The sequence below is a fragment of the Lampris incognitus genome, chromosome 8, assembly GCF_029633865.1.
Source record: "Lampris incognitus isolate fLamInc1 chromosome 8, fLamInc1.hap2, whole genome shotgun sequence".
Classification (NCBI taxonomy): Eukaryota; Metazoa; Chordata; class Actinopteri; order Lampriformes; family Lampridae; genus Lampris; species Lampris incognitus.
In genome coordinates, this window is record NC_079218.1 from 26045644 (window position 1) to 26117732 (window position 72089).

General features: G+C 42.1%; 1 protein-coding gene across 1 annotated transcript; it reads left to right on the plus strand.

The window, feature by feature from the left end:
• Positions 1 to 1690: 1690 nt before the first annotated feature.
• Positions 1691 to 42440, plus strand: acaca (acetyl-CoA carboxylase alpha). The gene is made up of 54 exons (XM_056284929.1): positions 1691 to 1763; positions 3567 to 3825; positions 6648 to 6780; positions 7630 to 7768; positions 7988 to 8097; positions 8215 to 8296; positions 8423 to 8521; positions 9331 to 9437; positions 9533 to 9643; positions 9790 to 9999; positions 10778 to 10948; positions 12868 to 13029; positions 13273 to 13436; positions 13636 to 13786; positions 14112 to 14215; positions 14344 to 14571; positions 14802 to 14952; positions 15083 to 15217; positions 15338 to 15484; positions 15575 to 15763; positions 16496 to 16596; positions 16942 to 17030; positions 18535 to 18659; positions 18888 to 19001; positions 19160 to 19273; positions 19373 to 19462; positions 19593 to 19711; positions 21304 to 21327; positions 22575 to 22709; positions 22884 to 22986; positions 23120 to 23227; positions 23348 to 23404; positions 23741 to 23785; positions 25070 to 25111; positions 25817 to 26032; positions 26967 to 27122; positions 27271 to 27495; positions 28771 to 28926; positions 29050 to 29196; positions 30362 to 30631; positions 31015 to 31112; positions 31276 to 31396; positions 31587 to 31697; positions 34736 to 34879; positions 34991 to 35111; positions 36010 to 36106; positions 36313 to 36409; positions 36513 to 36648; positions 36728 to 36905; positions 36998 to 37110; positions 37813 to 37967; positions 39284 to 39454; positions 41408 to 41544; positions 41703 to 42440. Exons 2-54 carry the CDS (start codon positions 3596 to 3598, stop codon positions 41830 to 41832), a joined length of 7068 nt encoding a protein of 2355 aa, XP_056140904.1. The 5' UTR covers positions 1691 to 1763; positions 3567 to 3595; the 3' UTR covers positions 41833 to 42440.
• Positions 42441 to 72089: the final 29649 nt, after the last annotated feature.

The following is a 72089-nucleotide window of genomic DNA, read 5'->3' on the forward strand; positions in this document are numbered from 1 at the left end:
AGTCCATTAGTTAATTGTTTGGACTTAGGTAGCATACTGCTACCAGACCCTGGAAAAAATTTCCTGTTATAGTACAAATTAAATCTGGTCTCATCTGGTTTGGACATGCTGAATATGGAGCTGCCAGGGAAGAGGAAAAGAGGAGGGCCAAAGATGTGGCGAGAGAGGACATGCAGGTGGCTGGTGTGATAGAGGAAGATGCAGAGGACAGGAAGCGATGGAAACGGATGATCCGCTGTGGCGACCCCTAACGGGAACAGCCGAAAGTAGTAGTTATAGTAGTAGCACAATTTAAATTTGGTCTCATCTTGATTTATTTCTATTTAAAGAGGAACAAATAGATACTTGGTTACACGTTCTCGTCTGCTTCAGAGAGCAGCCGGAAAACCGTGCAATAGAGAAGGCAGAGATACCTTGTCCACGTCCCGCCCCCATTTAATCGTTGTGTAATCCGATTGGCCCGCTGAAGGTCGAGGAATATAGAATTGGAATGAATAGAACATGAGACCCATTCAACTCCGTCCATGCTTTGCACATTCATTCTAAAATCTAAAATCAGTCAGGAAGACACCCTAAACCCCATTGGTCAATAAAATAATAACGTTAAAAAAATGTAAAAAAATTTTGGCAAAAGAAAATACTTTTTTCCCCCTTTTCCTTTTTTTCTCTGGCAACCTGGCTTGACAGTACTGGGTTAACAATGAGTGTTGAATTTTGGTAGTTTTTCATCAGTTCAAGTGACATTTTTAGAGAGAAATATTGATCAGAAATGAGCAGATGAAAAATCACTTTGATATCATTTACATACGTCTTTACACATTTTTAAGTAAGCTTGTTTCATATCGGCAGTATTTCTAGTTGGCACTTCAAAATAGCTTCCTTTGTTAAAAACAGTTTTAATCATTTGTCCACCAGTAATAAGTACAATCTGTAGAAAGAAAAAACAGGTTTGAATGAATCTACTTTCGAGCCGAAAATGTAGCAGTTATTTCTTAAGAAGTGTTAATCGATTTTGATCAGTCAGCCACTTCAATAGAGTGGAAACCGCAAACTGAAAGTCCATAAACCCTAAAATGTCCTCAGAATACTGCTATAACATCAGCAGGACATGGATATTTTCAAATGTTTGTTGAATGTAAAATGTCTTCAGTAGAGCAGTTAGGCCTAAAATGTTGCGCAAAGACCTCCACAGTATCGATAATCAATATGGTTATCCATGACCTACGAGGGGGTCAGATAGCTGTTTTGCCGTTATGAAAAGGACTCGCTTGAATAATCCAAATGCCATCTGCACATCACAACATCTGCTTACAGACATAAGAAACGTGATATTTAAGAAACTAACTCATCACACTGAGTTGTTCAATATAAAACCAGAGCCAGTTATCAAATAATTCAGTTATTTCGGTAACTCGGACCTCGTCTTGCGATGACAAAATTGCGTCACATGACAATACCTGAACGTCAACACCGGCGGCAGACGACAAGCGATAAAAGCGCTTTTCTAGGCATTCTATTTCTATGGCGGAAACGAGAGGTCAGAGGGGAACGGCCAGAAGTAACCCGTATGCGCATCATCGCATCACCCCACTCTCTGCTGTTAAAGCGTCGCTTGTAGTTGTATGAGCTCATCGTGATGTGATTTTTTTATGTATGTGTATATATATTGTTATCAGTTGGAAATGCAGGTCTGAGAGACAATATTGAGTAACGAGTCGTTGGGAATCAACGTTTCAGGATTGCGTGTCGATTTATTGCACACGGTGAGTTTATCTTTGCCGATCTGTGTCAGGTCGGCGAACCTTAAGTTGCTCTTGTCACTAACACCCTACCCGCTTCGCCAGATGCAGGCAGACCAGACCACGCGTCAACGCCGCCAGCCGGGGACGCCTCACCACTCACACCCTGCCTCTCTGCCGGTGCTTTTACATAGCTTGACTCGACTTTTTAAATGCAGCTTAACTAAGCATTCAGATCTGGCGATCATATCGTCATATATGTTATGTGTTTTTTGTTTTTTTTCCACGGGGAAACAACAGTAATCTGTATCATGCTGTCATGCTCAGCTGGCTCACGTTCTTAACGTGTGCGGCGGCTGCGTTGCTCGGCTTGTTTTTCTGGTCCCGCAAGCAGCTATCGATAGGTAAGGTGTGCCTTCAAAAAGTTCACATCAACTTGTGCACGGTTGTCTGTTAGATACCTATCGGCAGATATTAGTCCCGCGGTAATGAAGAGGGGACGATGAGCGATCGATTGATTTACGTCTCATTGGGCACGTTTCTAATACAAATCTGTGAACGTTCTCATATATACCAAGTCCAGTTGCGCTTGATTCAACTCCTTTGGATTTCTAATACAACATTCTAGACGAATGAATTGACCTTGTCATCTTTGGGAGTAGTAAATGAACCCCCCCCCCCCACACACACACACTTTTCCTCAGTTATTAAATTTGGAAAATTTGGAAAATAAATAGAGTAGATTCATAGCCCAATGTATTGTATGCATAAATCAGGCTGTCCTCAGAAATATCTCATAGGGGTTTCTCATTAAGATAGATAGATTGTTATGGACATTCTTGAGGAAATTTGTTGCCACAACCTGTACCTCAAAATACAAGTTTACCTACATGGCATATTATGCATATACACATCCATAAGTACACGAGTACAACCACAGATTACAAACATAAATGGGCTACGTCACATATCACATTCAGTGGGACACGGGAGTTATGGGTTTATTTTAGAAATGGAATTATTTTAAAGTTTCTGTATTTCTCACAAAACAGTGTTCAGTTTTGATGGTGAATATGTACTGGCAGCACATAAGGTACCTCTCATTATTCAATGTATGGTAATATATGGTCTATGGCACTTCCATAGTCCCATAGTCTGCACAAATTTGATTGCAATGGTTCAATTCTTTCATATATACTCCAATGAGCAAAGAGAAACTTATCGTATACTTTGGTGTATGGAAACCCATTTCTGCATTTGTATTTACACAGTCACCCATAAAACCCAATCGCAAAAGTCCTCCATTTCTGAAATGGTTTTCAACTAGTAGAGGTATGTAGAGTAAGCTGTCTTTACTGGAGCATGCCAGAAGTGTCCTAACCGTTTGTAAAGATTTTATAGGGTTGAGTTCATGTAACCCATCATCAAAACATCTTTTTGCAAAATGCATGTTCTACCGTTTGAGGTCAAATATAATGTTTACCCTACTCTGTAAATAGTTCTAAATGGATAAAGCCACATGATTTGCTGTTGTTAATGCTTTTTGATCATCCTCAGATTGCCATACAGAGCTGTTTTAAAATTTAAATACAGAGATCTTTTTCTCCATAACCTTTACAGCATGCACTGTTACTCCCTTCATTGGTTGTGGTTTTGCAATATCTCTTGCATTATAATTTTTTTTTTCCATTTAAGCAACCCACTGATGCAATAAGACAAATATCAGCCCATGCCAGCCATATCAATCTTGTGTCACACTGTACCCTGAATTTTGGACTCGGTGTCTCCTTTATAATGGTTGCACCCTCTCTGCTCTGTCCCTCACAGTGTTTGCAGCCTGCTCGTGTCACCCAGCCATGGCACAGCAGGATCCCCCTGCCAAGAAGAACCCCGCTGTTGCTGCGTTGCACTCCCACTTCATTGTGGGGTCTGTGTCAGAGGAGAACTCGGAGGATGAGACTCTGGGAAAGGCAGATGTACAACTGGAGGAGAAGGAGACTCGTTCCCTGTCACCGTCGTCTATCAGCTCAGACAGCACCTACGACATGGGTTTCGAACACATTGATGGCTCTTTGCACAACCTAAGGTCAGAATTTGAGCCTTGACTGATGTGCTGGTTTATTGGTTCAAGTCCAGCAAAGGATATAGACAACAGAAGTGTACAACAATGACACGATGTATTGTGATGGCAATATGAATGGTCATCTTTAAGATATTTTCTCTCTACTTAATGTCTTTTGTATTGCTTATTTTTTATAGATGTGTGGTAGCTTTGTTTTACCTTCTAAACTGTTTCTATACAGCACCAAAATGCATTTAGGAAACTATCTGAGGCACCTTTCCGGCAAGAGAATTTGGAAGTTGGATTTGGAAACGTCCATAATAAACAGTTTGATTGTAGTATTTTGTCTAGATCAATTGTGCAATAACTGAAACATATTAATAAATGTTTTTAACTGTGATGGCACAGTCAGACTATTATCAGAATACCTTAGTTGTGCATTCAATTCGCACTAAAAAAAACAGAACATATTTGATTTGGCATAGTTGAACTGGAAAAGTCTTAGCTGCGATGATGCATGTGAATGTAATATGAATGGAAACTGCCTCTTTAAATGGTGTCTTTGTAGCACTAGCTTGTGGACTGGATTGGACCGATGCACTGAAATGGCCTTTAGTACACTATGTGTAGTGCACTGCGCTCTGGGCTGGCTGGCCCCCTTCTCTAGCATGTGTGAAAAATGTGGTCTCACTAGCTTTACCTTGCAGTGAGGTTTCTCTGTGTTGTGTGTCCTAAGAGGCTACTGTGTGTTTGATCACTATTCCAGCCTATTTCACTGGCTGTTTCAAAATGAAAATGATGTCATATTTTTCATCCTAAACCTTCCTAGATACATATTGCAATATTAAAGAATAAAAAGTAGTTACATAATTTCACCCAATATTTACTACTTTTAACTTCCAAAACTCCATTTGTAAAGAATTAAGCACTGCAGAAAAGATTAGGGGGATTTTAAAGTCATTAAATCAGACTAAATTACAGTATTTATCAGATGCGCTAGACTGTTTTCCTTCAAGAGTTATAGAAATGCGGGCCTTGCTAGATTTTGTTTTCCACCTAGCAAAAAGAGTTTTACCTTGACATGACTATTAGGCCCAATTTGCCTTTCATTGCATCATTTGCAGTGTGACTGTTGCACATATAGGAATGTCAATTCTGAAATTATATATTATTCAAACCTATTACCGTGGCTTTGAACAGCAAGATTTAAGATGTTTGGAGCTTACGGAGGGAACCACCTATTGTACATTTTTGTTTTGATCATCTTATTCTCTTTGGTGAGGTGAAACTTTTAAGCTTCCTTATAACCATCTCTGATATGCTTTCGTGTTTAAAGTCGCTTCTCCTTTTTAAACATGTATTGATTGAGATGTATGTTGTCTGCCATGGAGACAGAGGTATACATTGCTCTTTCAGCATTTTCATCAGAGGTATAATTTTGGAACCCATCCTGTTTTAGACCCTTATCTTCATCCTCATCCTCGTCAGGCTCTCCCAGACATCCTGTCTGGTTTCTCGGGTTTGGTTTCACAAGGAGAAAAATGCTGACAGTGGTGGGGGTTAACTGAAATTAGGCTGGGACTTGTGCTAAAAACTGGAAATACTAGGCATGTGTATCTGCCCCTCCCCCATTTTAAGGTCTCCCGCAGGATTGGGTGAAGTGATTCAGCTCTGTAGCTGGATGGTTTATTCATCTGGGCCTCATTTTGTTCTCGCCAGTACCCCAATAATGATGCAATAATGCAGTGTCAGCCCATGGGAGCCAGCCAGCCAAACAAGCTGTAGTGCTGCCACACCTTCGCTGTGGAGTGTAAGATCCCTCCCCCTGTGCTCCCTATTCCCCCTATAGATCATACTGAGGGCGGAGCTATACTGAATGACTGCTGTTCCTCCCACAGAAGATGCCTGCTGAAGCCTGTAAACGCATTTCAGGAATGAACCCATGCGCTCGCTGTTCTCGTTCCCTTGTATTTTTTTAATGCCATCTTGTCATTGGTGACACAAACAGACCAATAGCTCTCTGTCTGTCTCTCTCTCTGTCTCTGTCTCTCTCGCTATATATAAATCAGTGTTGGTTCTGTCCTGTTGCTCTTCCTTCTAAGCCTGATTAAAAGCAATGCTATGATCCTTCTGTGATTACTCACATCATATTGCATGTTATTTCTCAGATGTTCTCCTTTGCAGTAGCCCCAGATTACACTTTCTCTTGCTACCTTTAGATAAGTAGCCTATCAGTAGCTCTCTTATCAACCTTTGGTGATGTTAGTGTCCTTTTATCTACAGGACAGACTAGCCATAAGTTGTTTTAAGTGCATAGCTGCCATTCAAAAGCATTGCATAATGTTGCCCTCATCAAGATGAAAAGCCGAAATTCCTAAACTAAATTGTTTCTTGTTCGGCACAAAATTCGAAAGTGTGAATTATCTCTTTGATATTGGTCTCATCTTCAAAAGATGATATTCTCCCAATACTCGCCGGTTGTTGTAAAGGTTCTCCGTTAGAGCTGAGAACAGCCACTTTTTAAGCCATTACTCAAAACACATCTTTTTCACTGTGCTTTCACTTTGCGAGTGTAATCCCTTCTACCGCTGTTTATTAGCTCTTAATCTATTGTGAAATAATTGTGACTTTTTAGTTTTCATTTAATCAATTTTATTTTGAATCATATTCTTCACAGTTTTTACCAAGGTTTGCTGTTTTCTTTTGTTATCTTCTTTTTATCAGTCTTTTCATTCAATGTCAAGTGCAGTACATTATGTACTAATGTATGAAAAGCGTGATTGATTGATTGATTGATTGATTAATTGAAGGTATAATCTGTGCATTCTCTACCGTTCTCCTAACAGGCCAAGCATGTCCGGGCTGCACTTGGTGAAGCAGGGCAGAGACCGGCGTCGGATCGACCTGCAGAGGGACTTCACGGTAGCCTCCCCTGCTGAATTTGTTACTCGCTTTGGTGGCAACAAAGTCATTGAGAAGGTAATTATTGTTTGTACTGAGCACTGTTTTTTTTAACCCCCTTTTTCTCCCCAATTGTATGCGGCCAATTACCCCACTCTTCCGAGCCGTCCCGTTCGCTGCTCCACCCCCTTTGCTGATCCAGGGAGGGCTGCCGACTACCACATGCTTCCTCCGATATGTGTGGAGTTGCCAGCTGCTTCTTTTCACCTGCTTCTTTCACCGCTTCTTTCAACTGGATGTGGGTTTGTGTCCTGGTCGCTGCACTAGCACATCCTCTGGTCAGTCGGGGCACCTGTTCGGGGGGGGGGGGGGGGGGGCTGGGGGGAATAGCGTGATCCTCCCACGCACTATGTCCCCCTGGCGAAACTCCTCACTGTTAGTTGAAAAGAAGCGGCTGGCAACTCCACATGTATCGGAGGAGGCATGCAGTAATCTGCAGCCCTCTCCGGCTCAGCAGAGTGGGTGGAGCAGCGACCGGGACAGCTCAGAAGAGCAGGGTAATTGGCTGGGTGCGATTGGGGAGAAAAAGGGGAAGAAATTAAGAAAAAAATTTCAGTTTTTGAGAGACCACCTGTAAACAGTTGAGCTGTGTCTTTATATCCTTTAAAATTTCCTTTAAGGTGAATGATTTATTTTCTCCAAAAACAAAAAGCTTTTAACATAGTTCAATTGATATTGAGCAGTTGCTAGTATCAACTACTGATAGAAGGTGAATGGTGATTTTACGGCGATGTTACCTCCCTGCTGTATGACAAGATTACACCAGATTTTATTGATTTAGATGGAATCATTAATTCTAATGTTTAGAATTTGTATTAACTTGATATTAGCATACTAACCAGTAATTCAACTGCTTTGGCTGTTTAGGTCCTCATTGCCAACAATGGCATAGCAGCAGTGAAATGTATGCGGTCCATTCGGCGTTGGGCCTATGAAATGTTCCGCAATGAAAGGGCAATCCGCTTTGTGGTCATGGTTACCCCAGAAGACCTGAAGGCCAATGCAGGTGAACCTTCCACTTGTACAACCCTGTGCACATGCAATAATTGTGTGATATTTAAAGACTCAACAAAAAGCCTGATTCAGCTAAGCTGTATACTTAATGAGAATGAGCTAAGGATGATAACCTGGTTAAGAATAGCCCACCCTTTGTTTCCTTTACAATTTACTTAGGGAATTAAAATTACAGATGCATATGTCATTCATTTTGTCCTCTGTGCTCCAGAGTACATCAAAATGGCAGACCATTATGTGCCTGTCCCAGGAGGGACCAACAACAATAACTATGCAAATGTTGAGCTTATTTTGGACATTGCAAAGCGCATACCTGTCCAGGTACCAACAGATACTTGTGTTGTCATCGCTTTCACAAGTTTTGAAGTGGTAATGAATGACCATTCTTGAATATATCTTGATGTTGAATATTCCTTTTTACTATGATGTTATTAACAGGCAGTGTGGGCTGGATGGGGTCATGCCTCAGAGAACCCCAAACTTCCTGAGCTGCTTCACAAGCATGGTATTGCTTTCATGGGTAAGACAAGATTTTATTTTTACCCTTTTGTTGTTATGCTTTGTTGACTGTCAAAAAAATCCATGCATTGCCTTAGCTGTTGCAAGGATGAGGATCTAATCTAACATTTTCTTCTCTCTCTTCCAGGTCCCCCAAGTCAGGCCATGTGGGCTCTTGGAGACAAGATTGCCTCTTCTATCGTGGCTCAGACAGCTGGCATCCCAACCCTGCCGTGGAGCGGAGCAGGTAGGTCTGCCCAGGTGGGCTCAATAGAAGACAAGTTAAACTAATGCTTTACTTTCTCTATGCATGCTCAATAATCCAGTCACTTAGATGACTGATGAAACGTTTCTCTCAATAAGCGTTGTGTCCAGATGAACTGATTCAATGTTCTGTGAATGCTTTACTTTGGACACACGCAATTTGCTTTTCTGTTGAAGAAATTATTTCCTCGACTCTTAAATAAAGGCGCAGAATTAGAGTTGAGTATGTTTTAAAAGGTAATCTCCTTTCTCTTCCAAGATAAAGTGACATAATAGTGGAAATCTGGGTTTTTTTATACCCTTATTTATATTTGTCAGACTTCATCTTTAATTTGCAGTTGTGGATTCAGATGCTCTTCTTTGAAGTTGTTTTAACTTTGCATTTCTTTAGGACAGATGAACTCTCATGTTGGGATTTAATGTACGTAGCTTCAGGTTAATCAAGCACATGAAAATTTGTAGCTGACTTATAGATGGTACTCTTGAATTTATATCCTTTCCGAAATAATCAGATGACATTTGAAAACGTAGAGGGTATATTTTCATTAAGGATTACATAATGACACACTAATGTAGTATGTTCTCACATATTAACTTTAAGTTTAAAGTTAAGTAACTTTAGGAGAAAGGCATATTGCACAGTATTTTATGGTTGAAACTGTTTTTGTTTAGTTAAAGGAATTGACAAAAGTTTAGTTGTTAAGGTTTCAAATGAAAAATAAACTTTTCAACATTGTGCTATTTCCTGTGATGAAAAACAAATGCTGATTGTGAGCTGTGCTCATATGTCAGGCTTGACAGTAGAGTGGACAGAGGGCTGCCAGAAGAAGAGAATCATTAATGTCCCTTCTGACCTGTATGAATTGGGCTGTATCCAAGATGTTGAAGCTGGTCTGAAGGTTGGTATTTCTCCAACCTTGACATGACTAAATAGTCCATGTGCATTTGCAATATCTCTGTTATGTGTATGCTAAGAAGCTGTACTCTCTTCTAGGCTGCAGAGAAAGTGGGCTACCCTGTGATGGTTAAGGCATCAGAGGGAGGCGGGGGAAAGGGCATCCGCAAGGTCAACACCGCTGATGATTTCCCTAACCTCTTCAGACAGGTGAGTTGGAGAGCCGAACTCCTGTTCAAAATGTAACCACCGTACATGAAAATGTAAAAGACTTGTGTTTTTTTTTTAATATACTATATATATATATATAGTATATCTGTGGTACTCGCATGTATTTCATCTCTCTGGTTCTCCAGGTCCAGGCTGAGGTTCCAGGATCACCTATCTTCGTCATGCAGCTGGCCAAGCACGCTCGCCATTTAGAGGTGCAGATCCTGGCCGACCAATACGGCAACGCTATCTCCCTGTTTGGCAGAGATTGCTCTGTGCAGCGACGCCACCAGAAAATCATCGAGGAGGCTCCTGCTACCATTGCCACTTCAGACGTGTTTGAGGACATGGAAAATGTATGACCCACCTTGGATTGATTGTTCTCACATAACTGACTGACAGCCTCATGATAATAACAAAGCAATGTTGGCCATTAGTTTCAAATAATTCAGGGCTTGGTCATCTGTCATCTTTTTATTTTTTCAATAATGACTTTCCTAAAGGGCTTTATAAGGGTGCAATCACATTGAATGCATTTTAATGTGAGCCACACCATACTTCTTTCTCGTGATCCCAACCTCATTTGAGGTGTTTTTGGCAGTGAGGGGCATTTGCAATTGCTAAGCAGCCACAGAGTTGCCTGTCAATCACTTGTTTGCAAGTGTTAGAAATACATGAATTAGCTAAACAAATCTATCCATCCAACTTCTCATTACCTATTATTATTAAACAACACGTTACCTCTACTACCATTTAGTTGTCTGAAACACAGAGAGGTGGAGGGCACTTGCTTTAGCCCTTTCTCATTCATCTTTGCAAACAGCAGTTCAACTGAGAAATTCTTCCCCTTTTGAAAATGCAATTGGACAGCAGGGAAGAAAGTGGTGGTGGTAAAGGGCATTTTTCTTGTCAGAGTTCAACAGTTTTTCAACTTTAGGTGCTCGAGTAATTTCTCCAAAAAAACACAAGGTGCTCAGGGTTTATAAACTGCGAACAAAGCGTTTCAAACCCATTGAAAACAATTAGAAAAAAGTGGCTCTTGTTGTCAAAAATACATCCAACATGATCAGGCTAAGAGTTTAAATGATTATGAAATGTATGAAATGATGGTGCCCCCCCCCCCCCCCCCCCCAGTGTGCAGTGAAGCTAGCTAAGATGGTGGGATATGTCAGTGCTGGCACAGTGGAGTACCTGTACAGTCAAGACAGCAGCTTCTACTTCCTAGAGCTCAACCCGCGTCTGCAAGTGGAACACCCCTGCACCGAGATGGTGGCTGACGTCAACCTGCCTGCTGCCCAACTGCAGGTCAGTGTTGTTGTCACACACACACACACACACACACACACACGTTACTAGAAAGCATGTTACATCACACGCTGTGCACTCGTGCCTGTTCAGCAGCCGTCAATATTAGCATGCTTCACTGCCTTCACCGTTCAGCTCCAGACTGGGCCCCTGTCTCCATGACAACTAACTGTGCAAGAACAGGCCAATATGCAGAGACAATGTAGTAGGATCCAGTGGTAGTAGCAGTAATGTGTCACGTGGTCTTTCTGCAGTATTTAGGATTGTGCGTGTGTGCATATATAGGTCAGTGGCACTACGGCTAAAAGGGCAGTGTCGCTGGGGAAGCCACACTGCCCGGCTCTCCAGGCATCAGTGTGAAAGGGATTCACAATATTCTCTTCACAGAAGGTCATTCATCCTCTTTTATTTACCAAGCAACAACTGCACTTGCTTTTTTATTCTCGCTTTTCTATTTATTGGTTGTCTAGAAAATGTAGACCAAATAATCGGAGATATACTAGACTTCACAACACTTCAAAAGGAAAAAAAAAACATTGGTGGAAAAGGCATTTGGTTAATTCAAGACAAATAGATCCACAGCACACAATTTCCCAAGTCCAGGCATGTTACGTCACATATTTTTGCTCTGCTGTGACTTTTATACACTGATGAACCAAAATATTATGACCACACATTGGTGAACCAAATAACGCTTATCATCTCCAAACAAGGACACATGTCAAGGTCTGGGTAGATTAGATGGTAAGTGAACAATCAGTTCTCGTAGTCAACATATTGAAAGCAGGAGAAATACGCAGGAGTAAAGACCTAAATGACTGACAAGGGCCAAATTGTTATGGCTAGATGACTGGGTCAGAGCATCTCTGCAATGGCAAGGCTTGTGGGGTGCTCCCAGTCAGCAGTGGTGAGTACCTAACGACTGGTCCGAGAAGGGACAAACCGGCAACAAGGTGATGGGCACCCAAGACTCATCGACATGTAAGAGCAATGAAGGCTATCCTGTCTGGTCCAAACTGACAGAAGATCTGTGGCACAAAGACATTTTTAATGATGGTTACGGGAGGAATGTGTCACAACACACAGTGCATCGCACCCTGCTGCATATGGGGCTATGTAGCTTCAGACTGGTCAGAGTGACCAGAGATGATCGTTGTCCACCATCGAAACTGCCTACAATGGGCATGTGTGCATCATAACTGTACCTTGGAGCAGTGGATGATGGTCGCACAGTGGAAGAAGTGTGCGCTGTTTACCTGGGGAAGTTTGGCACCAGGATGCACTGTGGGGAGACGACAAGCCAGTTGAGGGAGTGTGATGTTCTGGGCAATGTTTTGCTGGGAAACCCTGGGTCCGGCCATTCATGTAGATGTCAATTTGACATGTACCACCTACTTAAACATGGTCACAGACCGGGTACACCCGTTCATGGCAGTGGTATTTCCTGATGGCAGTGGCCTCTTTCAGCGGGATAATGCACCCTGCCAAACTGCACACATTGTTCTCGAGTGGTTTGGGGAACATGCTGAAGTCGTTCAATGTGTTGCCCTGGCCTCTAAATTCTCCAGATCTCAATGTGATTGAGCATCTGTGGGATGTGCTGGACTGACAAGTCCGATCCACGGCGGCTCCACCTCGCAACTTACAGGACTTGAAGGATCTGCTGCTAATGTTTTGGTGCCAAATACCACAGGGCATCTTCAGAGGTCTTGTAGAGTCCATGCTTCGGCAGGTCGGTGCAGTTTTGGCTGCACATGGAGAACTGACAGCATATTAGGCAGGTGATCATAATGTTTTGGCTCATCAGTGTATGTAAGCTATGTTGTGTATGACCAGTGCCCATGGGCCTCTTCTTGATGCTGTACCTTGCTTTTATGAGCAAAAGCTTGACCTTGTGAAAATGTCATATTTGCTGTCAGATTGCCATGGGTATCCCTCTCCATCGCATAAAAGACATCAGGATGCTCTATGGGGTCCAGCCCTGGGGCGACTGTCCAATTGACTTTGAGGGTCTGTCTACTGCTCCCTCTCCACGAGGCCATGTCATTGCAGCACGCATCACCAGTGAAAACCCAGATGAGGTGTGCTCCATAAATTCTTCTTGCCATGGACTAATTTTCATTTGTCACTTATAGTCAATTACTTATTGCATACTCTACATGTATAACTACTATATGTAGTTGTGTACCATGTACAGTCATTATGATTGTCTTATTTTTTTTAATTTTTTTTTTTTAATCTAAAATATCTAATGGAATGTATTCCAGGATTTATAGTCAGGGAAGTTCACAAATAAGGTTTCTGTTTGCATGGGGTATATACAGGGTTTCAAGCCAAGCTCTGGGACAGTGCAGGAATTGAACTTCCGGAGTAATAAAAATGTGTGGGGCTACTTCAGTGTGGCAGCAGCTGGAGGCCTTCATGAGTTTGCCGACTCCCAGTTTGGACACTGTTTCTCATGGGGAGAGAATCGCGAAGAAGCTATCTCGTGAGTACACAGAGAATATTTTTCCTACTGTGAATGCTGTCAATATAATTTAATATATTAGAAATTACTCCCATTTATCAGTAAATATTTGTCTTTTTTTTTTTTTGTAAGATTGTTAGTGCTAACGTAACCATCACTCAGTAAGATCTGTTTACACTCCATACAATTATTCTGCTTTTCATGTCTTTGTCTCTTGTAGCAATATGGTGGTGGCTCTTAAGGAGCTTTCAATCAGAGGAGACTTCAGGACCACAGTGGAGTATCTAATCAAGCTCCTCGAGACAGAGAGCTTCCAGCACAACAGCATTGACACTGGCTGGCTGGACAGGTTGATCTCAGAGAAGATGCAGGTGTGTAGAGATGTTGACATGTTGAGGTTTTTTTTCTATGGACAGAACACATAATTATGGGGTCATATTGGACCATAGTGGAGGGACATTTTGACAATGTTGTACTGATACCAGAGAAAGCAATAGCGATTATAAGATTTCTGCGAAACTTAAAAAATCCTTCGTTTTGCTATCGTGTATACTTGCTGCTGATGTCTGAACATTTGTTAACATTTCTGTCAAAGGTAAAATAACTTTTTGCTCATTCTGTGGTTTGATTGGTTTATACTCTGTCCTTTTTTAATAAAGGGTGACCATTATGAGATGTGTAATTTTGTATGTGCAGGCGGAGCGGCCAGACACCATGCTAGGAATTGTAAGTGGAGCTCTGCACGTGGCAGATGTCAATTTGAGAAACAGCGTATCCAACTTTCTGCACTCTCTGGAAAGGTAATAATTACAATGTAAAAGTAAACTGTTTCAATCAGCAAAGAAACTACACATACAGGGTGCAAACAAAAAAACAATGTCTGAAGAGAAGACAGGCGATAGTATCTCATATCTTGCTGTATGTCTAGGGGTCAGGTGCTGCCTGCACACACACTACTCAACACTGTGGATGTGGAGCTTATCTACGAGGGTACCAAGTACGTGCTGACAGTGACACGCCAGTCTCCGAACTCTTATGTGGTTATCATGAACAACTCATCAGCCGAGGTCGATGTGCACCGGCTCAGCGATGGCGGCCTTCTGCTCTCCTATGATGGCAACAGCTACACCACCTACATGAAAGAGGAGGTTGATAGGTAAAGAGAAAATTATGTTGTCACAACTGCAAATAACGGGATGTATAAGAATGGGATATAGATGAAATTTGGAAAGGATAATTTTTGAAAAGCCTTGAAGTTATTTGCAGTTTTACAGATTTCTAAAAGTAATATTGGGGTTAAGTCCTGGTCATTTGAATATGGTCACAGGATGCTGGCTGTTGATTTTCAAAGTAAATGCACCCCCCCCCCCCCACACACACACACAGGTATCGCATCACCATTGGGAACAAGACGTGTGTTTTTGAAAAAGAGAACGATCCATCCCTGCTACGCTCCCCTTCAGCGGGTAAACTAATTCAGTATACTGTGGAGGACGGAGGGCATGTGTTTGCTGGCCAGTGCTACGTGGAAATAGAGGTGCGTGTACTTCCCTATGCATGCTTGTGCTTGTGGGTAATGCATGCCTGGAAGATGTATTCATTGCTGAATAGAAGATAATCTCGGGTTAAAAATGGGCAGCTGTAAACTTTGTGGTTGCGTATTCCAGGTGATGAAAATGGTGATGACTCTGACAGCTGCAGAATCCGGCTGTATTCACTATGTGAAGAGGACCGGGGCTGCACTGGAACCTGGCTGTGTCATTGCTAAGCTACAACTGGATGACCCGAGCAGAGTGCAGCAGGTAACTTTCCCCATACACTACTCCACGACATGCATCAGTGGCACATGCATTATGACCCAGTAAGTAGCCTTAATTGTATGTTTTATATTGCTTCTGTTTTGTTTGTTTTCTCTCTCCTAGGCGGAGTTGCATACTGGTGCCCTGCCCATAATCCAGGCTGTAGCGCTAAGAGGGGAGAAGTTGCACAGAGTCTTCCACAACACGCTGGACCACCTGGTTCACATTATGAATGGCTACTGCCTTCCTGAACCTTTCTTCAGCGGCAAAGTAAGGCTCAACAAACAAAGTGTGCACAGACACTATCTATACAAATCTTAAGTGGTTATTAATTTGCTTCTTGTGCTTGAACTCTCTTAGCTAAAGGAGTGGGTGGAGAGGCTGATGAAGACCATGCGGGACCCCTCCTTGCCCCTGTTGGAACTTCAGGACATTATGACCAGTGTGTCTGGTCGCATCCCACCTGCCGTGGAGAAAGCCATCAAGAAGGAGATGGCTCAGTATGCCAGCAACATCACCTCAGTGCTCTGCCAATTCCCCAGCCAGCAGGTAACACAGACACACACACACACACACACACACACACACACATGCACACACACTACCATACAACACCCACATAAAATACATAAACAGCGGTGTGTAGTCTAAAGTGATTTGCTGCAAACCAGAATATTGTATTTGTTTTATCAAAAATATATCAGTGTATTGGATATATTAGTGAGCTCTGGAATGTCTGAGGCACTGTGTTGCTCATAACATTTTGGGAAAGACAGGAAAGAGTGTGGCTCATGAAACCTTGTTTATTAAATTCATGTATTTTTACACATAACGTAGTATATTTCAATTATCATAATTTGAAAAGAAACAAGCCTAAAGCCTCAAAACACAACTTATTTTGCTACGACATGATAATTTCAAAATGAATCCATAGAACTTTTGATAAGCAAAGAGCATCAGGCAAATCCTAGATGATGTCCTAAAGTCTGAAAGCTATGTAGTTGTATATGTACAGTACATGCAATCAGAACGTTTTAACGCCTAGATGGTTTTAACGACATATTTAAGATGTCTTCCCTCAAAGAAATTTAAGATTATTTTACACTGGAACTGTATATTTTGGATGTTACTTCAGTGGATATTTTGTAAAGAGTAGCCAGTGTGGGGATTAAAGTAATAGCCAAATATATATTTAAAAAAATGCAACAGATGTATCAATCAGTATTGACATTAGCGTGAATTGGAGTTAAATTTTGAAGAAAATATGTTCATTGTTCCCAGATTGCCAACATTCTGGACAGCCATGCTGCCACTTTGAATAGGAAGTCTGAGAGAGAGGTCTTCTTTATGAACACACAGAGCATTGTCCAGCTGGTGCAGAAGTAAGTATTTGAATATAAACTGAAACTTCATTGGTCTCAGTTTTACATCCTGCACTTAGAATCACAGACATGGTGGAGTAGTAGTTTAGTGTCTCTACATCAGCAGGCCTGTATTGGATGGCAAAACACTATGAATGCAACACCCACTTACCCCAGTGGACACAAGAGGTTTGGAGTACAAATTTCAGTTGCACTCTCCTAGCTTTTAGCTCTTTTCCGCCCAATTCAAAGATCAATTAAGTTTCATCGAATCTTTTTTTTAAGTCAGTAAACCCACTCACTCTCCATATGTTCTGCAGGATTACACTGCGTTCCATCAATGTACAATTTCTCTGTTTCTGCCAGATATCGCAGTGGCATCCGTGGTCACATGAAGGCTGTGGTGATGGATCTGCTCAGACAGTATCTCAAAGTAGAGATTCAGTTCCAGAATGGTGAGTAACAGTAGCTACACATCTGTAGGCACTGGAACAAGATTTTGATATCGGAAGCATTCAGGTTTCCATTTCCATTTTAGTCCGAGTAGTATTGGCCAATCACGTTTGAGTAACAGGAACATGCTATGGTTGCATGTTGGTAGCAGTCCATGTAGGGAGTGACGGAGGCAGAATGCATTGGCCGAAATGTCGCCTGGACCTAAAACACCTACAAAGATTACCCTTGTTTGTGTATTGTGGGGAGAAATGTTCGACTCGTGTCGACTCCTTGTTAAACAATCCAATCGGGTCTCTCAACTCCAGCTCCATTCTCTTGCCTCAAGTTGGTAATCCAACTGTAAACAATGACGGGTGCATAGAAGAGGAAGTCTTCATAGGAAACGGAAGCAAGCAGCCAGCAGCTACACTAGATGCCCCAAAACATTGGCCGTTGTCACCAGATGCTAAATCTGGGTTCCAAGATTACGTCAGTTGCTATCAGCTAAAGTATGTAATAATAATAAACATTTTATTTAAAGGCGCCTTTCATGACACTCAAAGTCACCTTACATCAAATACAATAAAACAAAGCAGTAAAAAAGTATGTCTTGTTATAACCTCCTCTCCATACATATTATATGAGTGCATGCAATTACCCTTTCTGAAATTTCTCCCAACCTTGGTTAACTAGTGAAGAGATGCAAATGACTCATTTCTAATGCTGGCCTTGCAATATTTTGCAGACCCAAGTAGAAACATACAATACAATACTCTGGGGGAAAAAACTGTAAAATGAACAGGGCTCATATTTGCTTATTTGAAAAATGTAATTATCTGTCCACCCAGTTAGTATATCAGCTTTGTTACCTTTTGCAAGTATATTATATTGTAAAGTTATTATATAGATGGGAAAATGAATTTTGTTGGCATTAGCCAAAATGCATATTTACACACATGAAAACAATTTTGGTTGGTACTGTCATCTAAAAAAATAAAATTAAAAAAAATATAAATAGCTAGTGATGCACTTGCTCTTTGAATCAAGTGATATATTCAACTGCCTACATGTGCAGAGCCTTCATATACACTCTTGCACTGAACTATACTCTGGGTTGCCATTTTATTAGGTACACCTATCTTGTAGCATGTTGCATTCTACACAGTGTGTTGTGTAGGAATGTTGTGCCATGTGGAAATGATTGTGTTGTATGCAAATTGGGCAGCTACACAGTCTAGCCAGTACAAATTCTTAATTTACCCTGGACTTAATGAAGACTCTGTGTCCTTTAATCAGTAACAATATTTTTTTACTATATTTGTAACCATACCTTATTGTTTTTTCATATTCCTAGTCTTTCAATTTTTCAGCAGGGACCCATAAAGTTCCTCTTATGCTTTAAGAAAAGTTTCAGTTCTTCACATTCTCCATGAGAGGGCGCTGCTTCACTATAATCATCTCACCATCTTCCAAACTGCTGGTGCTTTTAGATTTGTGTTGAGGTCTGTATGTGGTTATTTACAGGCCACTATGACAAGTGTGTGTTTGCACTGCGTGAGGAAAACAAAGGCGACATGGCCAATGTGCTCAACTACATCTTCTCCCACGCCCAGGTCACCAAGAAGAACCTTCTAGTTACTATGTTGATTGTAAGTACGCTTCCTTTTGGAATCAGTTTAACCATTGAGGCCACAAAATCCTTATGTAACTGACTGTCAGGCTTCTGTAATTGCACAGAGGTTTTCCAGTTGTTTGTGTTTAGTTTGTCTGCTGTATATAGCCTATGGCATGACTATAAAAGCTATTTTTATTCAAACAATTTGACACTTCCAGCTAGAGTAAAGCACTTATGGTACACTATCATCTTGTGTATCTAGGACCAGCTGTGTGGCCGTGATCCAACACTAACGGATGAGCTGATGGCCATCCTCACTGAACTCACCCAGCTCAGCAAAACCACCAACGCCAAGGTGGCACTTCGGGCCCGACAGGTCAGATTTTAACTCTACATTTTGTTGCTGGCTTGGTCTTCAGTCCCAATACAACAAGAGATAAAGCATTTGTGTCAAATCACATAATCAGTCTCATAGTAATTAAAAGTGTTGACACTAAAGGATTTTTCCACATTGATTTTTTCCTCCTTACCCAGGTGCTGATTGCGTCACACCTGCCCTCTTATGAACTCCGACACAACCAGGTGGAATCGATCTTCCTCTCAGCCATTGACATGTACGGACACCAGTTCTGCATCGAGAACTTGCAGGTAGGGACTGGGATACCAGCATTGCATTTGTGGCTTCATCTGTTCTTCTCTTATGACAAATCATATATTGAAGGTGGTGAATTGTCTTCCTTTCTGTAGAAACTGATCCTGTCAGAGACATCCATCTTTGATGTTCTTCCCAACTTCTTCTACCACAGTAACCAGGTAGTCAGGATGGCTGCCCTAGAGGTGAGAAGGACTTTAATCTCATTACTGAAAGCACCTCATCTTCACTTTGTTTTAATGAGTCACAAAACAAAGTGGTCCATCCATCTCACTCTCTTTGCTCTTGTCTGCTCTTTCTTCCTCATGTTTTCAGGTGTATGTGCGCAGGGCATATATTGCCTATGAGCTCAACAGTGTTCAGCATCGGCAGCTGAAGGACAACACCTGTATCGTAGAGTTCCAGTTTATGCTCCCCACATCACACCCAAATAGGTATTGCACATACAGAGACACACACTGACACCCATGCACTTTGCATTACCTCACCTGCTTCTACCCTTTTGTGGCACTGTGGGGGACATGTGATGTAAGTACACCAATCACATACTATAGGGATGTAATGGGGTGGCATGGTGGCCCAGTGGTTAGCACCGTTGCCTCACAACACAAAGGTCCTAGGTTCGAACCTCAGGCCCTTTCTGTGTGGCGTTTGTATGTTCTCCCAGTGTCTGCATAGGTTTCCTCTGGGTGCTCCGGTTTCCTTCCACCATCAAAAAAGACATGCATGTTAGGGTTAATACTCCTGTCTGTGCTCCTGACCAAGGCAATAGGAAGAAATAACTGGAGTTGGTCCCTGGGTGCTGCACGGCAGCTGCCCACTGCTCCTAGCTACACAGCTAGGATGGGTTAAATGCAGAGTGAATTTCATTGTATGTATGTATTTACAAATGACAAAGTGTATTCTATTGTCTGGCCTTTGCACAGTTTATCAAATAACCCAATTATCAGCCAAGATAATACACTGCTGATCCATAATCATTCTTGTTAATAAAGTGGGAGCTTGAGTTATAGAGAGCAGAGTATGAGCCTATACCCTTGTTCGTTCGGCCGTCTCCAGCAAGTTCTTCCACAGTGCCATGTTCCCTTCACATCCTCTCCCACCTGCCCAGCTGTGCTGCATTTTACATTGTTTGACGCCGCGTCAATGCCCTTCATGTGTGAAAGAAGGTATCTGACAAGAGGAAAATACTTGTCCTGGTTTGTCAAGAGTTGTTTTAGTCCCATGGGAAGACAAGGTCCCCACCCTGAAAAGCCCCTTGAGAGTTGAACTACCCTTAAGTCCTGGAATTGAATAGTTGCTTGTATACCAAAAAATAGATGAAAAAAGAAAAAGATCAACACAGAGAGAAACTTGAGACAAACTCGGGTTTGGTCTTGTTCTTGCTAGCGTTTGATAAAACTGTTTGAGACCTTGATATTTCTGTTGTACCTGTGTTGTGCTTCCTCCTGCCACTGTGATTCTGTTCAGTGTGGATATGCAGTGTGTGTATGTATGTTGTGATGTGATGGCTTCTTGTTGCTCTGCAGTGCCTATGTGTTTGTCTTACAGATCATGTCTGATCAGTCAGTTAATGCAGCCAGTTGTAGAAATTCCTTTGACCACCACCATATGCTCATTGTTATTGCATGCTTCTGATTCCATGTACCTGAATTAACATTCCACGGTTGTCTCTTTATGACTTACAAGAATGAACTAAAGATGTAGCATGTGAGTGTGAAACAAACCTCCTTTTCTCTTCAGACTGCCTCAGTATGAGAGGGACCTTATGTTGCATGTTGTGAAGGAAACAGTCAGCATATGCAATGTGTGTGTATAAGTTCAGAAAAGGTCCTAGTTAGATATTTTCCTCTTTTTTCACTTGCAGTAGCTATCTAGGTAATGGTCAATGCAATTCAGGATTATTCGGCAAATTCCTTGCCATTCCCTGATTTAAAAAGGTGTACACAAACATTTCTAGACTGACTGTCTTCGTCTTATGATGCCTGCCACTAACCACTTAGTAATCAATGTCGTTTGATTGCAGAGGGAACATCCCCACTCTCAACAGGTATAGTAAACATTCTTCTTATTGCAACCGATCTGTAGGTGTAGACTACTAGAGCCTGTAGACTAGCTAGCTGAATGGTCAGTCAACTAATCCACCACAAAATTAATTTAACTTGATTGTCAACAAGTTGTGTATGGCTATACTGCTGCCTCATGTTTTGAATGTCGCTAAACTTAATCTGATTTAGAAAGTGGGGTGCAGATTTGTTGACCAAATTGGTGTTTCATAATTTTACTGACAATGGCATGACCTTTGGTGTTCGGCCTCTATGTCCAAAATGTTTGTGTGTGTGTGTCTGTGTGTTTGAGTATGTGTGTCTCTGGTTACCAGTGTTGTGCACTTGCTCAATTATTGTTTGCGTTTGAGCATCATGAACTGTTAGAAGACTGCTATTAATGCTCAGTGAATACATGGTTTGTAATTCGCTTTAAGGGGGAACATTTTTGGAAAATTAAAGAGCTCTACTAATTCATGTACTGAAATGTGTGACTGTCCTGCTAGGAAAATGTCTACTGCACCTCTGGAGACCAAAATACTCATGGACACTAAATTACAAGAAACTAAGACCCAGGAGAAAGCACAGGATAGTAAATATAAGGATTCTAATACAGAGAAGAATAAAGATTTGGAATCAGTGGACAGGTTTGGCCCACAATACCCCTACCTAATGTGGGTGGAGGCTACCGTCTGAGATAAATGGCTTTCAATTAAGACACTAACACCCAATAACGTGGACCGCCATGAAAATTTAAAAACTACTGGGGAACTTGGTGTCTTATTGGTGATTTCATGTTTTCCATTATACCTGATAAATAGGTTTGGGAATATTTTGACTGTTTCATTTTGACTGAGATCTTTTATTTTATCTGTTTTCCTTCTCTTAATCTTTTGTAACTATTTTCAGTGAACACAAGTCTGAGTAATTTTCTGTCATTTTTTCCGCACTTTTATCCTATTCTGACTCTCATTCACAAAAAGTCAAATGTGCCATGGATATCTTTGCAGCCAATACCTGTGGAAGTTGTTTTCCAAGTAAAACACTCACATGTTCCCATGCACACTAGCATATGGATGAATGGGGAGTCAGAATGCTATGTATCCCAACATCTCATAACTGAATTTGAGCTGAGGGATCCAAAACACATTGAGGGCTTTGTAAAGGTGAAGGTGGAAGGGTCACTGAATGGGTAGCCTACAACAGCACCGTGGACCCCTCATAGTAATCATCATCTGTGCTGGCATTGCAGGATGTCCTTCTCGTCCAACCTGAACCACTACGGCATGGTGCACGTGAGTGATGTGCTGCTTGATACCTCCTTTACTCCACCCTGTCAACGCATGGGAGCCATGGTCTCTTTCCGCTCCTTTCAAGAGTTCACTAAGTCAGTTCTTTGCTTAAACTACCTTTCAAACAAAATTTGGTTCTGTTGGTACATTGTTTTGGTAGTGCCTCTCTGGGTTTTCCTGTACAGAGAGAACATTTTCCTTAATGATGTACATAATTTGCATATATGAACTATGGGCCCAACTATTATTTCACCTGCTTTTCTTCACAGGAACATTACAGATGTGTTGAGCTGCTTCTCTGACTCGCCTCCCCCCAGTCCTACCTTCCCAGAAGGAGGCAACCCTGTCCTCTATGGAGAAGAGGACAACAAGGTTGGCATCAGGGAGCACTGTACTGAGATATTGTATTGAGATATATCATGTAAACTATACATTCTAAAAGTGATATTTATACACGTGGTTATGAGTTCTCTGGTATTATGTTTTGGTTTACTTTATCCCTCAGAGTATTCAGGATGAGCCTATCCATATCCTGAATGTGGCCATAAAGACCGACAGCGACATTGATGATGATGGTTTAGCAGCCATGTTCAGGGAATTCACTCAGTCAAAGGTCAGAGCAGCTCCTTAACATAGCCCCAATTTACCTACCTTTCAGCTCAGAGTTATATAGGTCTGAGATTACCTGGAGAGATCTTCTCATCTGCTCATTTTTGTCTCTCTTCAATCCCAGAAATCCTTGCTGTTTGAGCATGGCATCCGTAGACTAACTTTCCTAGTGGCCCAGAAGGTGAGCACTTGCCGTCTGGTCATGTTTTGCAAATGCTGTTTGCTCCAAAGCTGCTTTCATGCCTTTCACAAATTATTTTAATGTGAATAACATTATCAAAGCTTATTTGAGTGACAATTATGATCAAGATTATTTATTTTAATTGAATTACTACTGAATTACAATTGAACTAATTCTATTATCAATATTTATGGTAATTTTCTTCTATGCAATCACATTTTGAAATTATTTATGTAATATCTGATAATTTTCATTTCAACTTTGGCTGTTTTGCCCTCTTTAAACTGTCTCTGTCGCTTTCTCCATGTTTTCCTTTTGCTACATTGGTGCTGACAGGATTTCAGGAAGCAGGTTAACTGTGAGGTGGACCAAAGATTTCATGTGAGTAGAGAAGAGGATGGGAATGAAGCCTAATGGCTTCTTTCAGTTTGTTAGCTTGCAGTGTACAGAATTCATTTTATCCAAGGTTCCTTTACACCAGAGGCTCACAAACTTTCATGTGCTGGACCCCAGATGATGTAGACCACCTAGTTGAGAAAATTTTGTTCCAAGAAACCCATCCAAGGAGATTTTTTTTCATTAACGATCATGGTTTCATAGAGATTTAGATAACTGTCTTGCTTGTGTTTCAACATTGTCTCATTGTGCTAAGACAGGAAATATTAGTGAAATGGAAATATTCCTCATTTTCCTGAGAACTCCCAGAAACACAATAATAAAACAAAACAAAAAAAAGTCTTTAAACACAATGTGTGCATGTAATTTTGCATGGGGTTTCCCCAAAAGAAGCGAAACCCCTAATTGTGACTGTCAGTTTTATATTGCAGACGTTAAGCTATAAAGGACCAAAAAGTGTTTATCCGTGATTTATCCATTCTTAAAAAATGCACTCAATGCCATCATAATGACAGGAATTTCTTCCAGAAGGATTTGGGGAAGTGCCAGGTTCTGTTCTCTTTGCCGTCATATTGACAAAAGATCTTTGATTTTCTTTTGACAGGACAACAGGGCCTGATGAGAGATAATCATTCACAATGGTGTCACCGTCATTATGCAATTTGCTATATGTGCACAATCACCGTTGTTATATTGACTTTGAGTTGATGAGCGTATCTAAAATTGGTCTGGTATTGTATGGCAAGTGCCACACCTCTCCTAACATCAAACAAAACCAGCGGGCTATACTCAGAAATTCTAATGCCTCGGTGAAAAGGAGCAATGTTTTATTCATTAGTGTGGTGAATGGTGTTCTATATGTCGTGTGTTGCCATCATTATGTGAGCACGCCTTTGGAGTAAATGCACTGATTCCCTTGCTACACAGAAAATGGCACCATTAAAGGAGCATAGGGGCCACCGAATGTATAACAAGTCTCAAGATCACATGATAATGCTTTACTCTCAGCGGTGCAGCAATTCAACCAGAGTCCATCATGGCCCCGTATTCAGCCACAGTGATTACTTTTCAATAAGACGTGTCCATGTCTGATCAACTTTGTGATTTTAATGCCTGCTCTTTGCTTGCACTAACCAAAAGATCTGCTACATTTGCAACAAAGGTGCTTGTCTAAATCATAAGTTATGTTGCAGTTTATCTCAATATCTTCATGTTTGAGCTATCTCTGTTTCCTCTTTTTTCTTTCTTTTCTTGCTCCCTTTCATACAGAGAGAATTCCCCAAGTTCTTCACATTCCGCGCCAGAGACAAAGTGAGTGTCCACATACCATGCACCATGGGGTCAAACCTCTCTCGCTTTCAGATATTATTCAATAGTGACGTCAGTGTGGGCCCACACAAAGAAATAAACAGTTCTATCCAAAGGATAAAAATGCTTATCGTGCCTTTTTTGATAAGCATTTCTTATCAGAAACTGGTTATTTTGATCCCCAGAGGGGCTTAATTACTATCTCATGTTCGAGATCAAGTCTCATATAAGTTTCATTTTGGTGAGCCCTTTGAGCACAAGGGTATGTTTGCAAAAAAAAAAACAAGAACCCAACTTTCTCACCTCCTGTTGGTACTGAAAGTCACACTTTCATGATCACTGATGGCTGCTCTCAGTTGCCCTCTGTATTTTAACTACAATGGCACCACTAAAGCTAATTAAAGTAATGAACTATTTAATTTTGTCTCCCATTTGAGAGAAATGACACCCATTAACAGCCTTCTGAGGTTCAAATTTGCCTTTAATTTAATTTACTTAATGCAGTATGTGGCTTTCAGGCATCTTTCTACTCTTACACCAACTTAGTGCCCCAGAAATTGCCAATCTACACCCCTTTTGGCTCCATTAATGGATGAGGAGAGCCTAACTTGTAAAAGGTCTCACGTCCAGGTTTTTTTTTTTCTAAAAACCCCATGTTGTGGAATTAACAATAATTGCTGGATGTATATGTCTCGCCTGTGTCCCTAGTTTGAGGAGGACAGAATTTACCGCCACTTGGAGCCAGCTCTGGCTTTCCAATTGGAGCTCAACCGCATGCGCAATTTTGCCCTGACTGCCATCCCTTGTGCCAACCACAAAATGCACCTATACCTGGGTGCCGCACGTGTGGAGGTGGGCACGGAGGTTACAGACTACCGTTTCTTTGTGCGAGCCATCATCCGCCACTCTGATTTAGTCACTAAGGTGAGGACCCACAGAAACGGGATACTTGGAAGATGTGGTTTTTTTTTTTTGTGAAAGTCATACAGTTTTAACTGTTTTCTTTACAGTCTGTTTTTTTATTATAATTTTACACTCCAGTTATTTCTCTTTGAATGATTTCATAATTTTCCTATTATCATATTATGCCTGTTTCTCTTTATTAATAAGAAGGAATCACAATTACACTATAAGCCCTTCATCTCCTCTGCACAACACATTGTGTTCCTCCTGATTGTATTTGCTATGTTAAGTACAGAGCAAATCATTGAGTATATCCACAATTGGGGGTTAAAGGGTTCATATCAAAATGGAGAGATGAGTATGGGTTGTAGAAATTGCCTGAACGGTAGGTGGCATCTCTACCAGGTGAGACAGATGGGACAGATATCTACCAGTTCAGTGGGATGGATGGATGGGGGGAGGGGGACAAACAAGCAATATCTCACTATTTGGCTTCAGAGCACGTGTTATATGTAGTTCAGGTTTGACTCTAGCAAGCATGTCTCAGTTTCCTTGACTTTTACACCATTTTCATGGCAATAACATACAAATGTGCATACCCATTGATAGAAAAATGTCACAATGATGGAAAATCTAAAACCAGAAAATCTAATATGGTGGCCATTAGTGCCTATCACATAGCTGTAGAGTACACCCTGCCAGATATGTATTCCAGGTTTTGTGTCAGCTGGACATGTAGTGGCGGTATGGCCTCTTAAGTATGACATTTAATTATAATGCCACCTTCTGGCCATATGTTGCCATGTTTGTTGTGCAGTAACTGAACACCAGTGTCTATGGTTTTGTCATATTTGATGCTCGTCACTGACCATCTCATGGGAAATTATGAAATCATGGGAAATGAATAAACAACATTCTGACACAAAAACGGTATCACTTTTTGACCCCTCTGTAGGAGGCCTCCTTTGAGTACCTCCACAACGAGGCAGAGCGTTTGTTGTTGGAAGCCATGGATGAGTTGGAGGTGGCCTTCAACAACACCACTGTACGAACTGACTGCAATCATATCTTCCTAAATTTTGTACCCACAGTCATCATGGACCCATCAAAGGTTAGTGAAGTAATTACAATAATTACATTCACACAAAGCTGGAAGCACTCTTTTAATTTCATTTTTTCATTTGTTACCGTCACTACTGTACATTGAGATGTGCATTAATTTGTCTTCATTAACCTTTCTTCCTTGAACCTGTGCTCAGATCGAGGAGTCTGTACGCTCCATGGTGATGCGTTACGGCAGCCGTCTGTGGAAGCTGCGCGTACTGCAGGCCGAGCTGAAAATTAACATCCGCCTGACACCCACGGGCAAACAGATCCCAATCCGACTGTTTCTAACCAATGAGTCAGGCTACTACCTGGACATCAGCCTATACAAGGAGGTCACTGATTCCCGGACGGGACAGGTGGGGCCCAAAGATCGACAGGTGGGGCAATATTGCACATCTCTCATTTCATCCACTTACCACCCATGGCATTGTTCCAGTTACAGATAAGAGGCAAGGGCTTCATCCAGGAAAGCTCAGCTCCAAGAATGCAATACAGAAATCATTGTTGTATTGCCAAAAACAGATACTACTATTTTGGTTAAACAGTATAGAATACATATAAAGTATTTTTGTGTATGACTTATTTACATTGGAACTGAGATCCTATATGATGTCTCCTATATCTGTAGACTGGTGAACAAGTCTTTCAGTAATTTTTTTTTTCATACAGCTGAACAGGTAAGTTATCCTCCATCGTCATTCCATTCCACATGCGTAGCAATGCTGAAAATATTGCAATGGGGAGTCCGGGTAGCGTAGCATGATCCTCCCACGCTACATCCCCCTGGTGAAACGCCTCACTGTCAGGTGAAAAGAAGTGGCTAGCGACTCCACATGTATCAGTGGAGGCATGTGGTAGTCTGCAGCCCTCCCTCGATCGGCAGAAAGGGTGGAGCAGCAACCAGGACGGCTCGGAAGAGTGGGGTAATTGGCCAAGTACAATTGGGGAGAAAAAGGGGGAACCCCCCCCCCCCAAAAAAAGAAAAAAAAGGAAAATATGGCAATGGAAAGCATACCCATTACATCTCACTGGGTGGGCAAATGATTGGTAGTTAAGGAGATCATGACATGACACCTTCCATGTTAGTCTTTCATGTTATTTGTTTATGGAATGGGGGTTCAATTCCCTTATTATTCTTATGATACTGAATATAAATATGAATAAAGAGTCTCATCTTCTAGATACTGTTAACCCAAGGTATGGCTGTACTGCTGTCACCAATATTTTAATATACTTCACCTCAAAGGGCAGCTGAGCGTGTGTTCTTGCCCTGTCCACATGAAGCAAATGTGGCTACAGGAAAAGACCGAATTTCCTTTTTATATTAAAAATGCCTGCCTTATGTTATTCTCATGAGGAAAAAGACAGATTTTTATTTGTTCAAGAGATGACTTCTTTTGTGTTTTCCAAGCCAATTTAAATGGCCCGACAATGGCTATGTATGTCTTACTGTGATGCTCAGGCATGTTACAGCTGATCGTAGAGTCCCAGTTGTAGCAGTAAATATCACCAATGCCCTGGAGCTCCTTATACATATTTGATCATGATTCTCACTGATCTCATTGTTACACCGCATGAAATGTAAATGGCAACGCTGTTAAATTTCTCGGTATGTCTTAGAAGTGACCCTCCATCTGTCTGTCTTTGTTCAGATCATGTTCCAGGCATACGGTGACAAGCAGGGCCCCTTGCATGGCATGCTCATCAATACCCCCTACGTGACCAAGGATCTGTTGCAGTCCAAACGTTTTCAGGCTCAGTCCCTGGGAACCACCTATGTCTACGACTTCCCGGAAATGTTCAGACAGGTAAAGCAATTCATGGCTTGGATTTAATTCCTTGTGACTGCTATTGTACTTATTTATGGCCGAAAAATATATGACTTACTTATCTATTAATTTCCTTTAATTTATTGTGCTTTCTTTTGCAAGGCTCTCAGGAAGTTGTGGCACTCCAGCCATGCCTATGCCCATTTGCCCAAATGCCCTCTGCCCTCTGAGCTGCTCACCTTCACAGAACTGGTCCTCGACCCCCAAGGTCAGCTGGTGCAGATGAACCGGCTCCCTGGAGGCAATGAGGTGGGGATTTATTTATTTTTAATATGACAAAATGTCATATCAAAGGTGGTTTGTTATAGGGTGTCCGGGTGGCGTGGCGGTCTATTCCGTTGCCTACGGGGATCTCCGGCTCGAATCCCTGTGTTACCTCCGGCTTGGTCGGGCATCCCCACAGACACAATTGGCTGTGTCTGAGGGTGGGAAACCAGATGTGGGTATGTGTCCTGGTCGCTGCACTAGCGCCTCCTCTGGTCAGTCGGGATGCCTGTTCAGGGGGGAGGGGGAGTAGCGTGATCCTCCCATGCGCTACATCCTCCTGGCGAAACTCCTCACTGTCAGATGAAAAGAAGCGGCTGGTGACTCCACATGTATCAGAGGAGACGTGGTAGTCTACAGCCCTCCCCGGATCGGCAGAGGGGGTGAAGCAGCGACCGGGATGGCTCGGAAGAGTAGGGTAATTGGCCAAGTACAATTCGGAGGAAAAGGGGGGGGGTGGTTCGATATTTTTGTTGGGGGGAATAGGTTTCCAACAATGTCCAACTAAACATAATGAAACTCTTTTGTGCTCTATGTTGTAGCATAGCCAGACTAGACTTGTTCTATGAAATTGTCAGTGACACAGAAATTGAGAAAATAACTATTGACATGAGGAATTAAAGTAAAGTTCAACACATAGCATGGTACATATATTTCAAATCTCTCCAGGAAAAAAATAAAACCTTACTTTTACCTTTTTATTATATCTTTGGAGTCCCAACACCTTTTGAAATGTGCAATGTCTCTTCCCTTCTGTAGGTGTCTCTGTGCCTCTTCGGCTGTCTCGTTGAATAACTGTTTGACACCCCATTATTGTTTAGTATAAAGGCTTCAAGACTTGATGCATCATTTTGAAATGAAAATGTTTTGAGAAAAAAGCGCACGTCTTTTTTTTTATGGTTGTAAGATATACAACCATGTGCTTGAAACGGATTTGAAATCATCTCACATCCTATGCAGTACCTCATCCTCAATCACACCCCACGCAACACTATATATAATTGGGCAAAATACCATCCAAAATTGCAAAAAAAAATAAAAAATAATCGAATTCTTTTCTCAGACAGTGTTTACAATACAGCCGTTATGGAAATTGGTTTTCATGAAAGTCATTTAAATCTTAATTTTCTAAAATACACGCCCCTTCTAGATCGGTATGGTGGCTTGGCGGATGACACTGCGGACTCCAGAGTACCCAGCGGGACGGGAGATCATCGTGATCAGCAATGACATCACACACAAAATCGGGTCATTTGGGCCACAGGAGGACGTGCTCTTTTTGCAAGCCTCCGAGATGGCACGAGAGAGCGGCATCCCTCGCATTTACATTGCGGCTAACAGCGGTGCCCGTATCGGCCTGGCAGAAGAAATCCGACACATGTTTCATGTGGCGTGGCAGGATCCAGCTGACCCGTACAAGGTCAGCCAGCAGTAATAACAATATAGCAATAATGTATTACTGGAGTTCATTTTAACATTTTAGATATCAATTTACAGTTTTTTGCAGTTTGCAAAAATACAGGTTCTGTCCTCCATAGTGTATTTATTACTAGCTCAAAAGTTTAACAGTAATCATGTTACGTGTCCTTCACTCCCCCCATTTAATTTATATTGTATTTTTATTTATTTAGTTAGTTATTTTTCCAAGAGTTGTATCTTTATTCCAGAACAAAACTGTTAAATTTCATGATAGCCTGTCATAAGATTTGTTATCTCCTGCATGGTGTGCTGATGTGTTATGCACCACTATCTCAGTCCGTTCTTAATTAAACTGTCATTGTCTATCTCTCTCCCCCCCCCCAGGGTTTCAAGTACCTCTACCTTACTCCTCAGGATTACAAGAAGGTTTCAGCCCTTAACTCGGTGCATTGCGAGCATGTGGAGGATGAGGGAGAGTCCAGGTGCATCCTTAGCTGCTAAACTAAACCTTGGTTTACTGGTTTCTATGAAATGAAGCCGCTGTATGCTGTAAAGCTAATAAGACCAAAGCGGTTATGTCATCACAAAGCTGAGAGGCTGGAACAGTCCAATCTAACGTGAGTGAATGTATGCGTGGTCACGCAGGTACAAGATCACCGATATCATAGGGAAGGAGGAAGGGCTGGGCGTGGAGAACCTGAAGGGGTCTGGGATGATTGCCGGAGAGACCTCTTTAGCTTATGAGGAGGTCATTACCATGAACCTGGTAAGGTGAAAGTGCCCACACTTAGGCAAATTGCATTCATGCATATGGCCATTTACATAGGCCGAGTCCTTTGTTACATGACATCTAAGTAATCCTATAATTTGAATGTATCAGACCTATGTGTTTTGTTTTAGTTGTGGTTTCATTGTATGTCTTTGCAGTTGCTTAAATTGGTGGTCTTGCTCTGTAGGTCACATGTCGAGCCATAGGGATTGGGGCGTACCTGGTGAGGCTGGGTCAGCGTACCATTCAGGTGGACAACTCACACATCATCCTTACTGGAGCTGGAGCTCTCAATAAGGTACACTCATGGACTGAAATGTACTGGGTCAAGACGTTCATTCATTTTAACTTTGTGTCCGTGTGCTTCCTCTTAATAGCACTAATGAACTAGTGTACATTATGGTTTACCACATTAAAAGTGAAAAGCTTACTTTTTGCTGTCTTTTTTGTTCTGTGCTCCGACAGTCATGACTTTATTGTTTGGTTGTTGTTGCATCTTTTCTACATCCATATTTCAATAGGGAATTTTGTTTTAACATTTAATCCTTGGTCATGTTATTCATGTTCGGAAAATTTGAGAGGACTGACCTCTGGTCTCTCACAATGAAGACGATCTTATCAGTGTTGCTGTCTATACTGGGTCTGTGTTGGTAAATGTCCCAAATGCGTCCTGTACAGAGCACTGACAGTGTTCCATCATATTTTTACTCGTTTGATCTTTCTTTTTTTTTTCTTTTTGTGCACACATGTCAACTTGGCACTTATTTTCAACATATAGCCTTTCAAACCATTTTTCATTTGTTATTATAGCAAAGAAATATACCACCGAGAATAAGAAAAGTGCCTAGATTTCATTAAAGGCATGTGTTGTGCCTTGCAAAAAGATCTATAACTCTATTAGGTAGACATGCAGTTGTTGACAGTTTCTTTTGGTTCTATATTGTAAATTAAGTATTTATTCTGTCATCAGAATGTTTAGGTACAGCATATCAGTGCATAGGATTATGTTTTCCTTTGACATTAAGCATTTTGAGTGTGCTGCTAAAAAAACTTGAACCATTACAGACCCATCTTAAGGGATCTGAGAAGGAACCGCGTGTGCTTGTGTATTCATTTTGCATTTGGGACGGCTCTGGGACAGATCTGTTCTTCCATTTTTGACAAAGTAAACAGCAGCAGATGTTGCTCTCTGAAGTAGCAAAACACCAAAGCAGAATGATGTCTAAATCGAAGAAAAGAAATTATAATTGTGTTCAACAGTTTCAATGTGTGCTTGTTCCAGCTCAGTGATCAGGCCTTCTTCTGCCTTGTCCTGTTCTACTAGGATTCCTTTTCAATCCCAGCCACAGGCCTGCCTGCCACTCATAGTGGAATAATTGAAAGAGAACTGTGAAGTTGTTATTTGCATAGAAATAGCATGGCATGCCGGAGGCTGCAGCTTGAGACACCCATATCATTTGTCTCTAATCAAAATGAAAGTTTTGCTGAGGCAGATTGTTTTTTGTGTGTGTGTGTGTGTGTGTGTGTGTGTGTGTGTGTCGTTGCGATTGCTTGTGTGTACGTGTGGTTGTTCATGTTAGTGCGCATCACTAACCTCCTCTTGTTTCACTCGCCTTCATCTCCTCTCCTTGTCAGTGCATTAACATGACTCGATTCCAAATTGCATGACAAATCACAACATGACCACAACATGCAAAATGGATCAATGATGACATACCCATTTGCAGCTTTTTGCTGGTAGCCTCCTTTTAAATCGCCCTGCTATATAGGTCCACTTTTGAGCATAGCAGCATAGTAATGGTTACTGACACGAGTCCATCATGTGTCATTTATGGTGCACGTTGAAGATGTATTGCAGTGATGGCCACTACGTGCAATCACTTGGGAGTGTGTCTATTTTGAAACTGTATTCAGTTGATCAGTAACACCACAGAAAAATGGGTCATTTTTTTTCTTCCCTTCTTGTCCATCATGTGGTTTCTTGGCTATTAACTGAAACTTAATTGAGAGCAGTTGGCTGGCACCCAGAGATCATCCTTTCATTAGCTGCTGGAAATGCTCTCAGATTGTTATGGGGACTGGGTAGTAACTACTAGCACAAATACCCCAGTGAGCCGTTACATCCAGTATCCCCCACCCAACCCCACTCCACACACACACACACACACACTCTGTGTCTCTCTCTGTCTTGTCTGTCTGCCTCTCTGTCTCTGTCTGCCTCTCTCTGTCTATCTGTCTGTCTGTCTGTCTGTCTGTCTGTCTGTCTCTCTCTTGTTCTCTCTCTCTCTGCTTTCTGCTGTGGAATCTTAATGAAGGCGGCAGTGGCCAGAGGCACAGGGGGTTTGTGTATGTCAAGGTGACTGCAATGCTTCCTGGGGCCGCAGGCTGTCCTGACAGCTTTAGGAGAGTGCCCTAGATTTGTGGCCAGATACATAACCATTAATGGTAATAAAGAAAGTAAATGATGGCCGAATAGACGAGAGCTGAGGGTAAGGCTAGAACTCCTCTCTGTTTTCTTTTTCTTTCTTTTTTTTTTCTTTTCTTTTAAGCGGCGAATTATGAATGCTTGCCACCTGTTCCTGGCCACTGATTTGTATTTATTTATTTATTTATTTTAAGAAAGAAAGAAAGTAAGAAGAAGGGAAAAAAGAGGGTGTAGTGGGAGTACTATTTTATGTATATGTTAGGCAGCCACAGAAGCCTTTTGGAGCAGTTCTATGGCCTCCATACTGATAATAACCTCCGCCTATTGTGTGTGTGTGTGTTTGTTTGAGTTAAAAGAAAAGGTACAGGGAAGTGTGCAAGAAGATGTTAAAGTCGATCGAATGTGTGAATAGAGTGTCCGAGAAGAAAAAGGGCAGGTGTTAATTCACTCCATCTGTTACAAATAACCCAAAGCAGAGTGGCAGGTGCTGCTAGCCTCTTGTGACCACTGTGATAGAGAGATCCCTGGCTGCCGATCAACAATATTGACAGGGCAGTTGGGCCATGTAGTGGCAGGGTCCCTGCTGTCCCCCGGCGTATCTGTGTCTGTGTGAGGGATCTCATTGATCCACAGCTTCCAGGACCACCGGCCCAGTGACAACATCCTCTATTCTCCGCCAAGGTGCCAAAACACAAAGGCTGGATTAGCTTGGCTGCCTGCAGTAGAGCCCTGGATTATCTATAGAGGAGCCTTGTAAAGTCCTGAATATCCCTACTGAATACGCCTATAAGCCATAGTCATATTTATGGTAATTCGTGGCTGGAGTGAAGAAAGATTTTATTTATTTATTTATTTGAATAAAAAAAAATGAAGGAAAAAAAATCAATATTTTGGCCTTGTTTTCCCTGCAGGTGCTTGGCAGAGAAGTGTACACATCAAACAACCAACTTGGTGGAATTCAAATCATGCACAACAATGGTGTGACCCACAGTACTGTCTGCGATGACTTCGAAGGAGTCTTCACTCTGCTGCAGTGGCTTTCCTACGTGCCCATGGTAATGATTACAGTTGTCATGTTTAAAATGATTGTATTGTCTCCTTTACAACTTCTCTTAATCTTTACACCCATGTTTTATATATGGTTGTGAAAATGTTCCTTCCCTCAGTGCAAATCCAGTCCAGTGCCCATCCTCAACACCAAGGATCCCATAGACCGGCTGGTGGAGTTTGTGCCCACCAAGGCACCCTATGACCCTCGCTGGATGTTGGCCGGACGTCCCAGCCAGAGTACGTGACTGTAACACTGTCAACCACCAAAGAAATCAAGATAAACTAAACCCTATTTAGTTTTCTGGGGGAAAAAAAAGACAAAAATGATGATCTGCCAGCCTTGCTGTTTTTCCACTAATTTACTTTATCACTCTCGCTCACTTCACTTCCTTCAAATCTTTTCCATCCACATAAATGCTACATCAGTGCTTGTGCGAAGTCAGGCCATTTATATGTTGTATACATGTCATTTAGTGGTAAACATGAGGTGTTACTATTGTAGGCGCAAAATGCCCCAGGTCAAGAGTTAAGATGAATAATGAGTGGAGCGAGCCATTAGAAAAGGAGGTTCCTTATTCTTAATCATAAAGTTGGAGAGGGAGAGACTGAGACCAACACCACACCTTCACAGCTAGAATTGAGATGACTCTAAAATGGATGCTGTGTGTTTTACACAGCAGGTCAGGACCAAGCTGATTCCATATCAATGTAATTACAACCCGGGGCAGAACAGAGATAGGGGATGGTATGGGAAGGCGTCCCATGTCTGTGGTGGTGATGAGTGGGGAGGCTTAATTGAATGGTAACCTCATAGGCTGAGCGTGTTGCTTTCAGTCTGCAGGCAGCCAAAGAGCTGAGCAAGGCTGTTTATATACAGTCATCCATCATGGCCTCTGCCAAGATCACAGATTCCAGGTGAAAAATACACAATCTCCAACTGCATGGAGATGACAGCACTGTATAATAAGAGACTATAGAAGGGGCAGATGTATTTACTGGAGAAAAATAGAAATTGCTTCTGATTTAGTTAAGAATCTGCTCGCAAGCAAAATTCAGTTTTGGGTGTGCTTGCTTTCTTCTCTTCATACTCTCTCTGTCCCCCTGCCCTTCCTTCTTTCTCTATGTATACATATAGCACCTAAGGGTTCATGGCAGAGTGGTTTCTTCGATCATGGCTCTTTCATGGAGATCATGCAGCCATGGGCACAGAGTGTGGTGGTGGGCAGAGCCAGGTTAGTGAATGTTTCCATGCCGCACACTAAACCCAGATTTTTCTCAATAAATTTAATACATTAAAAAAAATCTATATACTTAAGATGATAATATTATTTGTGTGATACTTTTAGAAATAAAGTAAAAATGCTACATGTATGCACATTCTAAAATGTACTTAGTGTGTCTTGGTATGTACTGAATTGTGACTGACCTTTCCTCAAAGACTGGGTGGGATACCGACTGGAGTGGTTGCTGTGGAAACCAGATCGGTAGAGCTGTCAATCCCAGCTGATCCCGCCAATCTAGATTCTGAGGCCAAGGTAAGCGTCGCTCAGTCCATATATGCAAGTGTTTGTGAAGTGAACCTATACACGCATGTAGGTAGTGATGATTGCTATTGATTTTCTATGTTGTGTCTTTCAGATCATCCAGCAGGCAGGCCAGGTGTGGTTCCCCGATTCTGCATTTAAAACAGCCCAGGCCATCAAGGACCTCAACAGAGAAGGCCTGCCACTCATTGTATTTGCCAACTGGAGGGGATTCTCTGGGGGAATGAAAGGTACCTCATGAGTCCAACTCAATCAATATATGACTTTTACTTTATTCACTCCCTCTCATGAAATGCATTCTCCTCTCAGACATGTACGACCAGGTGTTGAAGTTCGGAGCCTACATCGTGGACGGGTTGAGGGAGTACCAGCAGCCGGTGCTGGTCTATATTCCTCCCCAGGCTGAGTTGAGGGGAGGCTCCTGGGTGGTCATAGATCCAACCATAAACCCTCGCCACATGGAGATGTATGCTGACAAGGACAGCAGGTGAGTCAGGTGAATCACAGCACGGCACACTAACATCTCAGAGATGCAGCCTGTGTATGCCTACATTTCCTTCCACCACCTCTTCTCTCTAGAGGTGGAGTGCTAGAGCCTGAGGGAACGGTGGAGATCAAATTTAGGAGGAAAGACTTGGTGAAGACCATGAGGAGAGTAGACCCTGTCTACACGGGCCTAGCCGAAAAACTGGGTGAGTCTTCCAGCTTTAATATTCACTCCTCTAGTCCTAAATGGGGTCTGTGTCATTTCTGCCCCCCCCCCCCATCTCTCTCTCACTCTCTCAGTCTTAGTGTCACTTTTCCTCTCCCATCCTCTCTCGGTCAAAAGAGCAATACATCAGGTGGGAGCATGTGCGCTGTCACTCTTGTTCTTTATCTGAGGTTGATTGTATCATCATCGCTGCACTCCCCACGGGAGATGTGTCAATCACAGCAGGCTCAAATCAATCAGCGGCTCTCCTGTCTCCCCCTGCTCAGCCTATTGATTTTCCTCTGGGCTCACAGGAGTGGGTTGCCAATGCTATGTTGGGGGCTTTAGGTGAACTAGGGGAATGGAAGGTGAGGTGGGACTAAGGGTGTGTAGAGGGTTTACTGATTGGAATTGACAGAAGTCAGTCTCTCTTGACAACAGCCAGGGGTTCAAGAGAGGAATAAACCAAAATGCTGTTACCAGGAACTAATTCAGAATTGCACACTGATGGTCATATTATGAAAAGGGAAGTCCCCTCAAAAATTCTATGGATATGTTGGTGAGAGAGGTGGACAGCTTTAATTCTTCCAAGCCCTTTTGGCATCTACATAGAACAAAATAAACATAACTCAGTCCTTGATCTGGGTTCTATGAAGATTGCAGTAGTACATTATTTCACTATAACTTCATGTTCTTCCAACAGGCACTCCAGAGCTGAGTCCTGCTGACCGTAAGGAGCTAGAGACCAAGCTGAAAGAGCGTGAGGAGTTTCTCCTGCCAATCTACCACCAGGTGGCTGTGCAGTTTGCTGACCTCCATGATACTCCGGGCCGCATGCAGGAGAAGGGCGTTATCACGGTGAGCGCTGTGTGCAATGTGAAAATTCTCCTCTTCGCAGTCATGATCAAAGCAGATCGTATCAGAACAGAGGGCAGGGGGAGTGTGGCGATTACGGCCTTTCTTCGACGTGTGTACATTTCAAAGTGTGGTGTTTTTGATGATATCTTGTACATGCAGAGCTATAAATGTGCGATATGTGAATAACCCAACCTGCAAAGCCCAGAAGGCAGTATCAGTCTAGCGGCTGATGCACCTGCCTGGTGAATAATGTTCCAATCTCACTCAGGCTATGAGACATGTCTTCATAATTATCTTCTGATGACCCTGGTCAATCACCTCAGCAAGCACAGAGCAGCCTCAGGCAGGCCCCGTCCCATCCCATCTTAGACCCATTTTTCACTCACACACACACGCACGCACGCATGCACACACACGCACACACACTGTTAGTGGCTCACATTAGCTTACGGCTATTTCAAAAATGGAAGCAGGCTTGTGTATTTTGACCGAGTTACTATTAAAGCGCAACTATATAAGGAAAACAAATTTCCGTGCCGTAAACATTACATTCTTCTCATCAGCATGATACATCAATACATGAGGTGATAATTGATAGTAACTGATGCTAGTGCAGCTAGTGTTTAATTAGCATCCCAGGATCATTTACAATTAATCTCTTTAGATACAAGTGCAGTACTCTCTGTAATATCATAAAAAAAGAGAAATTATTCCTGGTTCTTGAAAACCTGAACTAAAAATTATTAATTTTGAAGCATTTGTTTATAACAGGCCAATTTTATATCTTATACATCTTTTACAAATAGTATGATGGCCTAAGACTGGTTAATCTGTGTACACTAACAGAGTAAATGAGACTTAAGTCTGTCATGTCACACTGCTTTTAAGTACTTAAATGTTGTTAATAGAGGAATTTGATTTGCAGGCTTATGCAATGCATGTGTAACACCATGTCAGATTTCTTGTAGGTGCAAACTTATCTGGCCAAGAAAACCAATTCTGATAATTTACATGCAATATGTTTGCTATTTTCCACACCACAAATGTTCTTGTTCACATACATTTTTAGTTTTCGGTCATTTATTTCCCCAGAGCTGTAGTTTCAGTGTTACATTTTACGAATCTTGGGTTAAGTCTTCTCTTTATTTTCTGAACCTGAAAAGCATGGTTGAATTCAAGTTAATACAGATAAATTTTGCAATGACATAGGAAGAACACCTTTTACAGTGGAATTTCAGTAATGTTTCCCTTTTAGAAACTCCTCCTCCGAAGAAAATGTCTGTTAATGGCATTCATGATTAACATTTGTTTGTCAGGATATCCTGGAATGGCAAACTTCCCGTCAGTTCTTTTATTGGCGCCTGCGACGTCTGCTGCTAGAGGACACTGTGAAGAGGAAGATCCATGCAGCCAACAGCGAACTGACTGATGGCCAGATCCAGGCGATGCTGCGCCGCTGGTTTGTGGAGGCTGAGGGAGCTGTCAAGGTGAGGCCTGCTGCTCCTTTTGGCTCTCCTGACACAAATAACACTTAGCTTCAGCTGAATGGTATTGTAGGAAACCTTAATAAAAAAGGCTTGTTCATTTACTTATTGCCTTAAACAATTAAGAAGCTTTCAGTGTGGGATATCTGGGTAACATAGTGGTCTATTCCGTTGCCTACCAACACGGGGCTCTCTGGTTCAAATCCCCGTGTTGCCTCTGGCTTGGTCAGGTGTCCCTACAGACACAATTGGCCGTGTCTGCAGGTGGGAAGCCGGATGTGGGTATGTGTCCTGGCTGCTGCACTAGCGCTTCCTCTGGTCAGCCGGAGTGCCTGTTTGGGGAGGAGGGGGATAGCGTGATCCTCCCACATGCTACGTCTCCCTGGCGAAACTCCTCACTGTCAGGTGAAAAGAAGCGGCTGGCGACTCCACATGTGTCGGAGGAGGCATGTGGTAGTCTGCAGCCCTCCCCAGATTGGCAGAGGGGGTGGAGCAGCTTGGAAGAGTGGGGTAATTGGCTAGATACAATTGGGGAGAAAGAAAAAAAAAAAGGGGGGGGGGAGCTTTCAGTATCCAGGAATATTTCCTCGCTCTTTTCAGACCAGCATTTAATGATGAAACACATTTCTTTATAAGTCACGTAGTTTATTAATTACAATCAGATCAGGGGCCAAGCAAACGGCTCAGCTGTTGCACAACATAAGTATAAGCCTCTAGATCATCATGACCTAAAATAAGCTTAACAAGTGTCAATCTCAGCCAATAAATCAGAGACGGTTAACTTCAACACATGTTGTATTGCACCCAAGAGTCTGCCCGATCTTTTAGTGTCTTTTTTTCTTCATAGGTTTCTAATTTTAGTGTGCAGATGGTGCTTAGACGCAAACACCTTCCGGTCACTTGGTAGTGAACACAGAATTGATTTGCCCAGAATACTATTGTGTTCCCATTCCTTGACCATAAGGGATGCTGGATAAAGAGGTAGCAAGGATTCCCATTAAATTATCTTGATTAAATAGATGAACTGATACTGTAGTTAATGAAACTAAACCTCCCCCAGAGAAAATGCTGTCTGTCCCAGCCCAGCCTGGGACTTGGAGATCTAGCTGCAGGGGTGACAGGAAGCCAGCGCAGCGTTTGAGGACTGCTAAGAAGTGGCCCTCTTGTTGGCCAATATTTTACTCCAATCAGCACTGGCTGTCTTAAGCCACAATTAATCACAGCCCTGGCACGTGCAGATAGGAGAGCAACACGCTGTTTCTTAATTAAAAGCAAACAGATTAAAAATGATTAATAAGGGCATTAAATGTTCTTGTGGACCTCAAGCAGAAGTGTTCATAAAATGCCACAAAACCACACCTCCTCCCCTCTGAATCTTTGCTAAGCCCCCCTGACTGGCTTTGTTTGGGATCAGAAAAGCTAGTACTCATGAATACTAATTTTTTTTTCTGTCAGGTCCAGTCAACAAAACAAAACAGGGCCCTATACTGTGGTCAAGATTTTTTTTTTTATTCTCTCCTGACCAGAAAAGTGGCTTAATGGCTTGTTTGTTTATTTAAAGTTTTTTTTTTAATCCTTTTCATTTTAGAAATCTCACCGAATCTATAGGTAACACCAGTGGGCTTGAGGAATTTCTTAAGTGATACGTTGGTAAATAAAGCATTTACAATGGATAAATGACGCACAGTGGATATGCTGTGCAGCTGCAGAGCTGCTGGTATAACACATATAATTCTAAATCTGGGTGCTTACATCAGTGCTTATATCATTGCATCATTGATACCATAATTGATGCATAATTAGCTGATGTAGTCATGTTTTTTTTTTCCAGCAACAAAATACACTTGATCAAATGCAAAGTAGATCTGTAAGGCTTGCTTATTTTCACCCTTTTTTCCCCAATACATTTAATCTTACTTAACCCCCGTCTCCTCCTGGTTCTGTTCTATGGTGCAGGCTTATTTGTGGGATAGTAATGAGGAGGTGGTAGAGTGGCTGGAGAAACAGCTGGCTGAGGAAGAGGGTGCGAGGTCAGTCATTGACGAGAACATCAAGTACATCCGCAGAGACCACATCCTCAAGCAGATTCGCAGGTGACTTTTCTCAGCGATGCATTGGCGCTGCAGTATTGCAGTATAAATCACCCTGTAAACTTGTAATATTATTTTATTTTTGTTGTAATTGTTTTTTAACAATCTTTGTCATGATAATTTCCTCTTGTTTCTTCTTATACCCCACTCTTTGTCCCCAGCCTTGTCCAAGCCAATCCAGAGGTTGCCATGGACTCCATTGTACACATGACCCAGCATATATCACCCACACAACGAGCCGAGGTGGTGCGTATCTTGTCCACCATGGACACCCCGGCTCCCTCCTCCTAGGGAGGAGCCTGTTCCCCCACTTCCATGTCTGGATCAACACCAGCTCCACCTTAAAATCGCACCCAGGGGAGGTTAGACTCCTGAGCAGGACATGAGCTGGAACACAGGAGCCAACATGATGTCCCATGGTGACCATCAGGTTACTGATGAAATTGTTGGCAGTGATTCTCACCTGGGGAAGAGTTCTGTTGACTGATGTCAATGATAGCATTTTATAAATGTCTTAAATGTGTGTGTAGTATTGATCAGCTTGTGTATATTATATCTGAGTGCAATTGAAAAATGACAAAAGCAGAGACCAGAAATAACCAATAGCTAACATGTAATGTTTTGAAGACTTACACAGTTGGCCAAAGTCGGGGTCCTTACGCTTTATGATAATCAATTGCCTCCTGATGAACTGGAAACTTCACGGCAATAACATCAGGATCTAGTTATCGTGTTGAAATGCACCTTAGTTTTTAAGGTACCCCTGCCGGTATTTGTGAGTGTTTTAATGGCAATCTCAACAACTGTAACATTGCTTGAAGTTATGGCAAGAAAGAGGGTTTTGCACACAAGGGATCACTTAATTACAGATCAGACACAGGGAACATGGCAGAACACTGGTGGTGGTGGTGGTGGTGGGGGGGGGGGTCGCCTGCTTTTTGAGCTGGGCAGAAGAGGTGTAGGCAGTTAAGGCCAAAGTATCACTCACTAGGGTGAGCATTGGGTAGCAACCTGCCCATCAAAGCCACAGTGAAAATAAAAGTAACACACACACACACACACACACGCTGGTTTAAATGCACTTTACTGCCTACTGTTCCCTCACGTTGTATCCGGTATCAGACCCACAGTTTGCACACTTGTACAGGCATACACACACACACACACACACACACACACACACACACACACACACACACACACACACACACACACACACACACGCACACACAAGCACACTTGATAATGGTGTCTATGATGACTTCCTTGAGTGACGTTTTTGCCTGTCATGGCTTACTCTCAAAAACAATCGTTTGAATTTGTAAAAACTTTTTTTTTAGTCTTTTTTTAATTTAGAAATATTTTCAGTTTACTGCAAGTAAGTGACTAAGTTATTGTTATTTTTGTCAAAGGACAATGTTACTGTACCCCTGGATTTACATATGTGTGTCTTCTAATTTTTAACTGTTATCAAGAGTTTAATATTATGTTTAAATGACTGACTTCATGTACATGAAACTGTACTTATTTTTAATACTGACTTTCCATGGGGGGGGTTATGTGTTGACCCTCAGCTTGGGTTTTTAGTTGCAGAACAGGGAGGGGCATGTTCTGGCTTTTGCTTTGAAAACTTGTGTAAAGGTCCAAAGGTTACGTACGAAAATGAGAGTTTACCACCATTAATCCTAACTTATTAATGCTCAGTTCATGGTCTATGTCGCCCTGTACCCACCTGAAGGGCGAACAGTGTCGGTGTCTTCCTGGTTGGTGCTGAATCATTTATTTACCTGTTATGGTGCGTGGTCCTGTTACTATGTAAGGTGGCTGGTTGTTTCCTGAATGATGATGGAGGAGAGGTAACCGTGATGAACTCTAATTACATTTACAAATTTAATAAAGCCATCCTAACTCGAGCTTCTTGTCCAGCCTTCTGTCTTTACGCACTTCCGAACGCTCGCCGTATTTTCACTGCATGCTACCTACCGTCTATACGGTAGTAGCTAAAGGTGTGACAAAACTTAATTTTTCAAGAAATTGCACTAATTTAATTTCTCAATTATTGGGGTTTTTTATATATCGATGCTTCCCAAGATAGATAATCTCATCACTGGAAGCCTCATTAATTTTAACAGTCCGAACAAAGTCTAATACTCCGGAGAGACATTTACTGATTACTCCAAAATGATAGTCTCTTCAAATTCCTCAACTCACAGATGATTAAAAGGAGCATTTTTCCCTTCATGCTTTTAAACATCAAGCGTCTTAAGGCGGATGAAGCAGATCAAACAAATAGTGAGGGATCCATCTCATCCCTTTTGTTTTTTTGTTTTTTTGTTTTGTTTTTTTCTCCTCTTGTTCTTTCATATCATCCCCTTGGCTCGGTCAACTCTATTACCATCCTACCAACAAATATGTAAGACAAATTGAGTTGCATGCACCCAATACCCACCACAATTATAGGAGGCCCAATAAGAAAATGAGTCATTTGGTGGTATAATTGGAAATGCGCCTTGCCTGGTCTCTCTGGTCTCCCCAGAGGGTTTTGCTCATTTGTGGAGGCATGCTAGCCTGGCTAATTCTTTTAATCACTGGCAAACTGCAGAATCAGGTTCTTCCTCTATGGCTGTAATAAAGGGAAGAGGATTGTTTGGAGAAAGTTGGAGGAAACTGCATAACACTGGGACACAGATTGGGTCACAACTGTCGTTTCTCCCATGCAGCCTTGTTCCTTACAAATGTGTTGCATCACAGATACACACATTACATATGGATACATCAACATTCTGGGCAGGTACAGTAGAAATAGTCCAGTTTCATATTCCCATTAATGAAACATTTTAAAAGCTCATAAGCTATTAGAGCACATTCCAACTAAGTCTAAAGACAGACCATCAGAAAGAAAGAAAAAAAAAGCAAGGGTTTGTACATCTCTTCACATTGCTTCTGGAGATATGGGAGAAGGTATTATGCAGCTGGATCCATATTCTCCGTATAATTATCTCATACCACGAGTGCACTACCAAAAAGATATCTGACCAACTAGGCGATGCAATTAAATTTTCATGTGAAAAAAGGTTACATTTTATGTTTGAGGGGCTAAGAGTTTGTCCCTTTTTTTTTAAACAACTTGCAGAAATATACCCCCCCCCCCATGTTAAGCTCTAGTGACTGCTGGTTACAGATAGAACAGAGGACAAAGAGAGAGGCAGACAGAGTGGGGGAATTAACAGGGAAAAAAGGAGGAAATCGGTTTCTGAGATGAGATAGAAAGAGAGGACCTTAAGATAGAGCAGAGAGGAGGCTCAATCATGCATCTGAGGCGAGCATAATTCCACATTCACGCATCTCAACGAATTGACAGCACTTGAGAGACAATGCCTGTGACCCAGTTGCAGGATTCCAATTAGTGGGTTGTGTGCAACAGTTGAGATGAAAAGAGGACAGGGTCTTTACAGAGCCCAAGGGCTGTATGATTACTGCCTGAAAACCAGAGTCTTTTTTTTGCCGATGACAAAGAGCAGACTGACAGAGGGGGACTGCCAGGCCCAAGCGGTGATCTTTCACTCCAGCTAGTAGACTCTCAAGAAAGTCATCTCAGCTCCTCCTGCCTTTTTTTTTTTTGTCTTGTTTCAACCAAACACTCAGTCTGAAGCAGCCTGGTCAGATCAATATGATGTGACTGCATCATCATCATCATCATCATCATCATCTTCTTCTTCTTCTTCTTCTTCCTCTTCTTGCAAACTTCCATCTTAATATCCAGTAAAACATGATTGCTGAATGCCATGTTTGAGGAAATCTAAGACCCGTGCCTGCAAGTTTGTGGAGCAGACACTAGATGGCAGAAAGTTGTGTTCCCCTCCAGGAATGCCTTTTATAATAAGTCATTTATCAGGAAGTCAAAGATGCAAGATGACAGAAAGAAGAAGAAGAAGAAGAAGAAACAATGCCTGGTGAATACCAGTAGTAAGGGTTGTCATGTTACTTCCATCTACCACTAATAAAGCGCTGCCCAACTCAGTAACATCTCAGTATAAGGGGAGACAACACACCAGGTGTATACAATCCAGTATCTTTTGGACTCTCGAACATATTTCTCACTAAAAAGTGTAAACTATCAGCCTCTTGTGCACTGGCCAACCTGGTTCACCTATCCTACTGCAGCTGTTTAAAAAAAAAAAAAAAAAAACATAGTCTGTAGTTGCTATGATCAAAACATGGTCATCACCTGTTGGCTTGGCTATTTGACACAATGAACCTGTTTTGTTTTTTGTTTTTTGTTTGCTCTCTCTTGATATTTGTCAGAACTTTTGATACAGAAACATGAATTTCACCTACATGTTCAGGCATTCAAACCTTTTTAGAGAAAGCCTTAAAAAGATGTTGGCAGTTTCCCGGGGGATGATGTGATGACAAATTGGTGGGAAGAAAAAAAAAACCCAAATTCAAATCAATTAAATATGGTGTCTTCAGTGCAGTGAGTGAGGCCTGCCCACAGAATCTAAAAGAGGCCATGCGTCTCTCGGGGGGGCAGGAAGGCGGCCTGTCATCCAGGCACACAAGGAGCTTAATCTCAAATCCCCATTTGAAATGTGCAACGAGGGGTCAAAGATTACAATACACTCTGATCATCACCACATAATGCATACATTGTCATTCTGTCAGAGCTTGGTAAACATTGGCTGGGGAATACTGAACACCCGGATGACAGAGGGGAAGGCTAATTCCCAAGTGAGCCGCCTGCAGACAGAGGAGGGAGGGGTCTCAGCACGGCTCACAGCAGACAAGATGAAGTGAGATCTGAAATCAGATGGCTCATCAGCAGCCAAATCCTTTTACCCTCCTCTACTTGAATGAGCAGCATTAAAAATCAGGCTTGATCGACTCAGTGAAAATACTGGGTGGGGAGGCCCCATCTACTTTTTTCTTCTTCTTTTTTCTTTCTCGTGGGGTTATGGTTTTAACGTGAGTCTCCACACAGTACATGGTATTTCATTGTATTTTATTCATACAGGTCAGATTAAGCACAAAAAGCAACATTACAAACACGGTATAGGAAAAGGTTGTGAGTAAGCATGTGCGGTTGAAAATGAAATAAAACTAGAACTGTTAGAAATTATATAGGCTTAACCACCGATGCAGGTAAAAATATCAAATGAAAAGCCTCTCGGTCTCTTCTTTTGCCTCATAGGCAGTAGACCAAGAGGAAACTGATATCAGACTGCAGATGAGTGAACAGAGAAAAGACTGTAACTTTAGCTTGAGAAATTGTCCTAATACTTGTGCACCTGACTGAACATTTGTCACTGGCATCAATCTTACAGAAAACCATAACTGTTAATGCTCAGCTTAATGCGCAATAATATACATACTGAGGCACTATGCAAATAAGGTCCTTATAGATGAGCCTGTGCATTGGAGAGACCAGGTGAGGCTGCTCCCTGTGCCAGGCAGCTGCTTTCTCCTCCCCTCTCTGCCTCCCTCCTCCCCTCCCTCCGTCCCTCCGTCCCTCCCTCCTCCCCCTTTCCCGTCCCGACATTAACATTCATAGAGGCACTGGAGTGTGGCGAGCCGCGTCCGTCAAGCCAGCAATGAGATGCGGCAGTAGGCGAGAGTGAGGAGGGGAGGGAGGGGAATAGGGCTGATAGGGGTGGTGGTGGTTAGGGGGGAAGGGGTGTAAAAGATGGTAGAAGGTGGCGTGAGGTGTGTGTGTGTGTGCGTGTGTGTGTGTGCGTGCGTGTGTGTGCGTGCGTGTGTTGGGGGTGGGGTGGGGTGGGGTGGGGTGGGGGTTGAAGGTTGCATAGTGTGGGATTGTGGGAAAGGTCAGTACCCAGTGTGTTGCGTCTGTGGCTATACATCACCATTATTACTGTAGGTCATTGATTGGTATGGAAATTGAGGGCTGGCCGAGCGGGCAAGGCCAGGCCACCAAGAAGTCATTACCCTATTTAGAATGTCTGTCACCGCTCCGTAAATACTCGCTGCCTGCACCGCAGTTGTTCAAGACACTGGTCTTGTTTTATCACAATTACTGATGCTAGACAAGTATTTTAAATGTATTTAGTTTGGAGATCTTGTTGTTTGTCCTTAATCTATACACAACACACGCGCACACGCACGCACGCACGCACGCACGCACACACACACACACAGTATATAGAGGATATTCTAGGAATATACTATGCTAGGGTACTGAATAAAGAAGATCATCTGAAATGAGCTCTCTTGTCTGCAGATCATTACATCTTGACACTGAAGTGGACTTTACGTCATACTTCTTAAATCACAGTGTAAGTTATTTGTTTTGCTGATCTGATATGTGAACAAAAGCAAGGCAGTGAGGTTTTTTGTTTTGTTTTTTGACACCTGTTCTTAACAACTTGGTTCAAATTGGATTAGTGCATGAAACTGGGCATAATGTCGCATGCACGCTGTCATCATGAAATGCTTTTATGTCTTCTCCATGTAGCATTTCATTAGAAAATAAGGCACGGAAAATTAACGATTGATTGATGACTTCAACGGTGCGATTTAGTTGTACAGAAACTGTAATAGTCAGCTACACGCACACACACACACACACACACACACACACACACACACACACACACACACACACACACACACACACACACACACACACACACACACACATACATTCATACATGCATTTATGATCACGACTTATGGTATGCACAGAGTTGCTGACTAAAAGAGTTAGGCTGAATGCAAACATCAGTCCAATGCTGGCCCACTTTGAGAGGTGAGCCACATTAAAATGCATGCATTACAGGCATATCACTGGAGCGTGGAGAGCCAACTCCCTATGGAAATGTCCGTTTACTGCCTTTGGAATAGTAGGATTTGTAGCCAGTGTCCTCTGGCTCTGAAGGACAAAAGCGACCAACCAGGGAACTGATTGTGCTTCACAAGACACAGCATAGTGTCATCGAACAGCCGTGGTGTTCAAGGTTTAAATCAGACTCATAAACACACACACACCACACACTCAAGAGCTTCTTCGCCCATGTTGCATGATTGTAAAACACCAGTGGAGTTCTTTCTTTTGCGTGCATGTTGTACAAAAGAAGTATGCAAAATTTATTTGGGCCCAGGAACCATCACCCATCAACCATCAAAGAGGCATTTGTCTTCAAGATGATGGCTGGATTTTAAGAAGCCACCCTTTCTTTCTCAGGGGAGAAAGGTGAGGGGAGTGGAGTTCGGGAGTGGAAAGGGGGGAGGGGGAGGAAAAGATGCAGAGGGGGAGAGCTTCTCTCACGTCGCATAGGGTGAAGCCATAAACTTTAGATGTAACCCTCTAGATAAACAGGGGGCTTTCCAGATAAAGTGACAGCTAAGGCAGAGGGAGGAGAGGGATGGCTAAGGCCCAGGCACAATTTAAAACTGCTGAAACAACCGGTCTTCTGTAATGTATTAACCAAACAGTTGATGCTGCACGCTTTGGATCATTTTGGCTGCAAAACAACTTACATTTCAGGTTAATATACGTCAAATGAAGCAGTTGCCTGGTTAGATTCAATTAAGATACTGGAGCCCGTGTATCTCATTCAGTTAGCACTCTGATGGTCCACTGCCCACAGCTGATATAAAGTGAAAGTAATCTGACTGGTGAAGAGGGTCCACCAGTCAAGTGAGCCCTCTTCACCATTGGTGGAGACTATCGACAGTCTCCACCAATTACACCAGACTTACTCTATAAAACCTACTGAATACAAAGGTATAGAGAGGTTGTAGTTTTCTTTGGAGAACTTGCAACTTCCACTGAGTGAAAATCAGAAGGTTGAAAAGGATGAAAAAGGAAACTTCGCTTCTCTTTGTGTGTCTTCACCTTTACCCTTTAAGTTCTGCCTCCTCCCTTGAGCTCATGGTCTCACAGGATGGATCAAGGGCCGCTCATTGCACTTCGACAAGAAAAGTCTGATTTACTGATATCCCCAAACAGAATACACTGAATTGCATTTACACTTGGAAAGATTGTTGGATAAATTGTGTAACTGCTGGTGATCAAGTAACAATGATTGTATGATTGGCATCCCAGAAAGTTGAAACAATTCATCTGGACACACCGTTTATTGAGAGATGAACTGATTCAGCTTTCTGTGATTTCCTTACCTGGACCCCCCCCCCTTTTTTTTTCTCGCCCCAATTGTACTTGGCCAATTACCCCACTCTCCCGAGCCGTTCCGGTCGCTGCTCCACCCCCTCTGCCGATCCGGGGGGGGGGGGCTGCAGACTACGCCTCCTCCGATACACCTGACAGTGAGGAGTTTCGCCAGGGGGACGTAGCGCGTGGGAGGATCACGCTATTGCCTCCAGTTCCTCCTTCCCCCTGAACGGGTGTCCCGACCGACCAGAGGAGGCGCTAGTGCAGCGACCAGGACACAGACCTGAGTTGTGACTTTGTTAGGAACCGCGTTACGCAGAATTTAGGACGTCATGTTGCGCTGCAGGCTAGTGAGGCGCTGAAGTCAGAGGTCGGGAAATACGAACACGGAGTCTGACGTGGGATAAATAAAAGCTTCGGCGTGAATTTGGAAAAGGTCTCGGTCTATTCACAAAAAACCCCAAAACGGAACCAGGAGTAAAACTACAGTGGGGTGTAAACTGTGACGAGCGACATGGATTCCTTAAAACCAGCGGAGAGTTTGAAATGTCGACAGCAAGCAGCAGTTTCAGCTGAACATCGCGGCCATGGGACTGGAAACAAAGCCGGATGCTAGGAAGGTAGCGTACTGCTAACCATAGCAGGCCCACACACCGTTGAAGTGGACAGTACTTTCGTGTATTAAAATGAAGATGACAAAAGAGAAACTTGATAAAGTGTTTGATAAATCTGATGCTCATTGCTCTCCAAAGAAAAATGAAACATACTGGAGATATGCATTTCGTTCACGTGTGCAGCAACAACGTGAGCCTTTGATAGCTTCCTGACTGACCCGAAGCTAGAAGCACAGTCATGCAACTTTGCTACACTGAAAGACTCCATGATCCGGGACCAGATCGTTTTTGGAGTGGAGGATAAAAAGGTCAGAGAAAGGCTACTGAGGGAAACGGAGCTAACGCTAGACGGGGCTATTAAGATCTGCCAGGCGAGTGAGCTGTCCCAAACGCATGTGAGGAAGTTCAGCGAGATGGCGGCGGGCACAGTGACCGTGAGTGCCTGCGCGGCTGTTGGTGCGGTCTCAAGCCAAGGAAGAAGACGCACCCAGACCCGGCCTGCGCAGCGGACGGACGGCGGGATGTTCAGCTGCAAACACTGCGGTTCACGGCACAAGCCAAGACAGTGTCCAGCCTTTGGTAAGTAATGCTCCAATTGCCAGGGAAAGAATCATTTTGCTAAACAGTGTTTCTCAAAAAGGAAAGAGGGTAATAAAGGAAAATCTGTAAACATTGTGGATGACACTGATCTAAGTGAGACATTTTTCTTTGTTGGCATAGTGACCTGTGAAAATGAGCCAGAGAAAGAAATTAATGCTGTGAGAGAAGATAAACGGACAGCACATCTGCAAATAAACGGGACTTTAGTCACAATGAAATTGGACACTGGTGCAAAAGCAAACCTGATCAGCATGTCTGACATAAAAGAAATGAAAGATAAGCCTAAAATACAGAGAAAAAACACCCAAACTGAAAGACTACAATGGACAGGGAATCGAGTGTTTAGGCACATGCAAGCTGAAAGCAACTGTCGTATTCATTGATATGGTATAATGAATGAGGCAGTTAACTCAAATTGTTTGTCTTTAATGAACTCCATCGGGGCATCCCCATGACATCTCTGACCTCCAGCACTTCCGTACGTCCTATGTCATATCCTGTCGTATCAACTGTACATCATATGTCATATCCTGTCGTATCAACTGTAACGTGATAGGTTACAGGAATACTGCATCTCCCTTCTTAAAATTAAATGCCTTCATAACATACAACACATTTGGCATCAATCACATTTCTACTGCCCCAGTGAGTAAACCATGTTATGACATAAGTGCATTATTCGAAACGTGCACATTTTTTCAAACAGTAAATATTTCAAGGCAACAGTGAAAACATAACAATGCTATTTTTTTTAGCATATGATAAACAGAACACTCGAACGAGGTATACTCTTTAGGTAAGTAGGTAGGATAAAGAGGTAAGTATCATATTCAAATCTTGCATTCAGTATGGTCAGTGCAATTCAAAATACAACATAAGCACGATAAGCAGGTAATAGTAAACTTTAACTCTTGCATTTGGCATGTTCAGTACAATTCAGAAAATGTAACGTTCAACATATGGTTATTATTATTTGTTTTTTTGTTTTTTTTTTGTGACAAATGTCCATAGGGCAGCGATCTGCCTACACCCTTACATTTACAGGTCCAGGACCTTTCTTGGTTTAACTGCACGTCCAAACCTGGTAGTGTACGTGTATGAAGATGTAGTGTCTGGCGTCGACGTCCCTTGTTCTGTACCGTCATTTGGTTCTGGCTGTACTTCACAGCTTGTGTGTGTAGTGTTGTCCTTTGGCTGTAGCAGGTGATGACGATTGTGATGATAGGCTTGACCCTCATCAGTGTGGACGTTGTAGGATCTCTCTGTGTCTGCAGGCTCTGTCACAGTGGCAGGTTTCAAACGTCCGTTTGGCTGTTAGATGTGGACTGTGTCACCACACTTCAGTGTTGACAGTGGTCTTGCACTGAGGTCATAGCATTGCATCTGTCTGTGCTGACACTGTACTCTCCTGGCATGCACAGACTTTTGACAGACAACTTGTGGCTGGAGTTGTTTACCTGTGGTGGGAAGTACTGACCTCAGTCGTCGACTCATTAGCAGCTGGGCTGGGGACTTCAGGCCGTCGACTGGAGTGTTGTGGTACTCCAACAAGCTGAGGTATGGATCCTTTCTTTCTGCTCTGGCTTTGTCCAGTATCATCTTGGCTGTCTGGACAGTTCTCTCTGCAAGGCTGTTACTCTGTGCATAGTGGGGGCTAGAAGTGATGTGGTTAAACTCCCATGCTTCCGCAAAGCTCTTGAAATCCCTAGAGCTATAAAAAGGACCATTATCACTGATAACTCTCTCAGGTATTCCTTGTCTAGCAAATATGGCCTTCATTTTGTGGATGACTACAGACGAAGTAGTGTGATGTAGTCTTTCAATCTCAAAATATCTACTGTAGTAATCTACAACTACTATGTAGTCTTGCCCTTCAGAAGTGAACAAGTCCGTACCTACAACCTGCCATGGCTTCTCAGGAATGGGATGTGAGATCATTGGTTCTTTTGTGTTTGAGCTGCAGCGCTCTATGCATATGGGACATCTCTCCACTACATATTCTATCTGTGCATTCATGCCAGGCCAAAGTAAAATGTCTCTAGCCCTTTGTTTACTCTTTTCTACTCCCATGTGTCCTGTGTGTATGCGTCTTAGCATTTCTTCTCGTAGTGTGTGCAGAACGACGATTTTCTTACCTTTGAACAACACACCGTTGATTTCTGTGATCTCGTCCCTGTGATTCCAATATTCACCAACACTGGGTGGACACTTCTTTCTTGATTCAGGCCAGCCAGCCCGAATTACCTGTTTCAACACGGTGAGCTGCGCATCTCGGGATGTAGCTGCCTGGATTTCCATAAGCTTGCTGTCACTCACAGGTAGGTTACTCATGAGCATGTATACTTGGGCATCCATGCCTTCACTCAGAATGGTCTCGTCAGTGACGATTGACTTCCTGGACAACGTGTCTGTGACTGGAATGTCTTTTCTGGGGCAGTGCATGATAGTGATGTCATATCTTTGCAGTTGCAGTATCATGCGTTGAAGTCTGACTGGTGCTGCTGCGAGGGGTTTCCTCAGTATCGATTCAAGAGGCTTGTGGTCAGACTCGATGACTATGTGGCAACCAATACATGTATTGGTGAAAGCACTTACACCCAAAGAGGACCGCGTAGAGCTCCTTCTCAATTTGAGCGTAGTTTTCTTCAGACTGATTTAGTGACTTTGAGGCGTATGCAACTGGCCTGCCTTCCTGTAGGAGCACTGCTCCGAGGCCACTCTTGGATGCATCAACCTGTAGTGTCAGTTCCTTTTCTGGATCAAAGTACGTGAGGACTGGACCTGGTTCCTGTACAATGAGATCTTTCATGTTCTGGAACGCCTTGTCGTGTGTTGCATCCCATACAAACACTGCTTTCCTTCAGTAGTTTACGTAGTGGTGCATTCACCTCTGACAATCTGGGTGCAAATCTGGCCAGGTAGTTGGTCATCCCCAGTATTGTCTCAAGCTCTGCCTTGTTCTGAGGTCGCTCCATATATCTGATGTCTTCCACCTTGCCTGGGTCTGGTTTGATGCCTTCACGACTCAGCCAGTGCCCGAAGTATTTGACCTCTGGAACACAGATGACACATTTATCTGGGTTTAACTTTACCCTTCTTTCCTTCGTCCTCTGCAGCATGGCCCATAGGTTTGTGTCGTGCTCCTCTTTTGTGCTACCATACACCAGAATGTCATCAACGATGGCTGCAACGCCACTGAGGCCCTCATAGGTCTCATCGATCCTCCTCTGGAACTTACCCTGTGCTGAAATGACACCAAAAGGAAGGCGGAGAAACCTGTACCGGCCAACCACAGTGTTAAAGGTTGTCAACATTGAAGACTCTTCTGTTAGTCTGATCGCCCAGTAGCCTGACTGTGCATCAAGCACACTGAAATATTGTGCTCCAGCCAGCTTTGGTGTGATGTCATCTAATGTAGGCATTGGGTAATGTGGTCTTTGTATTGCCTGATTCAGGTCTTTGGGGTCAAGGCATATTCTCAGTCTGCCAGTGCTGGGTTTTTCAACAACCACCAGTGCATTTACCCATTCTGTAGGTTCTGTTACCTTCTGGATGACTCCAGCTCTTTCCATCTCATCCAGCTCTTTCCAATGGTTGCGGAGCTTGAGTGGAATCCATTGTGGAGGGTACAACACTGGTACTGCATCCGGTTTCAGGTGGATTGTGCATTCTCCTGGGAACTGTCCAATGCCCTTAAAAACATCAGAGTACTCAGCCATAATGTTAATGAGTTCATTTTGTGCTGCATCAATAGATAGCACCAGTTTGACTAAACCTGTGTCTAGGCAGGCTTGCAGGCCTAAGACAGGTGGGCCCTGTGTATGACTATGTAAAACTCTCGCATGACAGTAGTGCCTTTGTACTTGCATTCTAGGTCACACATCCCGTCACATGCAGTGCTTGATCACCATATGCACTGAGTTTTAGTTCTGCTGGTCTTAGATCTACATCTCTAAAGTCCCTGTCATAAATGTCTCTCGGTATTGTATTTACATCAGCACCTGTGTCCAGTTTAAACTTCAGTTTGTGCCTTTTGGGTCCCAACTCCTGTTCAACAAATGCTCGCCTTTTGTCATTATTACTGGGATTCTTAGTAACTGTGTCTATGAAAGATTCATCACATTGTCATCTTCTACTATGCCATGCACTTTCCTGTGTATCTTTGTCATTATGGTCCTGTCTTGCAAGCTTTAGCAAAGTGATTAAATGTCTTACACTTACTACACTGTTTCGCTTTTGCTGGACAGACCTCATCGTCATTGTGTTCCCGTGCACAATATCCACACTTCTCATTTCTGTATTGTTTGTGGTCATCATTTCCTTTGACATACCGCCCCTGTCTGTGGCTAACTGTTTCATTCCTGTTGGGCTTCTTATTTACATCATGTACAACCGCATTGCTACTGGCGCGGCGGCCAACCATCGTTCTGATCTGTTCCTGTGCTAGCTCATGCGATCTAGCGATTTCGATGGCTTTCTCTAAGGTCAAATCTGGTCTGTGGAGAAGCAGTTTCTCACGCGCTCTTGGTGAGCTGGTTGCAAAAACAGTCCTATCCCAGACCATTTCATCATTGTTAGCATAGTTACAGTCTTTAACGAGTAACTTTAGCTCTGTTACAAAATTTTCAAAGGACTCTCCCACGTTCTGCATCTTTTCAGGAAACTTGTACCTAGCAAAAATCGGGTTAGCTTTAGGAATCACGTATTCCTTGTATCTATCATAATATGTTTTCAGTAACTTAGCTTCATCAGCGTTCAGTGTCCATGTGTTGAAGATGTTGCGTCTTTTTTCTCCCACCCATAGTAGAAGATAACTGCACTTTGCGTCTTCGTTTTGTAAACGTAGTGGGCCTGAGAACATTAACTCAACATGCTGTCGAAACTTTCTCCACGCGTCTGGCAGGTTCGTCGAATCCCAGTCCATCCTAGGGCTCAGAACGCTGTGGGAATCCATCTTCTCTCTCTTTGACGTGAGTTCGATCAACTACTCTGACACCATGTTGTATTCATTGATACGGTATAATGAATGAGGCAGTTTACTCAAATTGTTTGTTTTAATGAATTCCATCGGGGCATCCCCGTGACATCTCTGCCCTCCAGTACTTCCATATGTCCTATGTCATATCCTGTCGTATCAACTGTACGTCATATGTCATATCCTGTCGTATCAACTGTAATGTGATAGGTTACAGGAATATTACAGCAACGGTGAAAAATAAAACACACCACCTACTCTTCTCTGTTGTTGCTGAAGGACTTGAGTCACTACTGGATGATAAAGCTTGTGAAGATTTGGGGCTCTTGAAAAGAGTGTACTGCATCAACACAGCCATGAGCACACCAAGTAACTCTGTTGACTCCATTATACAGAACTTTCCAGATGTTTTCAAGGGTTTTGGTGTATTGCCATTCACATACAAACTCCAGCTGAAAGAAAATGCACAGCCAGTCGTGCATGCTGCTCGAAGAGTTCCAACACCACTAAGAGGCTGCCTAAAAAAAGAGCTGGACAGGATGACAATGCTTGGTGTGATAAAGAAGGTGGAGGAACCGACAGATTGGGTCAACTCCATCGTGTGCGCAAAGAAAAAGAATGGTGACCTCGGAATATGTATGGACCCAAAAGATCTAAATGAAAACATCAAGCGTGAACACTACCAGATACCCTAGCATGAAGAAATCACCAGTGAGATGGCAGTTGCCAGATTCTTCACAAAGCTCGATGCATCACAGGGCTTCTGGCAGTTGAAATTGGATGAAAGCAGCACCCAATACTGTACTTTTAATCCACCTTTTGGCAGATATTGTTTCCTCAGGCTGGCTTTTGGAATAATTTCAGCATCAGAAATATTTCACAGAGCAATTGAGCACATCATTGAGGGTCTGAAAGGTGTCAGAGTCTATGTGGACAACATAACATCTAGGATTCTGGGTAAAGCTGTTCCTAACAAAGACATAAAACAACACATGACGACATCATCGTCTGGGGCTCCACGCTTCACGAACACAATGAAAGACTGAAAAAAAGTGCTGGACCAGGTGCTAAAATATGGCTTGAAACTCAACAAGAGCAAATGCCAGTTTGGAGCACAAGAAATTGTTTTCCTCAGAGACAAGCTCTCTGCACAAGGTGTCCAACGTGACCAAGAAAAAAAAATCAATGCCATACAGGACATGCCAATGCCCACAGACAAGACAGATGTGCTACGCATCATGGGGATGGTTAACTTTATAGGTAATTCATTCCTAACCTGTCTGCAAAAACATCCTGCATCCATGAGCTCCTGCACAAAGGCACCGAGTTCAAATGGACAGCCAAACATGAGCATGAGTGGCAGAAGCTCAGAGACACTCACAGCACAGCTGCACCTGTACTGACGTTCTTTGACCCGACGAAAAGGGTGAGAGTATCGACTGATGCCTCTAAGGACGGAATTGGTGCAGTAGTCTTACAGGCTGAAGGTGAGCATTGAAAACTAGTGGCCTATGCGCCCAGGTCCATGACAGAGACTGAGTGTCAATGTGCTCAGATGGAAAAAGAATGCCTGGGGTTAGTGTTTGGCCTAGAGAGGTTCCACGGCTACATATATGGCCTACCCACCTTCACTGTAGAGACAGACCACCATCCACTAGTTGCCATCATCAAAAAGAACCTGAATGAGATGTCACCAAGAATTCAATGGCTCATGAGAAAAATTCAGAGATATGACTTTGAGCTGATCTACATGCCAGGAAAGCACCTGATACTTGCCGACGCACTGTCACGAGCACCCACAGAGAAAAGCATGAGTACAACCAAGGAGGATGTTCAAGGTCATGTGAACATGTTATCTGCTGCACTTCCTGTATCAGACACAAAGTTCAGACAAATAGCTGAGGGAACAGCAAAAGACAGAGCTGCAACATGTCATTGAGAACATACAAAATTGATGGTCTGCAGGTGCCTGTCCACTGTTCTACAACATCAGAGGTGAATTGAGTGTTGTTGATGGACTGTTGCTGAAGCAAAACAGAATCGTTATCCCACCTATGTGGAGAACATCACATCTAGGATTCTGGGTAATGCAGTTCCTTACAAAGGCATATAACAACACAATACCCACATCTGGCTTCCCACCTGCAGACATGGCCAATCGTGTCTATAAGGACGCCCGACCAAGCTGGAGGTAACACGGGGATTCAAACTGGCGATCCTCGTGTTGGTAGGCAACGGAATAGACCACCACGCTATCCGGACACCCCTTCCTTACCTGGCTTATTGAGCATGCATAAAGACATATGATTAGCAATAAGTGCCAGAAACCAAAACAGAGTGACTGGACACGTAAAATCAAACAAAACAAAGTGTTGGAAGTGTTTTTTTTCGAAGAGGAAAAAATCACCTTTTTGAGTTTTGCAGAAAGGTTAATTTCACAAGAAGAAACACATTATTGGATATAATAAGTGAAGTCGATGCCATACAATAAAAACAAAGGAAAAAAAGACACAAGATGAAAATAAAAGATAAAGGCAAGGCAACAGGCAAAGAACCAAAGAAAACATTGTTTCCCATGTGAGTTCTTTAATCCTGTAGAAGTGACCCCCCCATTATCAAGCGGTACCGTCTTTAAATGGATGTCTAGTTTTAATACCCGCCCTCCATATGTATTGCATTACACTCACAATCACCTTTCTCACTTTTGTGTTAAGCCTTGGAAAAATGCATTAGAAGTGCAAATAAATGGGTTTGCATGCTCTTCTCCCAATTTTGTGTGCACTCAAGTAAAAAACATCCAATAATACATATGCATCAGGACAAATACACAAAATTGGACCAGACATTTTTGCTCATTTGAGAGACACCTCTGTGCATCATTTTAGTAGATCAGCTTTGGTGTGTTTTGTTTTTCAAGTGTTAATAGTTTTGCATGCATTTTTACTCATGCAGATCTTTAGTAGATCAGATTTGAATGCGTTACAGCAGTCATTGTCTGTATCCACACCTGCTCTACCTGAGTCAGAATCATTTTTCAGTTACTCCAGTACCTATGGAGAGGTTGGAAAGTAAAAAGATGTGCCTCAATTTGTGCAGGTCAATCTCATGTGAATGTTTATAAGTCAAAGTTCAATTTGTACTTCAACTTTTACCAGCGTATAGTCGGTGCACACTAGAATTTACAGACCAACTAATCCAAAGGCAAATTCATCAGGTCATATCCACTGAATAAAATAATGAGGTACTACTAGTCAGAATTTTGATTTTTGTGCTAGCCTGCTTTACATTGTGACAACAATCTAATTTCAGCGGCGGAGGAGGTATGCTTTAGGGACTGACAGTGGGACTGTGTGCCATGCATACAAACGATGACCCCATCCCTTCTCCCCCAACACACGCACACACACACACACACACACACACACACACACGTATTGCAGAACGGCAGGTGAATTTGAAATTTTTTTGCGTGCACTGTTGCACGGCTTTGCCGACATTGTGGGCGAGCAGAGAATGAAAGTCACTATCAGTGAGGTTTCATTCCCCTTTCTCTTCTCTCATATTGTTATGGGAGTCAATGAAAAAAATTATATGGAAAAAAAGAAGTGCACTTTCAGTGATGAAAGGAGAATCGTTTTATATTTCTTTGAAACGGGATTAAAAGTCATCCATAACAATGATTTGTAGTTTTCCACAGAAACGGACTTGCACTCTCAAATCCTGTTGAGCTGTGTTGTAAGAACACCTGGTTGATTCAGCGAGAGGCAGCTGGGTGCAAAGCAGCTCTTTTCTCTGGCAGCGATGGCCAAAGTTTGTCAGGTATTATATGAGGTAGGGCTAGCTCAAACTGAGGATAACTTTTGCACTAAAATATTTTCCCCTTATTTTAGTTATTTATTTATTTTTGATTTTCTCCCCATTTGTACTTGGCTAATTACCCCACTCTTCCGAGCCATCCCAGTTGCTGCTGCACCCCCTCTGCTGAGCTGGGGAAGGCTGCAGATTACCACATGCCTCCTCCAATAGTGACATGTGGAGGCGCCAGCAGCTTCTTTTCCCCTGACAGGAGTTTCGCCAGGGGGACGTAGCACGTGGGAGGATCACACTCTTCCTCCCAGTTCCCCCTTCCCCCTGAACAGGCACCCCAGCTGACCAGAGGAGGCGCTAGTGCAGTGTCCAGGACACATACCCACATCCGGCTTCCCACCCGCAGACACGGCCAGTTGTGTCTGTGGGGACGTCCAGCCAAGCCGGAGGTAACATGGGAGTTCGATCCAGCGATCCTTGTGTTGGTTCTTCTTTCGGCATCATCAGCTATGATGTTGGCCATTGTAAAACATGTTCAGCAGCTGTGATGTTGTTAAGCATATTTTGGGTTTTCGGTAAAGATAGACAGTGGTTTACCATTGCCTTCTGCCCGCAGTACAGGGGACCAGATACTAGAGTTTCCAGCATGCCTCCTGTTGTCCTGAAGCTACTGTTGACCAGACGGTTTGGCTCGTCCGCCAGCTACAGGTACTACACTGCTGCTGACCATTGTAGAGCAGGTCTATTTAAAGGCGACCTTCAAATGCCTTGTCACAGTACCATTATGGGGCCTTTGCAGCATTTTATAGGTCCACCAGTGCCACCCAATGGCCCACTGCGCCCTAGTAGCAACCGCTGCTGTTGGTCGGCGACTGCTTATTCGTCAGGTAAGCCTGCTTATTTCGCAGCTGTCCCCCATATTTGAGGGAGCATTCCACTATCCGCCACCTGTGGACGTGCTCCATAGCAGTACAGCTCTGCCAGAAGCCTCGTGTTGGTAGGCAACGGAATAGACCGCTACGCTACCCGGATACCTTGCACTAAAGTATTTAAACAGCTGGTACCGGGGAGGCAATTACTTTTCACTTAGAGGCTCAGAGAAATGCCTCTTAATCCCATTTTGTTTAAACAACAGTACATTACTTCAAAACTCTTTTTTTCCAGTCAAACATTTTCAGCGTATTCAAACAAAATGGCCTGGGTGCTCACACAAACTGGAATAAAGTAACTTTGTCCTGATCTGTGTCTCTGCTCACTGGGCCCCAATATTGGAACAACCTGATCACAAACTCCTTCCAACTTGTAAAAGAACCATGGCCGTTTCATTGTAGGACAAGGCCCACTGAGCGGAAAAAAGACAAAACTGTGAGCCCATGTAATGGTCGACCGACTGCAGTTTACAAATCTGAGAAAGCAGACCGCAAGATCACACCGGCATCATAAAAATCTAAGAGTACAGATTGCAGATTGTTTACTGATATCAAAACTACATCGTTTACAGATTTAAAGATTCTTCTTTCACCAGAGTTTGGCTCCGTAGATTTACTTTACCCCCAACAACCCACACAAACCTTTTACACACTGACATGTCTACATTCAAAAAAGAAACAATGCCTCCAACAGAGGGCCAAGGTAATGGGACTGGACAGGGATCCTGACTGAGGAGCCACTAATTCAGTTTAAGTTTATAATCCATCATAAACCTTACCTCACCAGCCACTCCTGTGACCTTCTCTCCTTACTCTGTCCCGGTATTACCAAGTAGCTCTCGGCAACATGAACATGCACATTCCCACCCATCCACACACGAACAGAGACTTACACACACACACACACACAAACCTATTAACCCTGTCTTGTACCATCATCCAGGATGGTGCACAAACACAGACACACAAAAATGCAAACACACATGCAAACAAATGGACATACCAATACGCAAATACTCACACAGACACGTACACATACACACACAAAAACCCATTAACCCTGTCTTGTACCATCATCCAGGATGGTGCACAAACACAGACACACAAAAATGCAAACACATATGTACACACACGCACACAAATGCACATACAAACACTCACACACACGGTTGCACATACACACACAAACCCATTAACCATTTCTTATACCATCATCTAGGATGGTGCACAAACTCAGAAACACAAAAATGCACACACACGCACACACACAAAAACCAATTAACCCTGTCTTGTACCATCATCTAGTATGGTGCACAAACAGACACACACACACACACACACACACACACACACACACACACACACACACACGTACACACACATTAACCATGTCTTGTACCTTTGTCCAGGATGGTGCTTGCACACAGACACACGAAGTTGTGCACATATGTGCATGTGCACACACACACACACACACACACACACACACACACACACACAAACAGACTTGCATTTTGCTTGTTTTTTGAAGTGTTCAGTGGAATTATTTTAAATCCTTTATTTTATTTTATTTTTTCCCTTGTCTGTGTTTATGTAAATGAGGTTGTTGTATAGCTCTCGTATATTTATTTGTACTTGATATCATTTTTGAGGATGTTGGGGGTGGGTGGGTGGGTTGTAGACATGTCAGGGAGCTGGGGAGGAATGGGAGTGATACTGGATTTAATTCATATGTTGATTCCGTGATTTGTAAAATACAAAATCCAATAAATATTAGTTAAAAAAGTCGTGTGTTGTGATAAATTAGCATTTAGTAGTTTGTTAAAATTATTTTGCTCCTGTATATATTTAATATGATGGGTGAATAGCAATGTGTGGATATTTATCATTGGGTATCCATCATTGACATTTATTTGGCAGTTTAAAATGCATTGGAAATGCATGTTATACACTCGTCATTTAAATTAGTATTTTTTATGACCGTGAAATTACACAAGTCAGTCAATAAAAACAAGAGGACAAAAAAAAAGCAGATAGTGAAATCATCGAGGTTGAGGTGGATATCAACAAAGAAATTACATTATTTATCATCAAACTGCAAATAATTTCATTCAAACACTGACTGATTAAAATCCTTAAGAAGCAGTTCAGCCTTGGCTTTTGTTAGTCCACATGTTGTCAATACCTATTAAAATGGGAGGAAATATTCTTGGCTCTGCCTTACAAATCAGGCATCAAAGGGGGGGAAAAAAGTAGGTGGGGAATGCTTATGATTCTGTCCTCTTCAACTTTAATCAAAAGTACACTGACATGCCACAGCCTCCTCCCTCCCTTTCATAATAATGGGCCGCTAAAAATTCAGGAGGCAGGCTCCACATCAATCACTCGCCAGATTTGAGTCCAATGCAATAAATATGCAAATGAGGAGAAGCCAATGTCTCGTAGCTATGAGATCGGTGCAAGGAGAAAAAAGGGAGAAAAAAAACTGTATTAATTGCCCATGGCCAGAGGAATCCTATTACTGTGGGCATTGATTATAAAATTGTGTGTGTGATTTTCATGCAGAAAGTGGACAACCAAGCCTCAAGCGAAAAATGAAGAAAAGAATCAAATTAGAGAATTGGCCCAAATTGATCAAGTGACAAAAAGGCAAACAGCAATGGCAAAGAGGCAAAACCTAAGTTCAAATAAGATTCCAATTGGAAAAACTGATTAAAGGTCCTTCTCAAAATACAGAATTATATCCATCTCAAAATTATTCTGTAATAACAATAATGATCACTTTTAACATAATTTACTTATATTCACTCAAAAGTCCTCTTATGCTTTAGATGCTCAGGCCTCACAGGACCTGATATCCTATTAATTTGGTCCCTTTTACTCAGGGTCATGCCCTGAAGGCCAAACAGCTCCACTTCCATTACAATTTGGAGGTGATCCTCTAAACCTTCAGTGGAAAAAAAAAGAAGAAAGGGCCAATTTCTCTGGCAAAATAAATGCCCTCTCCACAGAGCATGTGTTGCTATCATAGCCATTGTTTGAGGGTATTTTTGATGGGAGTTTGCACTGCGACAGCTTTAAAATATTTCTGAAGTTCTACCATCTGGATGTCACAGCTCCACAGTTGGGCAAACCCATTACGAATATGGCAATGTGGAAGTGTAACCAGTATTCTCTTTCAGGGTGCATAATTGTATGATGATAAACACCCAACTCTACAGCTTACAAATGTAAAAACAGGATAAAACTCATGTTCTCTGAGAGAGGGGCGCCAGGTACAGCACCTATGGACAACTCTACCAACCCATGATGATTTTGATAGGGCGCAGTCTACACTTGGAGAATTGACCTGTCACATTAGCATGATAAAAACTGGAGTTGGTGTCTCAATGTTTGTAATTGGTCTTGCTGCATTACAGCTGACATTGAATTGGTCCTCGGCATTGGGTCCGGCGAGACCAAGGCCTGACTTGAACCTCACTTCTTCCAGACAAGAGGGGTTACATTCATATCCCTTCAATATTTTATGTGTTTGTGTATTCCAATATATATGCATTACTATAAAAACACATGCAGAGCGAAACACACTTTCTCACTGAACTGAAAAAAAACGCATCTCCTCTGCATTATGCTGAGGGACAATTGTTCAATCTCACCATGCATATCACCACCTTCTGTTAATGTACCAACTTTGTTTTTACAACTGCAGCAATAACACACACACAAGAAAAAAAAACAGCTTTGTGTGTACAACAAGGGCATATAGTTCTCTGAATATGGCCCTAATGGCAAAGCTTTCAAGAGCCAGTCTGGTGTAGCACAATGTACGGACAGAGAAATTATTGACTTTTTATTCTCTATTCTTTAATTCCATTTAGAGCCATCAGGCAAAATCTGTATATTTTTTGGATTTTTTTTTCAAGTGTGTCCATAAAACAAGGAAACAAAATGTTACATTTGTTTTAAGTAACATGGTTATTTCAGTGGTTGTACCACCCACCCCAACCCCAAAATAGATAAAGACTAAACAGATAAAGATCCAGATTTGATTAATGTTTACATGAAAAATGCTTTGGCATATTCTTCTCAAGAAATTGCCAAACCAGGTTTCTAGTTCAAGGTCTGTTTCTAGGTGTGTATCATTAGATTTAAAGGAAAATCTACAACTTGCTTTTAACAACTATTCACTTAACTGACACCTGAACAAGCTATTACCCCTTGTTCCTTTTTATGAATATATGTATGTATGTATGAAAATATACATTCTATGTAGAAAAAAAATCAGATACAAGATCAAATAGAATATTTCTAAATAGTTTTGGAAAGGGAATATCACAGCTACCACCAGGTATTCCTCATCAGAGAAAGCTTTTCCATTACAAATCAAAGCTGTGTGCACTACATCCCACTGTTCGGGGCACAAATAACCTTTAATTCACAAAATTATCAGCTTGTGGTCCACCCAAGAGTTTAATGCCATAATCATTGTCGGCTAGATTTAAATTGATTAGCTGGCCTTGTGTTTGACTTGCAAATCTCTTCCTTAATCAGGGCATTTTGTTTGGATAAACAGGGATTAGTTTGATTAACAGCATAGCATTATCTCCTTCTAACAGAAACAAGACCATTTGGAGATTGTTGGCTTTAGGTTTAATCTTTGGTTACTTTAATGTTCAGGGTATGGACCAGAACAAATATAGAGAACTTTCTTTATATATATATATATATATATATATATATATATATATATATATATATATATATATATATATATATATATATATATAAGCATTTATTGCCAAATTCAACCCCCTCACTGATAACATTGACATTGTAAACACTGGCATTGAAAAAATAAATGTTGCTACACATGGTAATCCTTTTGAAGACCCATCATTGATGGATCAACATCAAATCATAGTCACACCACATGCAGTACAAAAGACTTCTCTAAGATGGGCCACTATCCTCTCTTAATGTCATTCACACCCTACTGTGCCCCTGCTAACGATACTATGTGACCAAGAATGAACGATAGTAAAAGGTTTGTGAAGCTATTTACCAGAATGACCAAAAGTCCCCAACAGTAAAATATGTCAGGGAGCTGGACCATTATGTAGCCACACCAAAATGTAATGTCATTTAACAGATTTAAAGCGCTTGCAAAAGGTCGGGCACTTAAAGCATAGAGCTTAAGTGAAACTGCTTTTGGGTTAGGATCTCAGCTACAAGAGAAATATATAGCTTTTTGTTGGTGCCACTACTATATGTTGAGAGAGCCACCTGAACATCTTAAAGAAGTTACTGCAGTTTTGTTAGCAGTTTAAGATTTATAGCATTGTACTTGAAGATATAACAGCTAGGTATGGCATGACTGGTTCTGCTTATGTTTTCTTCTATGATAATCTTTACTTTTGGTAATAGAGATAAAGACAAAATCCTAACACAAACAAGTAGCAAAACTGTACCAGATAATTACCTAAGCAACATTAAGTTAGTTTTCCTGCTTATATGCATAGCCCCTTCTGATGTTGATGGGCATTTCTTGGTGTTTTTTATTTTTTTTTGTCAGTTCAAACTAGATTTCTGCTTTTATTATCTTGAATTTCTGAGAATATAATGTGGCAAAGATTGGTCTCCGGTGCTATGTGTGGATGTTGGTAAAGCATGGGAGCACGTCAAATGTTTGTTTTTAAAGGTGGTGGACAAGGGTGATCCTATCAAAATAATGACAGTGAAACAGAGATCTGAACCATGGATGAATAGTGATATTCTAGAGGCTATTAGTAAGAGAAACGAAGCCTTTTTATGAAGTCCAAAGATCAGGCCAACTGGATAATCACAACAAACTAAGAAATATTGTGCAAAAGATAATCAGTGAGAGTAAAACAGCATTTTTTTCTGTGATAAAATAACTAAACACAAAAGTAACCTAAAGAAACTGTCTCAGTCTCTGAAACAAATTGGGTACAGCAAAAGCTCAAGACTATGGTAAATAATATGTCTCAACATAAATGGTGAGCCTCCCCTGATCAATCTAAGGTTGCAGACGAGTTTAATACTTTTTTCCACATATGTAGCCAAACAACTAGCTGATAGGTTGCCAGAAAATTTTGGAATGTTTGATGTAAAATTAATGTTTAAACACTATTCTCAATTAGCAGACTCACTTGGCCTTCCTATCATTTCACAGGACAAGGTGTTAAAGCTATTGAAAGATCTTAAATGTTCCAAAGCAACTGGCCTAGATGAAATGCCTGCCAGATTTCTGAAAGATGCTGCTGAACATATTTCATATATCATGTTTTTAAATCTCTCCATTGAGTCTGGCAGAGTCCCAAAATATTTTAAAATGGCTAGGGTCATTCCTTTGTATATGAAAGGGAGCAAATTGGAAGAGGGAAATTATCGACCAGGTAATACCATTTTGGGAGCTGTATCAGAAGTCTTGGAGAAAATAATACATGAGCAAATTAACAGCAAAATTTGCAAAACTGATTTGTTGTATGAAATGCAATCCAGTTTTACAGAGTCACACGCAACAGATACATGTTTATTATTTCTTTCTGATTAGATAAGGAAAGATATCAATTTGGGAAAATTCTGTGGTATGGTACTATTACACCTCCAGAAAGCCTTTGACACTGTTGACCATCAGATTCTGCTCACTAAACAAAAAGCTTTGGGCTTTAAAAGCATGGCATATTAGTGGATTTGGTCATAGTTAACTCATAGGTTTCAACGAGTTGCTATTAACAGCGCTTTATCTAAGGCTAGAGAACTCAACTGTGGTGTGCCACAGGGAAGTGTCGTAGGTCCTTTGCTCTTTCTGTTATCTATTGATGACATGAAATCTGTTTACAAATGTAATCTTTTTCTCTAGATGACTTAGCTTTATTGGTTTCCCCCAAGGACAAGAACATTATTGAAAGCCAGAAGTGATCAATTGAAAAACATCAGTAACTGGCTGTGTGAAAATAAATTGTCTTTGCATCTTGGGAAAACTGAATCTATATTGTTTGGTCCAAAAATAAGGTTGAGAAGGTCCTTGGAGCTCTGTATTACAGCAGGAGTCACCGTTTGCTGCCAAAAGTTGTATTAAATACTTGGGCTGTGAGTTGGACATATCCTTGAGTGGAGAGATCATGGGACAAGGAGTTATTACCAAGGTGAACCAGAAATCCAGTTTCTGGTGTGAAAGCCCCTTTTTTCTTTTTCTTTTTTTTAGATAAGGAAATCCTGAAAATTTTAGAATTAGTTTAAATTCAGCCGCGCTTTGACTTTGCCTGCACTACATAGTACTGTAGCACTAGTAGTAGGGGATTAAAGCTAAACTTCAAACAGCTAAAAATAAACTAGTCAGGGTGGTATTGAGCCTTAGTCCAATGACTCACGATGGCCCTTCCCAATAGGGTAAGGCATTTGAAATTGAGACTAACACATAAGATCTTGCAAGGTAATGAGCCAAGGTATTTTAACAATTATTTTATGTTCGGTAGGGACTCGCATGACTATTCAACTAGAGGCAGGGCCACAGACATGGTGCCATGTAGATTTAAGACCTGTTCTGGGCAAAATATCTTTCTGTACATGGCAGCAGTAGAATGGAATATACTTCTTCAATAAAGATAAATCAAGTCAGCCTTGTAATAGGTTTAAATGCGCATGTGGGGAATGGTTAATTGTCCAAATGAGAGAATGGCTTAGACATGCATGTTAGTGTAGGTGTGTGTATGTATGGTATGTATGTGTACTTGTTTGTTGTGTGTATTGGGTGTCTAATAAGGTGGATACTGTGTCTGTGTATGTATGTATGTATGTATGTATGTGTGTGTGTGTGTGTGTGTGTGTGTGTGTGTGTGTGTGTGTGTGTGTGTGTGTGTGTGTGTGTGTGTGTGTATAACTTTGTTAAAAGAAACGCTCAACGGTAGGGAAAGTGCTCAACAAATAAGGAGCAAAATAATCCAGTGAGTCAAGTAAATTCTTTATGAGACAGTACAAGCCTGTGTCATGTCATAAGCAATCATCAGCTGTCAATAAATCATCAGCTGTCAATAAATTTATTTAAAACTAATGATTGCTTATGACATGAAACAGGCTTGTACTGTCTCATAAAGAATTTACTTGACTCACTGGATTATATATATATATACGTATAAACCTCACTCTCACCCTTTTTCGGGTGATGTGTGTCTTTCTCAAGCTTGGGTCCTCTACCAGAGAACTGGGAGTTTGAGGGTTCTGCGCTGTATCTTAGCTGTGCCTAGGACTGCACTCTTCTGGACAGAGACCTCAGATGTTGTTCCTGGAATCTGCTGGAGCCACTTTCCCAGTTTGGGGGTCATAGCCCGTAGTTCGCTTATTACCACCAGAACCCTAGAAAGAAAGAGTTACGTCAACTCCGTAGACGTCAATGGGCCACAGCAATGGCTGATCATGGGAGCCCCGGATAGTTCCAAACAGTGCGCATAGAATATGTGTCACGTTGGAATATATATCTATATATAAATGTAAAAATCTGAAAATATTGGTTAGTAGTTACCAGAAGTCGTGGCTAAGCAGTTCATTTAAATGACCCGCCAAGCTTCGTTTGGAACTATTCGGCGGCTACATGAACCACGTGACCCTCTCGCGTTCTGACCCCTCATTGACGCAACTCTCTCTTTCTAAGGCTCTGATTACCACTTGGACTACTGTGGATTTCACCTTCCACATTCGTTCTTCTTTCAGCCCTTGGTATTTCTCTAGCTTCTCATGCTCTTTCGTCCTGATGTTGCCATCACTCAGGGTTGCTACTTCGATCACCACTGCTTTCTTTTGTTCCTTGTCAACCACCGCAATATCTGGTTTTATGATCGCTAAGTACACCTTCCTTGCCAGTTTTCTTCATTTGTGTGTGTTTTAGACAAATTTGTAGCATGAGGTGACACTAAATTTTGATTGTGTTTGGATAAGCAAGGTGAAGGAAAGTTTAACTTTGTCCTAACAAGGTAGGGATTTAACACCTCTCCTCCGCCTTGTTATGTCTGCTTTCTTGACAACTGGCAATGCAAGTGAGCCAACAGTAACTGCTTTATAATCCAAGACACTCGGCTAATGACATGATTGATAAACCAGAATGCTGACCATTTCCAAATGGATTTGAATGTATTGATGCTTAGCCAGATGTCTCGTCTTGTCTTCAGCCAACATTGCCAGTAATGCTGCCCTGCATCGCTTGTGCTGCCGGTTTGTCCTGCACCATATGAGTCCATCACTTCTCACTCTTCATTTACTTCGTCTGAGGAGTCTTTCTATATATTTCAGTAATTACAAATATTTGCATGGTTGCATGTATAGATGTTGAGCTGGCACGAGGGCCAACCTCTGAGGGTTCTGTGCTGTTTCTTAGCTGTTCCCAGGACTGCACTCTTCTGGACAGAGACCTCAGATGTTGTTCCTGGAATCTGCTGGAGCCACTCTCCCAGTTTGGGGGTCACAGCCCCTAGTGCACCTATATTACCACTTGGACTACTGTGAATTTCACCTTCCACATCTGATCTAGTTCTTCTTTCAGCTCTTGGTATTTCTCTAGTTTCTCATGCTTTTTCTTCCTGATGTTGCCATCACTCGAGATTGCTACGTCAATCACCACTGCTTTCTTCTGTTCCTTGACAACTACCGCAATATCTGGTTGGTTAGCCAGCACCTGCTTGTCAATCTTGTCGCTCTTTTTTTTAGCAGCTGGATAGCTCAGTAGGTAAGAACGCCGGCTTTCCTGCTAGAGATCGGTGGTTCAAATCCTAGTTTGGACAACTCTCCAGTAAGAGTTCGTGGTTTAGACTCCTAATGCTATACAAGCCAACCTACCTCAAATATGAGCGAGAGTAACATGAATGGAGTCATACCAGCTGGGATGTCACCCAGGTTAACAAGGTCCGTGTCAATAAATTGTATTTTATTGTAGCGTATGTGATGGTACAGGGTGCCTTAGTTATATGTGACTTGTCTTGCTGTCTTTGTCTTCCTTGTGGAAGAAATTGGAAATAAGTTTTCTTTTAACTTTATTGTGTTATCCTCGACATGTTCAATGAATATGTATTTGTTGCAGTGTATGACATTTTTATATCAATATTTTTGACATGTCAAATAAATCAAATCAAATCAAAAAGTTAAGTGTAAAACTCATACAGATTTAAATTTTCTTTGAGTGATGAGAATCTTTTCAGTGGAGCATCCAGGGTGTCAAAACTGCCAGAGTTGCAAACATACAATAAAAAAAGAAATCAAACTAAGTGGAACAAAATAACATGCCAGCAAGCTTTTTTCCTCTAATAAGGAATCAGCCAGCATACATTGTCTGAAATGTACAAGCTTATATCCTCCACCTGAACTTAAACATGTACTATACTCTTCCTTAGGTTGACCAAATTCGTAGAAGTACAATTTCTTATTCGTACTCCAGTGTTATATATACTCAACATTCATAACACCCTTTTGACCTAAAACAATAGCATACCAAACTTTAATCTGCCATTGATGCCTAAATGTTGATCTTCAAGTCAAGTGTAAGGGCTTATTTAATTCAAGCTTTACAGGTCCTCCTTTGCAACCTGATTTATAAGTATGCTGTGTTTTTTTGTTTGTTTGTTTGTTTTGTTTTTTGTTTATATATATATACACATTTCCAAGACCTAAGAACAAATCGCCATCACTATGCCCTAAAGAATCTGGTGGCACAAAAACATTAAATGACAAGAAATGTCTTTCTTTTGAATGGATAAAGATAAGTTGAAGTCACAATATAAGACCCTGAAAAGGCAAAAACATCATGTCTGACATATAGGTCTTAATGCAGCAGGCTATAGTGTTATTCGGGTTCCTTGTTTTACAACCCTTGGTCTCAAGATTATGGACAACAAAGAAGTTTGGCCATATCCCTGTAATCTCTACAATGACTTTGCTTAATATTTCACACATAAGGTCACTCCTAGCTGTGAATTAAAGGATGAACTTGAATCTGTATACCAAGTTAACATTATATGGCCCTACTAGATTGCTTGCACTTTAAGTAGCAAAAGGTGTCCATTATTCATGATGAAATTTAAATGTAATTCTGACAGCAGGGCCTTCTCTCACAGGGCACCGGCGTCATGAAATAACCTGTCTGCCCTGACTAATGAATCACAAATAGTCTCAATTCCTAAATCCATCCTAAAACTCACCTATTAAGCGTTGCATATTCATACAACAGCATGCCCCCGAAACAATCTCCAAGTGTCTCCCTACCTGTTTTACACCCATCTCTACCATCTTCCTACCTCTGCGTTTCATTACTGTGGCAGACCTGCCCCCGTTTGGTCTCTGACTCCACCCTCTCTTGTCATCCCAGTTATCAGTGACTCCGCCTACCTGTTCCTCATATCTGCCCCGACCCCAACCCCACTTCTGCTCTTTAATTCTCTTGATCCATTGCCTTCTGGCTCGACCATGACCTACTCTATGCTGCTCCACCT

Coding starts and splice junctions, on each gene's coding strand:
- acaca (XM_056284929.1), top strand. CDS start 3,596: ATGGCACAGCAGGATCCCCCTGCCAAGAAGAACCCCGCTGTTGCTGCG. Junction 6,781..7,629: donor GCAACAAAGTCATTGAGAAG/GTAATTATTGTT, acceptor TTGGCTGTTTAG/GTCCTCATTGCCAACAATGG. Junction 36,107..36,312: donor GTGGTGGTGGGCAGAGCCAG/GTTAGTGAATGT, acceptor CTTTCCTCAAAG/ACTGGGTGGGATACCGACTG.